General features: G+C 45.8%; 2 long non-coding RNA genes across 6 annotated transcripts; one reads left to right on the plus strand and one right to left on the minus strand.

The window, feature by feature from the left end:
* Positions 1–21,783: 21,783 nt before the first annotated feature.
* Positions 21,784–46,234, minus strand: LOC115278093. Of its 5 annotated transcripts, none has more exons than XR_003902690.1 (7): positions 46,112–46,234; positions 36,819–37,003; positions 36,322–36,699; positions 31,756–31,963; positions 31,116–31,256; positions 28,215–28,373; positions 21,784–21,964 (listed from the first exon to the last, which is right to left on the minus strand). It is a non-coding gene; the product is annotated as an uncharacterized LOC115278093 (long non-coding RNA). The 5 variants fall into 5 exon arrangements; XR_003902689.1 differs by lacking the exon at positions 31,116–31,256 and adding an exon at positions 43,135–43,299; XR_003902691.1 differs by lacking the exon at positions 31,116–31,256 and having other exon boundaries at positions 36,322–36,464.
* A 127-nt stretch (positions 46,235–46,361) lies between these two features.
* Positions 46,362–52,405, plus strand: LOC115277303. Its single transcript, XR_003902358.1, has 4 exons — positions 46,362–46,435; positions 47,422–47,511; positions 50,652–50,736; positions 52,207–52,405. It is a non-coding gene; the product is annotated as an uncharacterized LOC115277303 (long non-coding RNA).
* Positions 52,406–72,089: the final 19,684 nt, after the last annotated feature.

Below are 72,089 nucleotides of genomic sequence, written 5' to 3' on the forward strand. Positions count from 1 at the left end.
TAGTTTAGGGCAGCCTGTCAGAATCAATATGCATCAATATGTTTATCAGTTATGTCCAACATGTAACTACAAAGAAATGGTTTTATTCTATTCAAAAGTCTCCTCTCCTAGAATCCGTAAGGAATTGGACCCAGTGCTCTTCACGGGGCCCAGGGCTTCCTGGAAGCTATGCCTCCTGGGCTCTAGAATCTTCCCAGGGCCTCCACCCCACCCCTCCTTGCCCTGTGCCTGGAGGCTCTCGGGGAGGTGGGTGGGGCCAGGAGGGCAGCCTCTGCCCTGGCTCCCGTTCTACCTTGACTTCCCCTTTTCTCCTGCCCCTGAAGGAGGAGCTTTTCCCTGCACTTCCTGTTGCGAGTCAGGGGGAGCTGCTGGAAACCAGTGTTGGGCAGGTCTATGGTGGAGACGGGTCCTGCTGTAGACCTGAGGTCAAATCTCAGCGTGCCCCCAGGGCTGTCTGGCCAGGCCAGCGACCCCTGGGGAGGAGAGCCCCCGGAGGGCAGCACTGGCCTCGGGAGCAGCGCCCACCGCCTCTGCTTGGAGACCTTGGCTGGTTGACACTTGATGCTTGAACCGAGGGAGGAGGAAAGGGCCTCTGATTTCTTAGTGCATCCCCATCCCGACTTTCTATAGTCAGGGGGTGCTGACAGCCCAGCCGTCCCTCTCTCCCAAAGTCTGCAGGGCCTGGGCACAGAAGGGCTGATGTGGCCTCCTCTCCTGGAAGCCCTCCATGCTTCTCACTCCCAGGACTTGGTCCGGCTTTGGGCAAAGAGTTTCCTGAAATCCCTGCAAGGACGGGCAGGTGGCAAGAGTGTTCTGTTTGGGGATGCGTTTTCGCTGAAGTCCGGGAGCCTCACTGGGGCGGTCCGCGGCCAGCCATGCGTCCAGGTGACCCCAGGGGTGCCGGGCAGAGACCAAAGGCAGCAGCAGGGATGCGGCCGGGGAAGGGGCGGGCTGGGCTCAGAGGCCTCCTGGCCCCTCGGAGGCTCTGTTCACACTTCCATGTGTGTCTGGGTTGAGTGGGAGGTCAGGAGGTGAAACAGAGTTCACCCACAAGTTGACTGATAGTGCGGGGTGTGCGGGGGGGGGGGGGGGGGGGGGGGGGGGGGGGGGGGGGGGGGGGGGGGGGGGGGGGGGGGGGGGGGGGGGGGGGGGGCCGGCCTGCGGGAGGGAAGGTCCTCACAGCGGTGGCTCCGTCACCAGGGTGATGGATGGGCCGGGGCCTGAGCAGCTGTGGGGCCCCCGCAACAGATGTGGGCGCCCCCCTCCAGCCCCTGCCCTGCACGCCCCGGGCCGGCACCAAGTGGGGCCCATAGCTGGGAAGCGGCATTAGGGCTCCTTTCCTTATTTATGAACCGGCCAAGGCCGGAGGGAAAAGTCCCCGGCGGTGGCGTGGCCTGCGAGGAAAGGAGGGCTCGCTTCTGTGGGAGCGAAAGGCCCCTCTCTGCCCCCGCTGAGGTGTTGCTAAGTGAGCTCTAATGACTAAGCTAGAAATTTCATAGGGAGAGGCAAACGGCAAGCTGACTCAGAAAGTCCTTTTATGTCCAACTTGTGTCTGATCCCTGGAGTTAAAACAAAAAAAATAGAAACAAAAAAAAATCTCTAAGAAAGTTCAAGTTGCACAGGGCCCGGGTCTATAAGGCCAGGGTTGCTTATGCTGTCCGGGATCACATGTCACAAAGACAGCACCCTGCTCTTCAAGCGAGAGGGCCTTCCCGTCCCCCCCAACCTGCGCCCTCCCCACCCCCACGATGAGGCTGAAAGCAAAGGAGTGGGAAGTAACACAGTCCTGAAATTCTCCTGCTTGTGTCTGAGGTGGGGGATCCCGGGGGCCCTTCTCCCCCCGGGGAAGAAAGCTCCCGGTGGAGAGCGGTGGGGTCTCTGCAGCTCTGAGCCCCGCCTGGCTCAGGGGGAGCCCTCCTGGCTTCCGGGCCTCGGTGCCATCACACTTCAGGCCGCAGCGCTGTCAGCGCTGCAGGGTCACCTGCGACTGGCCTCCCTGGAAACGGAGACGAAGCCAAGCTGGATGGCTTCGTGTCTGCAGAGAGCGGGGAAGCCGCGAGCTGGCAGACCTTTGCTCGCAATGTCCCCGTCGGTGAGCCTGACGCCTCGCGGAGGGTACAGAACGCGCTGGCTTCCCCGCCCTCCAGCAGGATGGCTACCAGGAGCCCTTTTTCCTGTCCCCATCCCACAGCTAGGGCGACCGCTGAGAAGGCCATCTTCTAGAATAAGCCAAGAGCAGCCTGGAGAGGCTTCAGAGGGGAGTCCTAGACTGGGAAGAGGTGTGAGGCCCCCGGCTGTAGACCAGTCAGCTCTCACTTGTCCAAGAAGCGAGCCAGGCACCTGCTCCCCGGGCTCTGTCCATGATCATGTCTGACTTCATCTCCAATGTGCCTTAAAGAGGGCAGAACTCTCCCTGGGGTTTTCACCTGTAAAGTCCTTTAAATTCTGAAGTCTGGCTATCCGGAGTCTGCAAGTCCTTGGGAGTTTCACAAATAGTCTGAAAGCTTTTCAAGGAGCCCTGCTTATGAATGACCATTTCAGTGGGGACTCCCCCAAACAAAGGCAATGTAAACACCTCAACAGATGCCAGGTTTGCTTTTTAAGTCATAAAAATATACTCTGCTTGGCAAAAGGAGACAATTAAATGCTTATTGAAAGATTAGATACAAAAGCAAATGTCTGAGAAATACAGGATTCTCTATGCATCTTTTTCTGCTTTTCTGCTTCTACCATTTTCTCTGTTGGTGAAAACGTGCTTTTCAGCAAACTTCTTCTGAGCAAGTACTGTGTGCTAGAAAGTAGAGATGTAAAGGTTAATAAGTATCAGAAGTTGATGGAAAGCAAAACAGAAGTTCTTTGAAAGGACCAATAAAACAGACAAAGTAAAATGAGAGAGAGTGAAAAGGAATACAAATATATATTACCAACACCGATACGGGGAAAGGGGAGAGTAAACAGATAAACATAAAAATTTAAAATCATGAACAAAATAGTGTGCTCATGGAGTCATTCCAGTCATTTGAACATACAAAGAAAATGAAATGGATTATTGGTATAGAAACATGTTATCAAAATTATCTTCCAAAAGAGAGAGATGGTAAAACAACAAAAAAAAAGAAAATCCTATTACACTAATAATTTTAAAAGAAATTCAAAATATTCTCAAATATCTACCACAGAAGTTTTCAGGCACAGAATTATTTATCAACTTGCAGGGACTCAATAATTCCTTCTGTTGGTTAAACTATCTTATACCTGGAAAACCCATAGAGAACTTCCCAGACAAATTTATGAAGGTAACACAAAAAACAGAGCCAAGTAAACATAGGAAAAACTTAAAAATATAGTTTCAACTCATTTATTCATATCAGTTTAAGAAATTCCAAGTATTAACGTAGTGAATCCAACAATAACAAAAAAGATAAAATAGTACACAGAAGCAAGTTCATTCCATTCTATAACTCAAATATAAGAAATCTATTAACATGATTTATTGCATTAATTGCTAAAAAAAAATACCTAAGCATTTCGTCAGATGCAAAAAAAAAAAAAAAGACAGAAAGAAACAGAGAGACATTGAGGAGAATTTAATAGCTGTTCTTGTTTTTTAATAATATATAGTAAATTAGGAGAGAAAGTTCTCAAGCAGGCTGGAAATATATCTGCCAAAACTCACAGCAAATATTTTATAGTAAGTGGTAAAACATCAGAAGTATTCCAGTGCAGGGGCATCCAGGGGGCTCGGTCAGTTAAGCACCCAACCTCAGTTCAGGTCATGATCTCACAGTTTGTAAGTTCGAGCCCTACATCAGGTTCTGTGCTAACAGCTCAGAGCCCAGAGCTTGTTTCAGATTCTGTGTCTCCCTCTCTCTCTGCCCCTCCCTCACTTGTGCTCTGTCTCTGTCTCAAAACTAAACAAACAACAAAAAAATTCTAAAAAAAGAAGTATTTCAGTGAAATCAAAATAGGATAAGAACAACTAACTTTATTATTTTCCCCAATATCACTTTGGAATTCCAAATCAAAGCAATAAGATAATAATATATTCAGGAGAAAATTATTGGAAAGGAATACATGAAATTATCATCAGTTGAAGATGATTTTTACTACATAAAAAAAGAAGTTAGACTTTTCATTAAAGGGACTAAATACCAGTCCAAACAAAAATCTGTAGGTGCCCTCTTTCTGCAAGGACAACAAATGAGCAATGGAAGAAGTAAAAATTCAAGGGGCCAATCCAATTGAGGAAAGGATAGAGCTTTTAACAAAAGGTATTGGAACAACTGGTATGGGTACCTACATGGAACAAAATTATTTAGCTAGACCCTTCCCTCACACCATACACAAGCATTAATTCAAAATTGATAAGCACCTAGATGTATGACTTAAAGCTATAAAATTCTTCAAAGAAATATAAAAAATACAACATATTTGTGACATTGAGTTAGGCTAAGAATTCTTAGAGAAAACATCAGAAGTATACTTTTGAAAAAAGAAAAATTTGACAAGCTGAATTTAATCAAAATGTAAAACCTTTTCACTTCAAAATACACCATTAGTAAAGTAAAAAGGTAAGCCACAGACCAGGATGAACTATTTGCAGATTATGACTATATGTCCTAAAAAGGATTTGTACCCAGAGTATATAAAGAATTCCTATGATTCAATGCTAAGAAGGTAAATAGTTCAAAAACAGGCAAAAGATTCAAATAAAAATGTTCCCAATGAGACACACAAAATGGCCAATAAGCACATGAAAAGATGTTCAATACTATTAATTACTGAGTAAACATAACGAAGATCCACAATAAGGTACCATCTCACACACACAGTAGGATTGCTATAATCAAAATGTTTGACAGTACTAAGTTTCGGTAAAGATGTGGAAAATCGGCCCCTATATACATTGCTGGTGGGAAGGTAAAATGGCAGAGCTGTTCTAGAAAACAGTGTAGTAGTCTCTGAACGAATCATACCTAAATGTATCTTATGACCCCATAATTCTATTCCTAGGAAAATGAAAACATATGCTCCCACAAAGACTTGTATACAAATGTTCATAGAAGCATCATTTATAACCCAAAGTGGAAATACTCCAAGTACCTATCAACTGATGAAGGGATATGTGAAACCTTGAGGACTGATACAACACACTCTATTTGGCAATAAAAAGAAACGATGTGCCGATACACACCACAACATGGATGAGCTTCAAAAATATTATGCCAAGCGAAAGAACCCAGGCACAAAAATCCACACGCTGTTTGACTGCATTTATATGAAAAGTCTAGAAAAGACACATCTGTAGAGATTGAACATAAATTAATGGTTGTCTGGGGTTGAGGTGGGAATGGAGGTTAACTGTAAAAGGACATGAAAAAATTTATCGGGGTGAAGAAAAATTCTAAAACCAGATCACAGTGATGATGGTTGCACAATTTAGTAAATATACAAAACTTATTAAATTGTATACTTAGATGGATTTTAAGGTATATAAAGATAACTCGGTAGAGCTGTTATATAATATAGCAATGGGACTTCTATTTTCAGCTCGCCTTTTGGTAATCTCACAATGCTGTGGAGAGAAAAACTGGACTTTAAAACTTCAAAGACAGTAAAAACTTAATAAGTTAAGAGACTTTAGAGAAGGAAGGTTCAGAGTAAAATATCTACTATCTGGAGAACTTCCCCTCAAGGCATTTGCTGAATCCCTTTTTTTAAAATATTAACTTTCCATTTTGAAATAACTTAGATTTGCAGAAAAGTTGCAAAATGGTGGGAGAGCTCTGGTGTTCCCTTCCGCAGCCTCCCCCAGATTCCCCAGTAGCACCCAGTTTCAGCCCTCCCCCAGTGCTCAGAATCACGTCTACTGATGTTGCCAACATCTCAAGGGGCAAGATCGCCCTTGGTTGAAAGGACTACTCCAACATTAGCAACTTATATAAGCATTATACAGCTATCAAAGCCAGGACATTAACAGTGGTGTGATGCTATTAACTAAAATACAAATCTCATACACATTTCCCCCAGTGTCCATTTTCTGTTCCAGGATCCAGTCCAAGAATCCATACCGCATGTATGTTGTATCTCCCTAAACAACTCTACTCAGGGACGGTTCTTGTCTTTCATGACGTTGACTCATTTGATAAGACCTGTTCAGTTCATTTCTGGAATGTGTCTTGATTTGGCTTGTCTGATGTTTGCATAGGATTAGCTTGAGGTTAACATTTGGGGCAAGAATACCATGGAAGTGACATAGTGTTCTCTTCAATGCATCCTACCAGGGGGCTAGGTTGCCAAAATCTCTTATTACTTGGGGTGTTAATCTCAATTACTTGGGTAAGGGATCGTACCATATTTCTCCATTGTGTAATCATAATTTCTTCTTATCACTCGTAAATACCTTGGGGAAGAACCTTTGAGTGCATGCATATATTCTGTTTCTCTTACAAGCATTGTCCATTGAGTTTGGGGACCGTCAGTGGGTCTTCCTGCATTAATTATTACTATGGGTTTTGCCTACGGGTGATTTTGTGTCTCCCTCATTTCTTTTACATTTATTAATTTGAATTACTCTGTAGGGAAGATTTGTCACTTCTCTCCCATTTATTCATTTATTCATCTTTATATCAGTGTAGACTCATGAATATTAATTTTATTCTATGGGTTAGTCTAATATACTTTTTTTATTTTGTTGTTCAATTTGCTCCCACTCTAGCCATTGGGGACGTCTTCATGTTCATTCCTGTGTCCTTTTGACATACCCTACCATTTTCCCAGCTACTCTTCATTTTCCAGACGCACAAAATGTGATGGGCTCACGTGGTACGTTCCATGCTACACGTCTGGAATCAACCACTTTCCCAGAAAGCAGTGGTGCCTTTTATTGGAGATGGTATTTAGAAAGCAAGATCCAGGCTGGATGAGTTCATTTCTAGGAGTTGCAATTTCTCCCTAGCACCCTCAGCAGACAGACGTGGGAAATACATGTATGTGTACTAACAAATGCACATGTCCACATCTGTATTTACTTTTATATCTGTCTAGCTGGATATATACTTAAAACCACAGCTCATACTGATATCTCCAACTCCAGTTCAAAAACCACAGCACACACTTGATTAAGAACATACTATGTAATTATAATGCATTTGCTGGAGTCTGTGATATTTGCAAGTTTTTACAATTTTGTAATTTTTGTGATTTCCTTTCTTATCCTAAGTGTTGACTTCAGTGCCTAATTAAGCTTTCATAATTTTGTGTTCTTTTTTCCTAAAGTTGGCCTTGAAATTGTTACTAAACTGAAATATGAAGCTGAGGAATTGTGTCTTATTACAAGCATTTTCAAAAAGAAACATTTCTATAAGTAGATATTCTTTTTAAGTTTATTTATTTATTTTGAGAGAGAGAGAGTACAAGTAGGGGAGGAGCAGAGAAAGAAGGCAAGAGAGAATCCCAAGCAGGCTCCGCACACTCAGTGTAGAGCCAGAGCAGGGCTTGATCACAATAACCATGAGATCATGACCTGAGTGGAAATCAAGATTTTGACACTCAAAATCTTTTTTTTTTCTTTAAGCATCTTATTTATTTCCACACACACACAAAAAAAAGGGGGCCCACATATCTGAATCAGGTATCAGGTGTTTGTACATTGACAGGTTTTATTCTTTTCTCAAAGCTTAAATAAATACATCTTTACGCACACAGAAGTTGGTAAAACGTAAGCCCTTACTGCTTTGTGAAAAGTAAAACCCACACACAAAACGTTCTGGCCAAACGCCCAAAGTAAGAAAACACCACATGTCTACAAAGCAGCCATTTTGGGATATGTGTGTGTCCTCCGGTTGACACAACTTATTCAGAGCCACCCAGGTGCTCTTCTGGGTAAACATTTTAAAATAGGATCCTAAAGTGTGCCGTTCTCTTACACGCATTCTTATTCTTTCTTCCGCTTTATTCAGTTGTTGGAATGATAGATTAGGAAAAGCTAAAAGTAATTTTGCAGGTGTGGTTTCCCTGTAGGCCATAAAGCACCACTTAAAGATGTCACCATACTTTAAAACATTTTTTATAAAATTAAATATTATTATACAAACGATGCCCAAACAGGATTATAATACCAAGTAGTACCCAAGTGTCTGAAATCCTGATTTGTAGATTTTAGAGATTATCCAGTTATTCCCTGTGATGAAAGATGAGGAAGTGAATGTTCTCCTCCATTTCCAATTTGAAGCCAGCTTTCCCAGAGTGACCTTTCTATGTAAAGTATATGGTACGGGTCTTTTATAAATGAGGAGTGTTTTTTATTCACATGCTTGATCACCATTTTACTGGCCTGAAATTTAAGTTCAAATTTTCTTCCTTCAGAAGATATTGTCATTGACACTTAGTATCTGGACACACTAATAAAGTAATCTGATTTCAATTTAATTTTTTTCAAGAAATTTGTTCCAAGTCATCATCTTCTTACCATTTGCCATTGGAAGTTTTATCAAAGGAAGACGACTTGAACAAATTTTTTGCCTTGACAACTGAACAGCATAAACAGAAAAGACATGGTAAGCTGTTTTATTACTAAAAGACCTTCCTGCATTTACTTGTGGAAAGATAGGTTGGAATACTTTGTATCATCTATGACTCTGTCTAGCCCACTATGGTTGAAGTCTTCTTAGATGCAGTAATGAAGAAAATCATTAAAAATGTCATCTCACTTTTTTTTTTTGACCAAAATGTATCAACATACATTTACTCACCAATGATGACCAAGACATTTATTCAAGTTAAATTAATCATTCAGTTTTTGTTTTGGGGTTTTTTGTTTGTTTGTTTTTTATATAAACCATACCCTGTGTTTCCTTTTATACATTTCTTTAAAATGGAAAGAGAAGGTGAAAACTTGCCAAGCAATCTCAGAGCAGAATTTTAGACCTTTAATTTTTTTTCAAAACTAAGTAGCTTTCTTGCCCACACCTCAGTCATTGGCAATTTCTTATGACCTTGACTTTACTGAGTCATTGAAAAAATTTCAACCTACTTTTCATAGAAACTGTAACTTTATTTGGGTCACATAATATTTTGTTAAATAATCTAATTATAATAACAGAAAAAAAGGCGTAAATTGCTTTCAGTACACTTGGCCATTCAGAACCTCTTCACCACAAAGTGTAACAACCCGGCCATGGATTTGGGGAATGGAAACTTTTTTTTAATGTTCCAAAATCACTTCCCAGGCTTTGTACAGACTCACCAGACCTTCAAATCTCTAAGTGTACTAGTTCACAAATAGTTAACAATGGATTGATTTTGTGTTACTTCCTTAGTCCCAACCAGATATTATAGTACTAATGAAAATATCGAACTCTGTGTAACATATCAGTAATTAACCTGCTACACTTTTTGAGCACTGCTCATAAATATATATAATATCAATTTGTGATCACTGTTTACAAATTCAAGCTTTCTGAAGGTTTTAAATATGATGATAGGAACATTAAAGACACAGTTACATCTCATAAAATAAGCCTTTATTTTCTGTTCTGCGCATATTCTATTTTGGCTATTCATGATTGATTTTAATAAGAAAGGGCTACCGGAGATTCTCCATAATGCAGTCCTTGTACCTTCATATCAGCAGAACATGTTCATTCATTTATTTTATAACTTCATTAATTTGTTAACTCATAACCCACACATGTACTGTATATCTTCTACGTGTGCAGCACTGTTCTTGGGTTATTGCTAAAATAATTCAGATGTCATAGGGCTCCTCTGGTCATCGATCATCCTCTCGGTCTCTCCCTCTGCCCTCGTGTACCTGGACATTGTCCTTTTGGGAAGAAGCTTGTTTGAGAAAGACAGTCGGGTCACCTGGGAATCATGCGGAAGAAGGTGTTTGCTGGCTGCTTCTTAGAGTAAGTCCAGGGAGATGGAAGGAATGGCTGAGGGCTATAGGGCTCTGAGCTCAGAACCTTCCAGACTGAGAGGCGGAAGTGCCGAGGCCTCAACCTAATGAGCTTGGCTGGTGTCAGCAACAGGAAGAAGACCCCGGGGGGCTGGGCTTCGTGAGCAAAGACAGACGGGACAAGAGGAAGGTGAGGAACGGGCCATGGGGTCCATGGAGGACTCCCTGGACCTAGACTCCATGCAGGAAACAGCAAACACAGCTGACAAACACCTGCTCTGAGGGACAAACTCACGTATGGTGTAAGATTTCAACATTAGCGCTAAATTGTAGACTTTTAAAAACCTAAGCTAATCTCTCATACATTTACTGTATATAAAATCTTGAGTTTTGTTATATTTTTAATTTTTAATTTTTTTATGTTTACTTATGTATTGAGAGAGAAAGAAAGAGAGAATTCCAGTCTCCATGGTTAGCAGGGAGCCCTACTCAGGGCTCGATCCCATGACCATGAGATCATGACCTGAGCCAGAATCAAGAGTCCGACACTTAATTGCCTGAGCCACTCAGGCATCCTTGTTTGTTTGTTTTTTTTCTTTTTTTAGATAGTGAAGTTTTCATCAGTAAAGAAAAACTCCTAGATATTTCTAGAACTTTGTCCCTTCTCCCACCTCATCTCTTTCTCTGACGGCATTTGGGAAGATTTGTTACTTTTCATAATATATGGTTTGGGTTTGAAATATTTTTCTTTAATTTCCATATTCCAAAAATTCACAATACTATTTATGTGGTCATATCACTATGAATATGACTCCGTGTCACATAAATAGTCATGTAACTTTTTATGTTGTCTCCTGCTTATGTAGCGGAGTTTTCAGAAACCCTATATTATAGCCTTGTTTTGGACCCTGCTCCCTTTCTGGGGCTGGTACCGTAATATATGGATTGAAGCCTGCTACTCTGACGCTTTTTGTCAGCCTGAAACCTTGCCTTCCAGTGTGTATCAAACCACGGGACACAATAAATCAACTCATGTGTCTGCACAGCTATATATTCTTTCTGTGGCTTTAAATATTTTTATAATCACGGGTGTGCTATAGGACTCAGGGGACCCTTTAAAGCCAGCATTTGAAACAGCTGAATGGAGATTCAGAAAACCTGTGTGTTAGGCAGCTAAATTGCAGAAAAACTTCTCTGAACGTTTGATGTGTGTAGGGGTGTGATTTTCCTGGGAACTACATTTAGTTCTCCAATTATTTCTTTCTACCAAAAGCTCTAACCCTGTGTTCCAGTGGGTGGCCTTCCTTCTCCCCACATCTCTGAATAGGATGTAGATGTACAATGCTCATGAGACCCCACACCAGCCCATGGCCTCAGGAAGTAGACACATCACACTTCATTTGGTCCCCTTGGTTCCTGTAGAAGGGACGTGCCCATTCAATTGTCACCACTATTATTATTCTCTAGTTAGAGCAAGTTAACTTGGGGAAAGTGTGGACTAATCAGAAATAGACCACAGATTCAATGCTAGTCTCTGGGTCTCAGGGTGGCTAACGGATGCATCAGGACTGGCTCTGAAAATGTAGGAGATCTATCATGCAAGGAAGCTGGTAGAAAAATCTTGGTGGTTGAGAATTCTCAATTTACATATAAGATTTATGGGGGCGCCTGGGTGGCTCAGTCGGTTAAGTGTCTGACTTCAGCTCAGGTCATGAGCTCACAGTTCATGGGTTTGAGTCCCGCATCAGGCTCTGTGCTGACAGCTCCAAGCCTGCAGCCTGCTTGAGATTTTGTGTCTCCTTCTCTCTCTGCCCGTCCTCTGCTCACTCTCTCTCTCACTCTCTCTTTCTCTCTTTCAAAAATGAATAAATGTTAAGAAGTTGTTTAAAGTCATTTGTTATTGAACAATATTGATCCAGGACGCCTGAGATATTTTAAGTGCGTAGCCTTGGAAACCCCCCTCACGGCTCCCACACCGACTCACGCCGCCCCTCTCGCTTGGACACAGGGCAGCACGTCTCTGGTCCTGCTCCAGAGACTTCGACAGAGCGCCCAAGCAGTCCCCCATGGCACATCTAAGAACATGACTTTTGTGCTGTTTCATACTCTGGGGAAGGAGATGGTTATGATGACTCGGTCTTTCCCTGTGGCAAATGACTGGTAAAGTGCTCGTAACAGGTGAGTAGGAAAGTTGCATACAACATATCTAATCGCTCTGGTACCTGAACTCAGGGTGTCTACTGGTAGACCTTTATGATTTGTGAAGCTTTGCCTACGTGGCTTTCAAGAAGATCATTTTTCCATTTTTGGCATAACATAATCCACTCTCGACAGCTTCCCCCGTGGGTTTGTTCTTGATCATTTTTTTTTCATAGGGTGCAGCTCATTTGTGCAGGGGCCACCGTGGCTGTGAAGAGCTGGTGGCTGAATTGCAGAATAGATAACCATCGCAAGACGCCCGGAGATGCTCCCTACAGCTGTGGTTTTATAAACTGGATCCTTAATTATGGAGGCTTCCTCAACTTCCCAGAACGTTTGCAACAGCGTGCACGTTAGCCACAACGCCCCTATTTTCAGAATGCTGTTTCTGAAGGTCCGCGCGAAGTGGCATCAGTGTAACACGCTTCACAGTCGCCCAGCCAGACGCGCCGTGCACCAGCGCGGTGCTGGTTTAGGCTGCAGGGAGCCAGGCACGCCCCATTAGCTCCCAGTGGAGGGGAGAAAACATTCCTTCCTTTTCATCTCCATCAGCGTGACCAGGACCTCCCTCCTATCCCATCCTTTCTAGACTTAGCCCTGGAGGCCAGATAGATGCGTGATTTTAACTCGCTCACCTACCACCACAGTGTTGGGATTGCAGCTGACTCCGGTTATCGGGGACAGCCAGCCCCATAGCCTCCTTCCCAGGCCAGCATCCTGGGATGAAGGGCTCTGGGGGCTGATGGAGAAGGCATGCCATGCTGAGTATTTTGTAGCTTTGTGTGTGTACGGATTGTGTTCTTTCCTTTTCTATCTGTGATTGAAGTCACAAATTTAGTTAATGTACAGAACAGCCTTTGTGAATAAATCCAGCGCCCCCCTCCACACCCCGTAATTACTTTTAAATGCTGGAACTTTCCTCAGACACTGCCATCTATTTCTCAGACACGGGACGTCTTCCCGCCCCCCCCACACACACGCCAAGTCCCCCACCAACCTTTTGTCCTGGTGGCAAATCGAACACCCCAGAGCTTTCCCCAGACAGACCTGGCATAACATAGGCCAACTTTCCATGTGGCCAGCCTCTTTGGTTGCAATTTTGGCAGATTAAAAACAAAAGACATGACTAGTAACGCTCATAAAATACTGTCCGCACTGGATTTCTCCCTCAGGTTCACAGCGCAGACACAACTGCCCAGCCATTTATCACTCAGAAATGTTTTACCGATCTTCTGGAAATATGTCATCATTTAGGAGTCCTATATATCTTTCTAAAATCACTTAAGATTTATGGTGGTGACTTGAATTTCCTTAGAACTATCTGCTCCACACTTTGGAACACCAAAGAAAGAGGAAAGATCGCTCTGTTTAGGGATTTGGAGCAATGGTTATGAAGAGGCCAGAAGCCAGAAAACGTCCTGAGATCAGACATGAAACAATGGAGGAGGAGGGTTCCTGGACTGGAGAGGAGCCTCTGGGGTTCGGAGGGACCTGGCCTGCCAGTCTCCTTCCCGGTCAAACCAGCCCCACGAGTGCGCAGTGAGCCGCGCATGGTCTGTCCTTACCTAATCAGGTACATCGCTCATAGGCTCTTCCTACCTTGAGATTCCTAAAGGTTTGGGGGAATGGTGATTTCCAACTAAATCTCTTGCCAAGGCTGCTTTTTGAATTAATTAAATGGTCACAGATCTGTGGAAGGACTTGCCTCTTGGATGAATGAATCTTCAGGATAAATGGAAGGGATGTGTAGAAGAAAGGTTTAACCACCAGACAAATCAGCAATAACCTATTGGAAAGAGTGTGTAACCTCCTTTTAAAAAGCCCTGGAGTCAGGCCTCTGTCAAAGGTACTGGTGTCCCATCCCCATCAGCACCCGCCCCCACAGAGAGGTTTCCAAGAAGTCTGGTAGAGCTCTCCACAGAATCAATGGGCCACTTTTCATGCAGGGACGCCACTCACCCCCGGCATCCAAGGTAAGGCATTTCCCTCTGATATTAAGAGGGAGAAAGGACTACTGTCACCATTTCTGTTCCTGCACTCCTGTGGCCGGTGACCCACAAGCTTTAACAAGCTTGCACTGGGTGAAGATGTTGCCCGTAGGATAGACCAAAGCTAACTGGCCTTGGGTGTGCATGGAAAAAATTAGCCTCATCCAACAACCAACGAAGCTAACCTGTACCTACGTTGATCAAGGTCATCACTGGAGGGGAGGTTCCCAAAAAGCAAACCCCCCGCATCATCAGCAGAGAACAGAACTGACAAAAAGGGCTTTCATTCTGGTCCGGTGGCTGTGTTCTCATTTGCGCCCAGCCTTACGATGGAGGAAAATGAATAAAATACAGAGCCTCTTGAGAGCCCGTGGATGCCCATATAAGGTCAATTTTCTTGTGGAGAAAGCCCCAGGGGATCATACATTACCCCCTAGGATAACCACTTCTCCTATTTAGCATGTGAGCGAGGCTGCTCCAAGGGATAATGGGACACTTGGGGACGCAATGCCATCAATAAGCTGATGGTGTTCAACCCTGAATTTCATCTCCCCCTCCTTGCCTACTTACTTATTTTACCCAGTTCCCTGATGAGATAAATACTAACCTAGTTCAATGGGGATGAAATGAAGGTGACGCTGAAGGTGAAGTAAATGTTTAGTGCATTTTTCCTAATAACTCAGCACAAAAACCTGCTTAAATGGAAAAATACGTTTAAGTGTCTGGGCCTCTGGAGTGTTAGGGAGCATTTTTTAACTTGATTTGCTCAGTACCTCTTATTGCATCTTGTATCTGTGTATATTCGCTTCATTTTGAAGGGTGAGGGAGACACGTGAATGTGTGCAGATAGATATTCGCAGGGTGAAATTGTGAACCAGCATCCAGCCTCCCAAAAAGACTCATGGGAAAACTGCAAACTACAGTTATCCCCACAGCTGGTGAGTCCTCAGGGGAATCCTGTACTGGTCAGCTCAAACGACTCCAGTGACGGCCTCCAGCAACTGGTGTTTGCCTCTGTGACCCTCAGAGAGACCCTGTTTGGGAACCCTAGACAATGAGGGGATCTCTTATTAACCACTCAAATGTCATCTCCTGTTTCTAATGGCTCCACCTGCCCAAGAGAGACCTTTATTTAGAAATGTAACAGTGGGTTCATGGAGATTAGCTAATCATTGTTGACTCTAGAGTTTGTAGAGGAGATCCTTGGGGTAGGAGAGATCTTGCAAATTCTTTCTGGGTGCCTTCAGTCAGGATGGAGCTAGTCCCAGTAAAATCCTCCTGCCTTTTCCCCAAATTGTCCCCTGACTGACATCATGAACGCTGCTGCCAAGTGGGAATCATGACCTCAGCTGGTCTGCCGAGGGCTCGTTCTTTGACTGTCTTCTTCCTTCCACTTAGACTCAGTCTCTTGGCATCTCCTACAGTCTGTCTCCTGCTTTAAAAGAACAACCACGTGCCGCTGATGCCCAAATTCTTATTTTCAGCCTGAACACCTGCCATGAACTCTAGACTTTAGACCCTAACCCTCACTTGACATCTTCACTTGCATATTTAATAGCTGTCTCAAAAGTAACATGTCTCATACTGAGCTCCTCACACCCTCTCTAACATCTTCCCTCTCACTGTTAATGGCAACTCTATTCATCTGCTTACTCAGATCAAACACCTGATCACCACCCTGGGGACCTTCTTCACTTCCAATCCACATGGAGTAAATCAGCAAATCTTGTTTGGTCTTCCTTCTAAATATTCCCAGAAACTAGTCACTTCTTGCCACTTCCTTTGTTCCCACCCTGCTCCAAGCCACCAATATCTTGGCCTGGGTCATTGCAGTCACTTTCTACCATGTACGTCTCTTATTTTCTTTCCACAGTTTCCATAGTGAGCCAATTTTATACATATAGAAAATCATTTTTTCCCTCAGCTTAGAAAGCTTCCATGGCTTTCCATTTCATTCAGAGTAAAAACCAAACGTCTTTGTGATGCACAAGTACTACATGACCTCATCTCTACACTTGCTACCTCTCTGCTTTCATCTCCTGCACATTTTTTCTGAACCATTTGGGAATAATTTGGAAACATTGGTACCCTTTCCCCCTAAATGCTTGAATGTGTATTCCCTAAGAACAAAGACTTTCTCTTATATGACTACAGCACAATGACCAAATTCACAAATTTTAACTTGAAACAATTCTATTATCCAAACCACAGTTTAGATACAGTTTGATACAAATTGTGTCAATTATCCCAATGTTGTTCTTTAAATATCTTACCCTTGGCCCAGAAACCAGTCCAGGATCTCATAATACATTTTGTAACCATGTCTAGTTAGTGGTTGTTTGTTGTTTTGATCTTGCTGGACCTTTGTTTTTCTTTATCTTAATGTTTAGAAGAATATAGGCCACTTGTTTCATAGATGTCCCTGAATTTGGTTTTGTTGGTGTTTCCTTGTAATTGGATTCAGGCTATGCCCTTTTTGCAGAAATTCCATTGAAGGGCTGTGTCCTCATCACATTATATGATATTACTCTGTTCCGATATTAGTGATGTTGGCTTTGATCACTTGCATAATACAGAATTAACTAGGTTTCTGACCTGTAATTATTTCTCCATTTGTAATTAGTAAGAAATTTGTGGGGATATTTTGAGACTATATAAACACTTGTTCCTCATCTAACTTTCACTCACTAGTTGTAGCATCTATTATTGATTTCTAATTTCATAACTGTTTTATCCACTCAGCAATCTTTTTTATTTCAGGAATTACATGTTTCATTTTAGAATTTCCATTTCTTTTTTAAATTTTTTATGTCTTAATTTTATTTTTTATTTATAGTATATTTATCAAGTTGGTTTCCATATAACACCTAGTGCTCTTCCCCTCTAGTGCCCTCCTCCATGCCCATTTCTTTTTACTGCTTTTGTTTCTCTGCTGAGATTCCTGATCTGTTCACTTATTAAAATCATATTTTCCTTTATATCCTTAAACATATTTACAAATGTTTTCAGGTCCTGGATTGCTAAATCTATCTAGATCTTATTGGTATTAACATCTCTAAGCCAAATTTTATGGTTTCTGTGGATGTCTAGTAATTTTATTTATTACACTAGACATTGTGGATGCCCCTTATAGAGACTTGGGATTTGTTACATTCCTCAAAAGTACACTGATTTTTGTTCTAGTAGTCAATTAACTGGACTGAACTCAAACTCCAAACTCTGTCTTCCTCAATGTGGGCTGTAGTGGACACTCATCAGGCCTTCCCATCTTGCAACTGTTGCTTTTCTCTGGAAATTTTGTGGGTCCCCCATGCATGTTCAGTTCATTCATCAATCAGGACTAAAGAGCTAATACACAGATTGGGGTTCACTTCCCCTGTGGCTTCTTGATTTCTGGAATTCTCCCTTCACTCTCCAGCAGCCACCAGACCCAAACTGTGCCTGACGACTTCTTAAGCCAAGTAAGGTATGAATTTCTCCCGGAGTTCTATCCATGTTTCCCTGGGCAGATTTGAGAGTACCTTCAGTCAATACCTCCTCCAGAATCTGCCTGCTTTTTATTGTTTTTTAATGTCTTGAAAGAGTTTTTATATTTTGTTACCTGTGGAAAAGTTATTCTGGTATAAGCTATACTATTATAGTCAGAAATAGAATTTCTCAAGGCACCTGAGTGGTTCAGTCCGTTGAGTGTTCAACTCTTGATTTTGGCTCAGCTAATGATCCCCAGGGTCATGAGATCAAGCCCCATGGTAGGCTCTGCACTGAGCATGGAGCCTGCTCAAGATTCTGTCTCTCTTCTGCCCCTCTCCCTTGCTCATGCTCTCTTTCTCTCTCTCAAAAATAAAATAAAAAAATAATAAAGAAATTGATTTTATCTAATAATAATTCTATTTATTTCTTTAAATGTTTATATATTTCTTGACAGAGAGAGAGAAGGAGAGAGAGAGGGAGAGAGAGAGAGCAAGCATGAGCCAGGGAGGAGCAGAGGAAGAGGGAGAGAGAGAACCCAAGCAGGCTCCATGCTGACAGCACAGAGGCCAGCACAGGGCTCAATCTCACAAACTGTGAGAAATCAAGAGTCAGATGTTTAACCAACTGAGCCATCCAGGCAACCCTCATCATTTTAAATTCTAGAAACTTTCATGGTCTCTTAGAGCTTTGGGCTTCCTGTCAGTTCTCTTCATGACACTGTACACCTTCCATCTACATTTATTTTTCTTTCTATGATATAGAATCCAGGTTTTACTCTTCTACTTATTCTTATGACTTATGTGAGTGGAACACTTGGGCATAAATTCTTCAAGAGTATTTCTACTGGTTTGGATTGAAGTTACCTTCTTTAGCAAATGAGAAATCTAATAGGTATGCAAATCACATAATTGGAGCTATGCAAACTTGGGTGGTGGAGAAAATGAACATCTCAGAAGGAAATCTCTCTCCTTTCATCATATAACATATGCATATTCATGTATATGTATGGATAATTTAGGAAACCAGAGTTCAGATAGCTGCACTGTTATATGCCTAAGGAGACTGTTAAATCTGTGCTGTGCCATAACTTTAAATATACCCAAGATACTTTTCCAAGTGTCTCCACTCTATTCTGTCAAAGCCACACAAATTAAAAAAAAAAAAAAAAAGCAGTCAAAGTATACAGTGTCCTATTTAACTCTCTCCTCAAAGTGCTGTTCACTTCCCCAAACCTTCCTGGAGACAAACAAGCACGTGTGTTGAAAGCATGCCTTGCCTGTGTGTGCTGCGTGTTCTCATTTCTGTCGGGAGTGGCGTGCACCGTGGGTCTGTTTCCCTCCCTGTCACATCGTGTTCCTGGGGCTGAGAGAACGCAATCTCCTACACAAAGAGCGCTCCACTCCTACTCGTCTTCAGCTAGTACGTGAGTAATTCACTGAGTTCTGGTGGGAAGTGAGTAGACTAGTTAGCAGAGAAGTCTCAGGTCCTTCCCAAATCTGAAGAGAAGGTACAAGAAAACCTCAGGGTTGAGCACAGACCAGAAAGAAGTGGGAAGTCATCGCTAGAAGGAAATTAGACATGCTTCTCCCCAGAAACTGAAGTTCCATGAACACTCTGTTGCCACCCGACAATTTATAGTCATCCCTACTTGTAACTCTAACCTAACAATGTGTCATCTTTACTTTCCATGTTATTTATTTACAAGCGCATTTTCAGTATCAACCCCTTCATTCATTAATCCTAATGTGGCCTTTTCCAATGTCTACTTACCATTTTAAATACTTACTATAATTTACAGGGCTTTCTTGAACACATCCAAGGTATATTATATGGGGCTAGCTTAATGGAAAGTCTTGTATACCAAAGCAAGAAAAAAACACATTTAATTTATGATGGCTTTGAATTTTGATCATAATTTACTCATGGAGACCTATTCATACAAAGCAATACCATACAATTTTTCAGAAGCAATCAAAAAGTAAAACAATAAATGCTGATCTTTTTAGGATTTTTTTTGAAGGCTCAAACATATTCTATTCTGAAATTATGCAAATTGTACTTAACTACTGAATACTTAGGATTTTTATAATTGCTCTTGAACTAATTCTGTTAGCTTACGTATTAGAAGCATTATTCAGTGACCACAAATTCTCAAGTTTATGCGTTTCTCTTTTCTCCTTAAAGAAAGTGCCAAAGGTTTACCCCAGGTCAAGTTTGAAAATGCCAAAAGAAATGGACATGGAATTTTTTTAATGGTTAAAAAATTATACCCAAAGAAGAATCATATTTTGCAGACATTTCATGTGACCCCTTATTTCTAATTCATAGACTGGAGTTTCACCTAAATGAGAAAAAAACTCTGACAAGGATTTCACAGTACAATGGATGCATCAAATGCCCCTTTTGGAAGCCAAAAAAAAAAAAAAAAAACCCTAGAAAAGCTTCTGTTCTTTCTCCCAAGAGAATGAAACAAACCATTTTTCAAGGCTCACCTCAGTGAAGGAGGTTCTCACGGTAAGTGAAGGACACATCATGAAGAAAAGGTCCTTGATGCAATGATATTTGAGTTGAAAAGAAAAGGAGGCATCTAAGAGTGCCAACAGCTTCAGCGCATGGACACTGTGGCAAACGTCTCCAGGAGAGAGCTCCGCATGGGCTCAGGAAGCCCAGAGAAAGAGTTTCTACAGAGACCAAAAGGCTCTCAGAGGAGGTTGTGTTTGAGCTGGGATTCGGGTAGAAGAGTTGATTGCTCCAGGCTTCTGTACTCATAAGCAAAGAACACCATGGGAGAAACACCGAAAGGACAGCCCTACTCCCACCCCCGGGACCAGAGGGAGATCACATGGTGAGTGAAGTTTGACATGGCTACAAAGTAGATTTGGACCAGATATATTAGGAATGGCCCTTAGTTTAAGTTACTTAGGTTTACCCTTGTAACCAATGAACAGCCAGCCCCTGAAGGTGTGAGGGCCGTTCAAGCATAAGTGCAACATGATTTAGAAACAGCTATCAGGTAATGCTGGAGAAATCATTGGTCTGATGATTATGATGGAGAGACTGTGAAGTAACCGTTGTACTCATGGGTCCCTCAGGCAGTATTGAGGGTCCCAAGTAGGGCAGAGCAGTGGGATTGGAAGTGGGGTAAGAAAGGATGCAGAGAGCGTTGTGAAGTTAGGACAGGGTGGGGTGCAGAGGAGGAAGATGAGTGAGGAGCAGTGACCAGCTGACCAGAAGGCTGGGGGTGCCAATTAATAGGAATGGGGAATCCACGGAAAGGCATGCAAATGACATGTTCAGAGCAACAGCGTTGGGGATCAGTGGCTCTGTGGCTCACCAGTAGGTGCTTTGCATGTGGTCGGCAGAGAAACGATTGTGTGTGAGAGATGGGAGTGAATGAACGTGCAGAAGGAAGTAGGTAGTGAATGACAGCTCCAGGAACCATCTAGGTCAGGGATGTCCAGGAATAAGAGAAGGAAATGCAAAGCCAAAATAACCAAAGTGATCACAGCCCCATAAACATGGTCATGTTCTAGAGGGAACCTCCAGGTAGAGGAATTTTGGAGTGCTGGACACTGACGTGGGTGAGGATCTGGAAGACCACACCACTGCTGAAGGGAGCCAGGTTTCAGTCCTCCCCAGCAGTGTGTGTGTGTGTGTGTGTGTGTGTGTGTGTGTGTGTGTATGTGTGTGTGCGCGTGTGCGCGCACCCACTCATGCAGAACCTGCACAGGCGTTTGAGGGCCTACAGCTGGGATGGGACAAATAAACTCAGAAAATAGAGTCTGGCAGGGAGTCTAGAGAAAGACCAGACAACCAAAGTGTAGTGAGCGCCTAGTTGAAAGGGGTCTGAAAGCCAGTGAGTGGCAGATAGAAAGTACCCACAGCAGACTCTGTCCAGTGAAGTAGGATCAGGTCAGCTGTCCCCTCATCCTCCTGCCCTCCTGAGCTCCATCCCTAAAAGGCTACCTCTGGTTTCTGACACACACCCACTTAGAGTTTAGGAATAATCCCCATCACCCAAGGATCTACCTTTCCAGGGACCATGTCATCGTCCTTCAGAAGAATCAAACCTGTGTTCTGCCCTTCTCTGCAGTGCCTGGGACACAGTTGGCCCATTGCTGGGAGGATGCACCCCACAGTCTACTCCCACACAAAACTGGCCAAAGCTGGCATAACCCCGTTGTGCCTGAAGAGTCTCTTCACTATGACAGATTAGAGAAAAACTTTCTTTCACACGCTTATGCTTTATTTTTAAGGGATAAAAAAATGATAAGAGGAAGTTGAAAGCAAACACCTTTGCAGTATCACAAATCCCTAACTATGGCAACAATATTCTCCAACCAAGCAAGTTGACAGAAGAACATGGACTGTCTTCAAAGCAATGATTCCTCTCCATGGAGAAGACCTGTGGGAAAAGTAGGGTTAATCTAACTGAGGCTCTAATGAGAGGCCCTTGATTATTAATCCTCCACTGCTACTCGGCTCATAAATTGTGGGATCTCTCATCCTCGTGCCTCATAATCGACGTGGGAGGAGCCCAACTGACATAGGAAGATTGTAGCACGACATAATAAAAATCACCAAGTGGCATTTTTAAACACCTACATACGGTTATGGTGCTGCCCTAAGCACAGCCAATGCTGGGGGAGTGATGGTTCCAATGCGCGCTTCGCTGTGTCACTCGTCCAGCCCTGCCTGGCTGCAGACGCCTTGGTGAAGAATGTGGAGCTATAGGAGCAGGAGCGTAAGGCCCACAGACACCCAAACCTGCAACACCAGGAGGGAGGGAGGAGGAGAACGGATGCGCAGAAGCTGGAAAACCCTGAAGACCACTCTCGGAAGTGTATCTTGTGTGGTCTTGCCTGAGGGGCCCACATTACCTTCCGGCTGGAGGGCAGGCCTGGCTTAACACACCACATGGTTTAAGTTTTTCAGAAAAGAGTTTTCAGAAGATGTGAGACACTGTCAGGCAAATATTTCAGTGCAATGTCTAGTTGTTTGAAATTAGCAGGCCTGGCTTGACACACCACATGGTTTAAGTTTTTCAGAAAAGAGTTTTCAGAAGATGTGAGACACTGTCAAGCAAATATTTCAGTGCAATGTCTAGTTGTTTGAAATTAGCTACCTAAAATCTGCCAAACTGGGTCATTTTGCTTCGGTCTTGCCCTCCAGTTGATCCACAAATCTGTCTGGAATTGAAGTCCTGCTTTCCGAGGTTAATCCACAATGAACCAGTCTCAAGGATTCATCACAAAACACCAAGCTTTTCTCCATGAACAGTGCTTATTACCTTATAATGCAAGTTCATGTCTGGTCATCTCACTTGGGCCTCCCAGCTATCCTGTCCAACTTGTAGGAATGAAAATTTGGACCCAGAGAGGCTAGGTGAGCTGCCCAAGGTCATGAGGCAACTGACCGTGGAGCCAAGACTGAATACCACCTTCACTCTGTCTTTGGATCATCATAGATTCTTTTCTAGGACTGCAGAGTGTACAAAGAGGTAGAAAAGCCAACAGCACACAGATCTTCATATAAACTCCAAACTTTTTGGAAAACTATATCATTTTTTTTCTCTTGTCCATGACTTTTAACTTCCTGTTGTTTTATCCACAAAACAAAAGGGAATTACCATGTTTTCTATTAGTCAGCTGATCGGCATATGATCTTCATCAAAACTTGATTTAGGCTTTTCTCCCTCTAAGCCTACTTGACAGAGAGCAAATACATCTTCCTCAGCACTGAACCCAATTGTCACAGATGGGACCATGTGCTTCATGGAATTGGGTCTAGTCCCTCCTACCAACATGACCACCACCATCTTTGAGCAGTTGAAGGCTGGAGGACTTATTGGAAATCAGGGTTAATTTTTAGTTAGATTTTTCTTTTCTCCAGATCACCACCTCTGGAAAGGAAAGGTTGAGAATTCTAGATGTTAACCTGCACATGTGTGCACCTATAAACTGTCAGAACTTGGGATCCACAAGCATGCTTGCTCTTTCTCGGGATGTCACCCGTCACCTGACTTTGCTCTTTGTCTGTGGCATTGATGTGATTGCCTACTGTGGTTCACTCTTATCTCTGAGGAATGAGACTTGTCTCCAGTTAGATGTGGAAACTCACTGAGGGAAAGACCACGCTGCTCATTTCTGTGCCTTAGCACAACAAGCCTGAGCTACTGAGCTATTGATTTTTATTTAACACACACGTGTTCGCAGTTTGTTTGATAACAATCATTTTATTAGGCACCTGCTGTGTGTGTGGCATAGTAAGTTAGCACTATCCTGGGCACTTTTGCTCAACACCCAACACTGTTCTATGTTCATCGTAAGTTTCTACAGGTCAGGACTGTGTATGAATCTGTCTTTGGCCGGCATCTTGAGAAATATGGAGGTGATGTCACCAGCATTTGGTGTACACATTAAGTGCCATTTTCCATGAAATTCACATGAAAATTTACATAAGGTTGTATAAGAACTGCAAGAGGCCACTGTGTGTGTCTAATAGTTACTGACTGTTCCCTCCAGAGTCTTGGCACATAGACTTTCTCCTAAGATGGGCCTCAAGCAACCTTGCTTGTTCAGCCTTGGGTCTCATGGCTCGTTGCTGTTTGTCTTCCATCAGAGCCTCTCTTACTTTAACAAATTATATGAACAACCCAGGAAGCCCAGATTTGAAATTCAGTGAACAAAATGTTGGACTCCTTTGAAAGGTTTCATTAGGCTAAAGAGAATTTACTCAAAAATCTGATGGGAATGGAAGTTCATGCATTGCCTAGGGTCAAAGAAGAGTTCTAGATTATTTGCTTTCACTGAAGAACATGTGGTAGTATTTGTTTTTATTCAGGAAGAAGTTCACAAAAGCATCATCAGACTCAAGCTTATGTTATGGAGACAAGTTACACATTCTCATGTGGCATCACTGGGTCCGAGAACAATGCCATAAATGGCAGGACTCCATGTGTTTGAAGCACTGTGGTCTGAACATTTGTGCTTCCCTAACATTCCTATGTTGATTCTGAACAATAGATGTGAAGGTATCAGGAGATGAGACCTTTAGGAGACCAGTAGATCATAAGGGATCCCCTCATGGATGGGATTCTGGTTTATAAAAGAAGGCTCTGTGCTTCGGATTCTGTGTCTTCCTGTCTCTCTGTGAGGACACCATGGAAAGTCCAAGTCACTCTTCCGGAAGAAGTCTGCAATCAGAACCCGACCACATTGGCATCCTGATTTCAGACTTACAGTCTCTTGAACTGTGAGAAATATATGCCTGTTGTTTATAAGCCACACAGGCTGGGCTGTTTTGTTACTGCAACCCAAATGGACTAAGGCAGGAAGGTTCCATTTGCCCTCATAAAATGGTACGCAAGGCTGGCAACAAAGAGAAGAACCCTGGAGGGACAGGATGTCGGATGCTATGACACCAGCTCTTGTATGCTCAGGGTGAGGTCAGGGAGATCTCTCGCTGGTCACGGCTATGGCCACCATGCAGACCAGAGTGTGCACATACATCCCCAGCCCCGACAGACCAGCTGAGAGTATCTGGGACATCTGAACATGACTCTGCAGGAGGGCTGGATACCCAATACACACAGAGGAAGTGTCCATGTGGGTGAACTGGTCACCACAGTTAGTGTATGGGCCTTGGCATTGACTCCTGGCAGAGATATCTGCCTGTCTAGCCCTAAACCTACAGACCCTTCCTTGGCCCCTGCCTCTTAGAGTGCCCCACCCCCCACGCATCCCACTCTGCAAAGCCCAGTGGAGATGCCATCCAGGGGCAGCTGTTACATCTGTATGCTCAACCTGCTGAGAAAAACTCAAGCTGCACTCCTGGGAGAGAGTTTCTTCTTCTTCACTACAGAGCATGGTAAAAGTTACCACAGATGTCTACAGTTATTAATCCACATTCATTGATGAGCAGCCCGTTCTGGCTACAGACTCCACCATATGGGCATTCTGTTGGCAAAGATGATGAGGGTGACCAATAGTTTCTGAAAGGGAAGCTTATAACCAGTAATATATCAATAAGTTTGAAGTCCTAAGACAACATTTCTGCAAAATACCCCTTCTTTCCCATCAACTGCAAAAGAAGCATATTCCTGCTCTGTGCTCCTGCAGCACGAGGGCTTGGACAGAGTTCTGACCAGGGAAAGATCTGATGGTCATAGAAAGCCTTATCTCCTTCCTCTGATTGCTCTCCATTGCTTTTCCTTCTCACATCATACAGGGAAAGGCCCAAAATTACTCCACTCCTAAATAAAGTATAGCTCGCTTGTCCTCATACAAGGTCTCAAAGGTTTGTGCATTTCCTAGATAATAGTTGAGGGTCGTGATGGGGGAGGTGCCAGCAGCGGTGCCACAGCCCACACTGCTCTGCGAGGTGCTGCAAGGGCCGTGAGGCTCCCCAGCTAAAAGAGGCAGTGCCCCTCACTCACCTTCCCACACTCCTCAATTCCTCCATTGTTTTTCAAGTCCAAGGTTAACCTGAGGATGAAGAGACTCTTCTATATTAAGAACCTATTGAATTAACTGAATAATCAGAACTGGGCAAAGTTTCAGAGGCAAAGGAGTTTGTCTTCTGGGCCTTTCTTCTGTTTTCATCAGCTGCTTCCTACCCATGTGCTAAGCATTTTCATGTAGCCTCATCTGTCTTTTCATAAGAAAGCCAGTTGATAAACTAATTCACACTCAGGTGGGCTGTTAAACCACAAAATGCTGGCAGGTAAAACAGCACTTAATAATAAATCACACGACGGTAAACTCAGCAGCCAGCAGGAAGATGTTGGGGTGTGCATAATCCGCGTCATCTCATGGATCACACCACATAGACACCAGTGATCACTGCCTCTCGAAAGCCAGTCCTGAGCATGGAACTGTAACAACTTCTTTCCTATAATACGGCAGTAGAACAGGATCTTTTTTTTCTTTTGATCAATGCTTGCTGGTTCAAGGACCATGTTTCTGCTCCGAAGTTCACACTCAACTTCTTGTGAGGTACTATGCTTCTGGAAGGTTTAGTATCTTGTGTTTACAGATAGTTATTGGGTGCACACTGAGTCCCAATATCTCTGAATGGACTTCATTAAGACTCAACGACACATATCTCCACAATAATGAAATCACCAATCCCATCTTCTTTAAAGATTTTTTAAAATTTATGTTTATTTATTTTTGAGAGAGAGTGAGTGGAAGAGTGGGAAAGGGACAGAGAGGGAGACATGGAATCTGAAGGAGGTTCCAGGCTCTGAGCTGTCACCACAAAGCCCGATGTGGGGCTCGCCCTCACAAACTGTGAGATCATGACCTGAGCTGAAGTCGGACGCTTACCGACTGAGCCCCCAGGCGCCCCCAAATCCCACCTTCTTATAACTAGAGTGAAGACATTAGCAGTGTTAAGAAACCCCATCTTGTCCTTTTGCCTCAGGGCTTGACTGTCTCAGGGCCAGAGGCCTATTAACAGCAGTTAGACTATTAAAATAAAGATGGAAGTCAACTCAAGGAGCTCCATCTTTGAAACCGGATGGCTGATCCGCACTGTACAGTCACCCCATCATCGGTTGAGCTTTGGGCCTAAGAACGGGTGCTCTCTGCTCACGAGAAGCAGCACCCTGGATTGCTTGCTGGCGCCTGGCCGTGGTGTCCCATGCAGATGGACACGGAGGGGTGGGGGCTCTCTGAAACGACAGAGGCACTGGCTTTGTCTAGTTAATAGCAGGTAAGAGTGAACTCTCTTTTCCATAGTTCAGTGCCCCTAATAACATCAAAGAAGTAATGTCCCTCCCTATGCACATAATCTGCTACCAGAGAGAGCCATCAGCCGCGGGAAGAAGAAAACCCAGTATTAACTATTTTCTCATTCGTCAGTTCCTTTTAAGAAAATCATTTTCTTTCATTTTCCCACTTCATGAAAATGTATTTGAAATTCTTTAGCCAGAGAAGAGTTGGGGGAAGTTGCTTCGGAGGCCCCATATTTAACTCACTGTTTGTTTCTTTCTCTTTCTGCTAAATGAAACCTCATTCCCAGGCTCCTATCACTCCAACAACCATGTCCCCGACTACTTTGACTTCATGGACAGAATGTTTTGTTTATGGTCTTTCAGCCAATTATCAGTCAATATGCTTTCTTAGGCGACCGTGAAATTCAGGATCAAATGCACAAGACTTCTTATACGTGAGTTGTAAGTTCCGCTAAACTAATGACCATATGGTACGATCTGGAAGAGTTCTCTTGGCACATTGTCAAATATATTTTTGAAAACTAAAAAATTCAGTCGGTGATCTGTATGCTAAAATCATATTGGTGCCCTAAAGCCAGCCTGATCATAGTTCTCTTTGATAACTCACTTAGGCTTTGACTAAGCCTGAGAAATAATCCAGTACAGTGCCCTCAACCTAAGAAGGAGCTCTGTTTCATAGAGTTTTCTGTGAAGCTGCCTTTCATTTACACTGACACTTAAAACCCTGCGTGTTAGGGTCTCAGAGTTATTTTAGATGCATTATTTTTTCCTCAGCTAATTTTATGACTCAGTAAAAACAGACCTTATTTTCACTTTTCTTCCTGAAGCATGACCTTAAATATATAAACTCATCATTTATTTTAACAAAGAGTTGCTTGTCCTATGAACCTTTAAACCCAGACGTTGTAAACAGTACCTGGAATTATCTCCTTTTTCACGTTTTGAAAATGAACACCACATTTGCATGTGTTCACCTTCTTGGTTCTTTACTACACGACTGTTCCTGCTGAGGAATCAGAGGAGAACGCAAGGGGTGTTTGGAGATCGGGAAAGGATAAACGTAGCATCTGCCCACCTGTTAAAAGAGGGTAAAGGCTAATCTCAGCAATTTCGAAAAATGATTCTAGAACATTCCTCAAGCAATTTGCAGCTGCCTAGTAGAGTAGGGATACTGAGCTATCAAATCATTTTGGAAAAAGGAAATTGGACTGCAAGAAGTTAAGATCCTTTCCTGACGGAGCATCGGGCCGCACGGATGAGTGAAATGGACGCAGAGACTGCAGTGAGTGTCTTCCTTCCACCTGGGGTCTCCTGGAGACGGCCAGTGTGTCCTCGACTGGGGCCCACAGAGCTCTAATCGCCTCCCAGAGCCAGTGACATGGGACCTTCTAATAGGTAAACCATTTCATAATGAGTCCCTCCTGGTCCTTTAGTAAATCAGTCTCTTGGGAAGAAGGCCAAGAAACCTCAGCCCTTCTCTGAGCTTATTTCTAGAGTGATCACTGTCGTGCTTAATTAAGGTCTCTGTGTATCAGATAGGTGCACAGTTAGCTAGAAATGTTTTCAGAGGCAGAGAGTCAAACTTGGGGGAGCGAGGGGCAGTACTAATTTTATTTTTTCTTCCACCGATAAAAATTCCTTCCTCCTCCTACTGCAGGGTTTTTGTGTTTTGCAATGCACCTCGCCTCACTCAAAAAATAAAAATAAAAATGAAAAACCCACAATAACAGTCAGTCACGTGGCCAGCCACATCCCAACTAGCCGCAGCAAGGACAGACCAAAGCCCTTCCATGCTTCCGCTCTAGAGACGTTCATAGTCTTGGCATCAAAACTGAAACAAACAAACAAATGAAAAAATAAAAGTCTTATTACCAACACCCTAGAAATAAGATTTCAACTCCATTGGAAATTGAATTTCTTCCATATTCAATCAATATTTAATAAAGAGAGAAAAGGATCTCATTACCAAGACCGTCTTGTTTCTCCATAAGTCATCAATGTGAGTTCCAGAATTTCAGGGAGCCGAGTTCTTAATTGGAACATTATATATTCTCTTTGCAGCCAGAGAGCATGTGCCCCTTCCCAAGAACACACCTCGGCCAAACCTTCTCCTGGTTCTCGCAAAGATTTTAGAGCAGGCCAGGCCTGGGGGCACCGTGGGGAATCAGAGAGAGCCAAGCTCACCCCAGGGGCACTGGGTTTACGGAGGGCTCAGTGAGTCTCGGGCGTAGCCTCAGGTTTTATTTTCCGGTTGAGTATTGCTAACTAGTCTATACCAGTTGCAGGCTTACTGCGGGGAGCTCCTTCTATATCATCTGTGTTCTCTCTTCCTTAGCAGGGCTTAATGAGTTGAAGGGATTGGAAAGTCTCTCCCAGCCAAGCCGATATCCTATGAGTTATAAATGACATTTCATCCTCATATGCAGATTTCCTGCACTGGAGTGAATTATTTACAAGACAGAGCTTGTGGGTTCCAACAATCAGCTGCTTGAGATTTACACCCACACTCCAGTGTCTGCTCTCCTGCTGCGAGAATGTGAAGTTTCCCACTGCCCTGTAAGATCTGAGGATTTAACAGGAGCAGGCGCTCCCTTCTCTGAGAGCGGAAACAGAACAGTAAATGAAGCCATTCCAAGCCCGGTGTCTTCCCATCTCCAAAGAGGATGCTGTGTTCACGGAAATGCAAACGAGGGGCACCAAGGAGAACTTAAATTCTGGGAGACCTTTCCGCCCCATTAGGAGTGATTTCCTAACCTGGAGTTTCACTTAATTAGTATAATCAACTCCTGCAGAATGTGTGAGAATCTGCATTTTCTCCTGCAGTGAGCTTTCCTTTCTGGGGAATAGAAGGGCTCATGAGTCTTCAACCTCCAGTAAGGATGCTGGACTTACAAGGGTCCAGAACCAGGCAAATCCAAGCGTAGAAAAAAAGATAGCTCAGAAACCAGTACAAGTATATTTACATCGACAGTTTAGGATAAAGGGGGCATTTCAAATTAGTGCAGGAAGAATGACTTTTAAAAAAACTACTTAGAATGGGGGGCTCCTGGGTGGCTTACCTGGTTGAGGATCAGACTTTGGCTCAGGTCATGATCTCACAGTTTGTGATTTCAAGCCCCATGTCGGGCTCCGCCGTGCTGACAGTTCAGAGCCCGGAGCCTGCTTCGGATTCTGTGTCTCCCTCTCTCTCTGCCCCTCCCCCACTGATGCTCTGCCTCTCTGTCTGTCTCTCTGTCTCTCTGTCTCTCTCTCTCTCTGTCTCTCAAAAATAAACATTAAAATTATTTTTTAAAAAAATACTTAGAATGAGAACAATTGACTACCCATGGGGGCAGGGGGGAATGATTCCTACTTTATACCACAAACAAAAATATATTCTTGCTAAACCAAAGACCTAATATAAAAAATAAGAACCAAACGAGCATTGACAGAAATACGGGAGAATATCTGTATGATCCTGCCATGAGAGCAAAGAAAATGAAACAATGAACAAAATGACCTATTTGGCTACAAAATACTGTAAACTTTCTCCCAATGAAACCCAGACTAAACAAAATTAAAAGGCAAGTGACAGACTGTGAGGGGAAACATTTACATCTAAGTATTAAAATCTCTTATTCAAATAAACTCAACGGATCAAAAGAAAATGACAAACAGTTCTCTCAAAGGGACAAGGAATACGCATAGGCGAGAAGTGGCACAAATGGTAAATGTCTGTGAAAAGAAGCTCCACCCCACTTCGGATTACAGAAAGTGGAAGTAAATCACAATAAGACGCTCTTTTCCCAAATCAGACTTTGCCATCATCTGCTGCTACCGAGGATGTGATGAAACAGGCATCGTCATAACTTGTGGCAGGAACAACCGACTGGTACAAACGTTGGGGCATCACCTTGGCGTTATCAATAAAGTGTGACATTTGTGTGCCTTTTGGCCAGAGAGGCTCACTTTTATGGTTCTGTCAAAAAATAAAAATATAAAGATACATGCACAGGAGGCTGACTGAGTCTTGTTTGTAGTAAGAAACATTGCCCACAGCCGAAATATCTACCAGTAAGAGAGTGGCTTAATAACTTATGATAGATCCATAAAACAGAGCGCCATATTCCCATTAAACCTGGACACGACCAAGCTTCCATCAGTAGGAGAACCGGTTACATAAAGGTACTGTCACCACTGCACTGACCATTACTTGTGGAGGTTTGGTTAGGATTTTAAAACTTCCGGCCGCCACATTGGCCCACATCACACGTCAGTGGTCCCCTGTCTTCCCAGTCTCACTGCCTCCAACAACGGAGACCAGATGCAGCGAGGAGCCCTCGCCCATCTCGGCACCAGGGGGTTTCCACACAAGGCTGGTGGGCCGGAGGGTCTCCATCCCACCCCCTGGAAGGTGACCGACAAGTTCTCATCACCTGTTTCTATTCCCCAAAACACCTCCCAGCCTCAGGGGTTACCTGAGCTCTCTTCTCTTGACCCCACTCCCAGAGTCCCTTCTTCCCCCTTCCTCTTCTTCCTTGGAGAAGTAGCACCAGGACAGAAGCAGGCACATCAGAGCACTTCATCCACAAAGGCCGCCAGGGTGGGTGTTCTGTTTCATTCCTTCTTGTAGCCTCCGGCCTCAGCATGGCATTCTGCACAGGGCAAGCACCTAGCCAAGGAAGGCTTGTTCAATAAACAGAAAGATAACTCTTAATATGAAAAGAAATACTTTTTTGAGACCAAGGCACTATGTGTATCTTTCCTTAGTGTTAAAATATTTTTATTCTTTGGTAATAAATTTTATTGCTATAATTTTATTTCTATAATTGAACCCATCAGGAAATAAATGCAAATAGTCATGCTAGAAAATCTCATTGAGTGTGTGTGTGTGTGTGTGTGTGTGTGTGTGTGTGTGTGTGTGTGAGAGAGAGAGAGAGAGAGAGAGAGAGAGTCTCTTAGATGTTATCATCCTGGGGCACCTGGGTGACTCAGTCGGTTAAGTCTCCGACTTCAGCTCAGGTCAGATCTCACGTTCGTGGGTTCGAGCCCCGCATCGGGCTCAGTGCTGACAGCTAGCTCAGAGCCTGGAGCCTGTTTCTGGTTCTGTGTCTCCTCCTTTCTCTGCCTCTCCCCCTCTCATGCTCTCTCTCTGTATCAAAAATAAATAAATCATTAAAAAAATTAAAAAAAAAGAAGTTATCATCCTAAGCAGGTTTAAGCCAGGAATTTGGTTCTTTGAAAAATAAAAATGTTTTGTTTGTTTCCTAAAGGAAATAGTATTAAGAACACAGCACTTATTTGGATGTCTATGTGTTGAGTTTATTTCATTAAGTCATTAAATGTATTTGGTGTGTCTACTCGTCACTCATCCCTGTTCTAGGAAGGGAGGATAATGTATTACAGTAGGCAGGTCTGAGGATAGGACCAAGGGAAAAGAGAAATTCAAAATCAAGAAAGACCTTATATAAAGATCCTGAAACCAGAGGGAGCCTGGCATATTCTAGAAACTGTGGAATGTGCTCTGTTCAGTCTGGAATGTCGACTGCAAGGCAGGGGTGGAGTGATAGAGGAAGGAGACAGAGATGCTGAGAAATGAGTTTGGAAGGGTAAACACATCACACCACACCATAAATGGCTGTATGTGTCTGGTCCCATCCTGAGAGCACTAAGAGATATTGAAGGGTTTTAAATACTTGAATTTCAGTAGATTCCCACTCTGGGTCCTGGCTCTAGAAAGAAATTTCAGGAGCAACTTGTAGGGTCATTGGAGGAGCAGGATCAGAGGCAAACCGATAGGCATGTGTCTTCTCTACTACACATGACCATCAACGCAGGTAGGGTAGTTCCACAGCAGACCACAAGCAGAGACAAAAGCAGAGCCAAAGGTATTCAGAATTTGCAGTGTTAGGACCTGGGGGATGGACTGGGTGTGGTGCAGAGAGAGAAGTGGGGACCAACACTGTCTGCACTGGCTGGGATTTCAGAGGTGAGTTGGGAATAGAGAGAGCATTTCAGAGGGAAGGTGATTGGATCCCAACCCACACTTCCTGACCTAAGGTTTCCAAGGAGCACTCCCTGGGGGGAGTGGCCGAGTAGCGCCAACTGCGAAGGTCTGGAGCCATGACGTCATAAGTCACTGACCCCAGTGTGCCCTGTAGTCTGGACAAGAGGAAGCCCAGGATGGGAAGAACAGACAGGCGTCATCTGAACCAAAAGGTTTATGGACATGGTGAGAGGTGTGGACTGAATATGTGCTTTCCCAAATTCATATGTGGCAACTCTAGCCCCCAATGTGATGGTATCTAAAGATGGGGCCTTTGGGAGGTGACTGGATTTGGATGGGGTCTGGAAGGTGGCCTGTGAGGCAGCCAGAGCTCCTATTATAACAGGCAAAGACCAGAGCTCTCTCTCCCTCTCTCCTCTCTCCCCCTTTCCTCTCTCTTCAACCCCTTCTATCTCTCCCCCTGCCCCCTTCCTCCCAGAAGGTAGTCATCTGCAGGCCAAAAATCGGGTCTCACCAGGGACTGAATCTGCCAGCACCTCAATTTTGAGCTTCCAGCCTCCAAAACCGTAAAAATAACTGTCTGTGTGTAAGCACCCAAGTCTGTGTGGTTTTGTTAGAGCAGGCCCCAGCCAGCTAAGACAGTCAGACTGTACCGGATTTGAAAAATAGTTGGGATTTGAATAAAAGTACAGGCAAGATGACATTCTAGATAGAAAGAACAGCACTGAGCCTGGAGAAAAAAAGGGACACATCAAAACTGATTTCTGACCAGCGAGCAGTTATTATTAGAAATCTGTCAAATGTGTTGGGTGAAGCATTTCCAAGTTGAAGTTCCTATAAGTCTATGATTAGTGTTCCTGAGACCCTTAGACCCCACATGCCACAGAGTGCCACTCTCGCTAGGGGACAGCTTTGTGGCCCCAGGGTAGGGGGGTAGGGTGATTTGTTGCCTTTTGGTGTTAGAGCAAAATGAGCAACTGCATGTCCAGGGGCCACTAATGCTCCCAAACCCTGGCACCTTCTCAGATGATGGTCACCACACTAAAACTGCCACCCAATTCCCAGCAGAGTCCAACAGTCTTTGCACAAACCAGAAGGATCTTGCCAGAAAAAGCAGCAGGCAGCAAAATATTCTTAGTACGTGCTGTGGGGATTCCCTTTCCTTCAACCCCCAGTTAAAGGCTGGCAAATAGAGATCTTGCTCGACTTAGGTTTTACATAGCAATTTGCTATTTTACTTACGGGCTTACTTTTAATTTGCCAGTGTTTTCACTTCCTTCCTTCCTTTTATAGCAAAGTTGCCTACACTGAACTATTGCAGAGACTCACAATGAGGATGCTGAGAATCCTTCTAAACACTGTTTTCAGATGCGCTTGCTGTCTCTTGGGGGATTTGGGCTTCACCTGTTGGAAGCCAGAGAGACAGAACGGTGGTGAACCTGGAGCCCCAGGAGGCCTTGGGACTGGGGCCCCTTGAAAACCCATTCAGATGCTCTGGTGTCCACCTTCTGTGCCAAAAATGAGTCACTCAGCCCCGAACAGTGGGACGCATGTAATGATTCGATTTCTTATAGTTTCTGTCACCTTCATCTATACATTTGTGGTGATTTATTAATACCGGTTCCACCTCTGTCTGCAGGAGACCTTGTATTGTTGAGTTTCTTCTACAGAGTGGAGAGAAATGAAGGGAGCAGATGGGATTATGACTTATTTTCCAATGTTGAATTTATAAAAAGATCTTTTGTCAGACATTGTAGAGCAGTTTGTGGGATGAAATTAATCCTATGAATAAAATCGCTAACCTCACCTAAAACGGGTGCTTTATTTAAAGAAGGATCGATGAGGCGCTAAAGATTATTTCAGTGTTGATAAGAGCTTTTCATAATCTCAGGCTGCAAACACGGGAAAAACGGAGAATTCTGGATGTGGCTCCAACACGCGGGAGCCAGCTCACAACGTCCCCCAAGTCAGTGAGACTAAGCCGGTCATCAGGACTCAGTCCCTCTATGTCAAGTGTGGAGCAGGAGAAATGTTTTGTCTCCAGTGCATGTTAATCTGCAGTTTGAATTCATCTCACAGGGTCAACTCCCCAGGCTCATCATCTGCGACTCAATCAGCAAGATGTTTAGCTGTGTAACAAAAGTCAATCTTGAGGCCAAACCACACACCTGGGGGCTTTGTTTCTTACCCAACAGTTGCATGAGTTCTGATTTTAAGGAGAACATGGGTGGGTCTATTGTTTTCATACTGAATCTTTGTAAAGGTCCATAAATATAGTTAATTTCACATACACCTGACTTTGACCTGCATCCTCCATACAGAACAAGGATGGGCTGCAAGAACCAGGCCATGAGACATCACTATTTTTGTGGCCTGTGGTTTTAGGGTCTGGCCCCCCTAGAGAATGATTCCAAGACTCCTAGGTCTCCAGCACTTGAAATTCCTGATAGCATCAAATGGTGCTCTCATGAGCCAAATCCTCAACCTCTAAGTAAATACATGAATAAACAAACAAACAAATGGAAACATCTGAAACATTTAAATTCAGGAACATATTCATCCATTGGATAAAAATAAACATTAAATTTTCTTCTACCATGGGCCGCCTGGGTGGCTCAGTCGGATGAGCATCAGACTGTTGATTTCGGCTCAGGTCACCATCGGTCCTGAGATTGAGCCCCACATTCCGCTCTGCACTGAGCGTGGAGCATGCTTGGGGTTCTCTCTCCCTCTCTGTCTCTGCCCACCCCCTGCTCACTCACCCTCAGTGTCTCTCGATAAATAAATAAACATTTTAAAATAAATAAATAAATAGTCTAGTGTTTTGATTAAATCATAAAATGTGGGGTTTTTTTTCTCCCTTTTGTCTGTGTAACTCTCTAAGTTTGAAGTCTCCTCGGACTGCAGTAGAATTACAATAAAAATAACACTATATTTCTCTCCCGTTGAACATCATACAATACAGTTTCATTTTTTACAATACACAGAACTGCAGGGGGGAATCAGACTGTATAGAGATTAGCAAATCGTCACTCACTTTTTAAAAAGAGCCCCAAGGAGAGAAAGAAGAGTCTGTAACTTTTGCGGTAAGAGTGTCTGCTTTGCTCTTCAACTTCACTTTGCTGTTTTTCTGCTCGGGAACATTCCAGAGGAGAGCTACCGATGCCACCCAGCCCTGCCCTGTGAGTGAAACATATCCAACGGTGCGAAGAACTTCATTAGGACATCAAGCCCGTAGTCATATTTTCAATCGCTGCTGTAACTCTTTTCCTTGCAAGTGCTTTCACTTATTTCGGGACCACCTGAGGCTCCGAGCAGTACACAGCAACACAGTTTGAGACGTTTTCTGTGATGTTCTGTACTTCATATAGTTGCTAACAACCTGTCAAAGTCATCCTGACACCAAACTGAGAAGCTGATGGTTTGGGAAACATATTAGAGGAGATGAGAAAAAAAGATAGTCCTCATTACTGTAATAAAACCAGCAGAGACACACGGAGAATCAATTACTGATTTGTGACCTAATGAACTCACCCTCAGTCAAGTAGAGAACTGCACCGAGCCTCTTACATTATCAAATGATTTAGGATGGAGCGCTGTCTGAAGACGGGCGACAAGTCGAGGCAGGGCCTTTGCTTAAGTCGCAGCTCACTTAATTACCTTGTTCCCAAGAGCAGGGATCAAATTGAGCCACTTAAGGTGCTAACGCTCTGCGCCAGCTGGAAATGAAAAGGAAATAATTAACACCCACACGAGTTACGTCTAAGGTTGTGACACCTCCTGACAGAGGCAAGGACACTCAAAGTTCATTCGGCACCAAGTCCATTGCCAGCCCTCCAGCCACCGCAGCCGTTTGTCCATCTTTGTTGTAGCTGGATGAGCAGGGTTTACAACTCCTGGGGCTGAGGACCCTACGGCAGGTGCACCTGATCCTGCGTGAGCAGCCTGCAGGGCTCAGGGACAAGGCAGAGGGACCGGGAATGTGCATATCCCACAGCCCACAAGTGTGAGTTTCAGAGACAAAGATCATAAAGACAATTCTAACTGAGCATACACATGGGCATGCACACACACACACAGTTCTCGTAGCTGATGAAGAAATTTGTTTTCTCTTTTGTTCTCTGGAGTCATGTTCAGATGCAACCGTGAGACCATTACATGCAACCGCAAGGTGGGCCACCAGCTAAGGGGAAGGCACGAGGTACCATTGTTTTCAATTCAGTTCTTGGGAGCCACTTTTCAGCTCATTTGTCCCTGCAGCATTCTTCTCCTTACAGAGGGGGCAAGGACACCAAACCAAAGCGTGGCAGGCTCCTTTGTTGGTGAGAAGGAGATAAGATACTGGGGGGCTGGCCCCCATCATCAGGGAGAAGTCCAGAAGTAGCAGCACCAATGAGGAGCAGACAATTTCAGGTCTAAAGTCTCCCCCCTCCCGTGCACATTCTGCTCACACCCAGGGGTGTGCTGAGGCTGAACCTATTTGTCACCTGCACTGGTCCTCAGGAACTTGGCTCTGTCCACACAAAGCTCTGTGCAGCCAGCTCATGTGCTGCTCACATCAGAACAACCAGGACTCATCTCTCTGCATCACCCATGAAGCAGCCCCATGGGCTGCCTGTGTGGCATCCTCCGACTTCAACAACTCTTCCTGAAGAGGTTATAAATGGTGACTCATCTCTAGAAGGCTTGCTTTCAGATGAGTCACAGCTGGAAAACTGTGGACAACAAGTGTGGGTTGTGTGGTCTCTGTAGAAAGTCCGTGCATCTGGGGGAACGAGAAAGTCCCCACTACAAGCACACACCAGGAATTCGGTACGGGGTGCTCAGCCCTCCACCAACCCCAGATCAAGTCACTGAAGGCCGTGCTTCTCCAACTTGAATGTACAAAGGAATCACCTACTTAAGTGGAGATTCTGATTCATAGGTCTGGGTGGGACCAGTGGCTGTACATGCCAGATAGGCTGAGCTCCTGGCCACCAGCCTGTGAGCCACCCTTGGAACAGCAAGACTAAATTTGCTGTTCCTTCTCCCTGGGTCCTTATCAGTAGGGTGGACGTACTGACTGAATCCTAGCAGGACAATCATGTTAAGTCCTATGAGCAATGTACCAGTCCAGAGGAGGTGAATGAAGTCAAAGTCCTCTGGAAAACATTCAGGGCACCAGGCCCCTTGGCCGGCCCCAGACTCAAGGCCCACTTCATGGAGGACCAGCAAGTGGTGAGAAGCAGAGCAGATCTCCCCTGGTGATGAAGGGAGAGATCCGGACTGGCCCAGCCCAGCCCAGTACAGCCAAAGCAAACCCCTACAGGCCCCCGTACCCTTCCCTGCTGTTCAACCTCTTCCATGTTGGTCAAGTCTGATGCAGAAGGAAGATACACCCCTGGAGGGTCATGTTCAAATCAAGAAATCGGACGTCCCTCATCACAACAGCTTGGCAACCACTTGTCCAAACACTTCTGCATAAAAAAGCTGATGGTGGTGTCCTGAACTGCCAAGGAGAATTATACGAGCCCCCAAAGATGAAATCAAGAGGGAAGGCAGTTTGGCACAGGTGGCCACCCTCCCCAGCCAGCATCTTTGTGGAATGAGAGCCAGGCGCCTGGCCGCATAGCCGGGCCACCAGGGACACCCAGCTGAGCCATCATCTGAGGCGGCCGTGAGGCTGCAGCCCTGCCCTCCTGAAAGCTGGGTGATTCATTGGATTTAATATTGTCCCGAGTCTCACTCCAGGGAATGCTGCAGGAATGTTAAAAAAAAAAAAGTCTCAGCCATTAAAAACAGTCTGTTGGCTCCCTCCTATAAAAGAGGTTCTTTATTAACTACCGCAGTGACAGCCAAAAGGTTCAATTGCTGTGCGGTCATGGGGCACTCGGTGGTAAGGGCCACGTTTCAGGTTCTCTTGCCTTTCCTCGCCCTTCTGCTGGGGCTTTACTCGGATGAGGAGTGATATTCTCAACGTGAAGGGTCCAGAATGGAAGGTGTCTCCCCTCACTCACCGGGGCCTGGAACACACCTCCCCCGGGCAGCTCTCGAGTCCTCCGCTCAAAGGCCGGTCTGTAGGATGGAAGCCCATCCCCTCTGTCTCCTCTGGAGGCTACAGACCAGCCCATGAAGATGTTTCCTGGTACTTAAAATCTCCAATTTCCTCCCTCCTCTGGTGGAATGGCCACCGCACAATGCCTGTGCCATCCTCCACCTTGACATATGAGAAGCTTCTTTCCACGTCATGTTGGGTTGTTGCCACCATCTCTGGGTCCCCAGGAGAGGTCTGGGCTAAGCTACCGTTATCTGGAGCAGCATTCTATATGAATGTATAGTTGGCTCCTTCCTGATCACATCCAAATTCTAATGAGTATCTAAAGCTTTTACTTCCTTTAACTGTAACCAGGATAGTAAATCTTTGCAGAGAAGCAGAGAGTCCTTGGACCTAACTGTCCTTGAGGCAGGCTGGCTTCCAGAATGCTCAGGCCCACCAGTTATTGGAGACAAGGGGCTTCAGACGGAAGCTACAGGCATTGTCTTGGGACCCTCACAGTCTCTCAGAGTCTGACACAATACTCCATTCCTGCGGCGGCTAGCTCAGCCCTGCCCCATGGCCATGAGCAAGTGTCATGTTTCTAGAATACAAAATGATGACTTAGGAAGCCCCCTGACCACCCTTCACACATAGAGGGTTCAATATCAGTGGGCCAGCAACTCTTGAATGGATCCCACAGATGCTCTATCAAGTTCCTGTGGTCACCTGGCACATGTCCTCCTCAGCCTTCCACTGCCCACCAGACTTGGCCCCTGGGCCCACCCGGCCTGCCACCCTCATGGAGGTCTTTCTCACCCTCCTCTCTGGGGATCATCCTTGGCTTTGATGGCTTTAAGTTTCCAGTAACTGACCTTACAGAGACCTCCCTGGAGTAAGGCACTTCTTCAAGCTGTGTCTTCTTCACCCAAACGAAGGTCACTTAGAAAAATCACATTTACTATTTGCCTTCTATTTGCCAAGGTGGGACATGTAAACGGTGGAATAGTTGTACAATAGTCAAGGGCACAAGGAACCCGAAATTCCCTTGTGATCCTATACTCAAAGATAAACACAGACACACCATTTGGTGGGCTCACTGTCCAACCTTCCCAAATCCTAGGGCACAGAGAGCATGACATGATAGGAGAGCTTTGAAAGTTGAAGAACATGAGTGTTAGAGAACAGTCTGGAAGATTTTACCTTTCCTGCTATCATTCTGAATCTTCTGCACTCATCTCTTGGGCTAGATTCTCCTCATTCACCCACTCCTCGAATCTTGGCATTTTACCATGAAACAAAAGGGTGCTTTTCTGGTCTTTTGTTCTGGGTCTATATTTTTTTTATGTTTATTTATTTTGAGAAAGAGAGCGGGGAAGGGAGAGAGAGAATCCTAAGCAGGCTCTGCAATGTCATCAAAAAGCCAGATGCAGGGCTCGAACCCACAAACCGTGAGATCATGACCTGAGTCAAAATCAAGAGTCAGACGCTTAACCGACTGAGCCACCCAGGCATCCCCTTAGGTCTAAATTCTTTTGCTAGACAGTACATTCACTGCTTTGGCTTTAATTAACCATGTCTTGATGCTAATAACTTCACGATTTGTATCTCTGGTTCTGACGTCTCTCCCAATTGCCAGAACCTTGTGCCATTGCCTTCTGGAAGTCTGCACTGAGTTTGGAGCTTGCATAACCCAACCACTCTTCCTACTGCTTTCCAGGCACCTGGCCCTTCACCTGTGCTGAAGCCATCATCCTGTTTCCCCGGCAGAAACTGCCCTGGATGCCACACTGTCCCTTCTTCATGTCCACAAGCTCACAAGACCTCTCAGCCCTGCCTCAGAAGTCAGCTTCATTCCCATTACCATTGCCTTGGATCAAAGTCTTTATCAAGTTCTTCTTTTCTTCATTCTTCCAGCTACAAATGTAATTCATTTCAACAGAGAAAAACAAATGCTCAACACAAAGAAGATGCAAGAATAAGAACAAATATTCCTTGTAATCGTCACATGCAGAATTAGCTACTATTCATATGTGAGTGAATAGTAGAAATTACTGTCCAAGAGCCTATTGATTTGTTAGCTACAGCCACGATGTTTCCCAGGTCATTTTGTATTTCCCTACATCAGGGTTTACTTGCTATGCAGCATTCGGTGGTATAATCACCACATTATTCAGTTAGGCAAATCCTTTGCACTGTATATCTACCAGTGACGATCAAAATAGAAAAACAAAACCACTCTAAATTTATTTAAAACAGAGTCTTTAAAGCCAGGAATTGGTTACAAAGGTGAGTTAAGAGCTGGGAAGTGAAGTGAATCAGAGGTAACAATGGCAGGAAGCCACCATCCCCCCATTCATGTGATTGGGCTTAGGTGCACTGGTTTGTTTATTTTTGTGTAATTTTTCTACCATTTATCTCTTGTGGTCCCTCTGTTCTTCCTTTCCTGTCTTGTGTTCGGTTAATCGAATATTTTTAGTATTGTATCTTGATTTTGCTATAGGCATTTCAGCCATACTTCTTGCAGAATTTTTGGGAGGAGTTCTAAAGATCACACATGCACCTTTAACATACCACAGTCTAACCAGAGGAACTATTGTTCAGAAATGCACAAGAACCCTATGTTCCTAGCAACGGGACTGCATTTAGTGTTCTAGCTTATCGTTTGTGCTACTGTTGCCGCAAATATCCATCTATATGTGCTCTCAGTCCCACGACAGGATGTTATAACTTGCTTTAAACATTATCTATATCACTGAATTAAGAAATAACACAGAGCATGTATGCACGCATATGTGTTTGTACATGTATATGCATGTATGTATGTATATATGTACATATATACTGCATGTCTATTTTTACCCACATCTGCCATTATTTCTGGCACTCTTCCTTCTTTCCTGAAGATCCAGTTTTTGTCAGACATCATGTCCTTCAGCCCAAAGGACAACCTTCTTTGTCGAGCAGATCTCCTGGTAATGGATTCTCTATTTTCCATGATCTGAAATGAGTTTTTTTTTTCCTCTTCATTTTGAGGGACAGATTAGCTCGCTATAGAATGCTGGCTAACAGAGTTTCCTTCTAGGGCTCTAAATAAGTGATTTTTGTCACCTTCTGGCCTTGCCTTTCCTGGACAGTCAGCCTTCTGGATCATCGTTCTCCAGTGCACCACGTCCCGTTTTTTCTAGCTGCTCCAACTCTTCCTATCTACCTTTAGGTTTGAGAAGTTTGGATATGACTTGATAGGACCAAGTGCAGTTTTCTTTATTGTCTTGCCTGAAGTTTGTTGAGTTTCTTGGATTTGTAAATTGATGTGTTTACACAAAACCTGAGATGCAAACATTCCTGAACTCTTCAGAAAACCGTGACAAATATTTTAGGCTCCCTTCTCTACGTGTGGCTTTGGTTCCAACCATCCTGTCTCGTGCACCTGCATTCCATCCTGCAAGCACGATGCACGAGTTCATGTCTCTCTGCTTCTGCTGGGATATCCACTGGAAATGACCTTTCTCCCAGCCCTTTATCAACTTGCTCATATCTCTCGCTGAAGCCCAGTTCAAACGTGAACTTATCTGTGTCCCTCTCCCGCCAAAGCCCCGGCAGTGTGTGCGGAGGCTCCTTCTGCTTTCTCAGCACTCTGCATGCTCTCTTACTACAGGAAACACATTATTGTAATTCCATTTTTGCACATCTTCTCCCATTTGGGTTTGTCAATGATATGAATTCCCTCTTCTTCTCTTTGCAGCCCTTGTATCTAGCACAATGCCAAGAGCATCATATGTGTTCGAGAAATGTTTACCGACTAATTGGCTGAATACATGAATGAAATGCACTTACTTATGACCATGAAGTAGCGTCTCTGAAGCTCTTTGTAAGGAGAAACACGATGACATTTATCCTCAAAGTTTAACACCTGGGTGAGTAACAGTATTTAGATTTTGATTGAAGACATACAGGTTCCTAGAAATCTTCAGGGAAAAGCTCTCAGGTACCTCATGGCTCCTGAATGGAGGCCAAGAATGGGTTTTAAATCTGTGATAAGTGTATAAAAGTGGGAGCAATCCTTTTTTATTATATATTACCTCCCCAGTCATTATGAAATCATTTCGTATTCATTGTGATAACACCAATCATTAATGTACTCATTTGGCATTCATATGACTCTCTTATGCACTTTGATAGGAATTCTGTTGTAATTAACCATTAGTTAATGTTAATAGTAATGGATGTTTAAAATAATGTGCTACCAAATAAGGTCATTGACAGCAAAAGGATCAACTTCTCAGGCGCGAGAGGCATGGGAGCAGTCCTTTCCCACCAGGAAAATTTCCTAAGATGGTAGAATGAAGCTTGAGACACAGTGGGCACTAGATAGGTTTGTTCGCCACGCTGGGCTAAGCTTTGAGAAGATCTTATTTCAGTTTAAGAAGGAAACCGTGACAATCTGGCATGTGGCTCAGTAGGTTTCTTTCGGTGTATATGCAGATCAACTATGTCCTCAATTATCTATCTCTTATTTGCCTCATTTGCAGTCTGTATTTCTCTTTTGGGGAGTAAATCTGATCTTCCTAAAGGATTGTTCTGGAAAAGGGATTCGAGGAGAACGTCAAAGTAAAATGCAGTTCATCTTCAGATCAAAGAAGCGATGGTCCTACTAAAAACAGTAGTTTGCTAGTGGTGAGTTGATGAGACGCATATTCAAACAGGATCATCGTGCAATGCAAAGTGACAATCACAGCCTGAACCCCCAACTTTATTGGGCTTCCATGCACTTTTGTGAGGGGCTAATGAAGGTGGAGCTTGTTGCTTCCAGAACCTGCAGGGCTTCCTTTCCAACGTGGCTCTTGTTTTTACTGACACTAGCAATCACAGGTGTAACAGATACGGGCTTTCAAATGCCCACTTCCTCCCTCTAGCTCTGGTGTCTGCCATGATGTCCCCTTTCGTGTGTAAACACACAGGAAGAAGAGGAAAAGACCACAGAGCTATAGAAACATGTGGCTCCAGCTCCAGAGGCCTTGGCATTGTAAATCAGGCAGCACCTTGCACCCTACGAGTCTATACTGCCTTGGACTCCACACAGAGGTGAGGCACAGACTCCCCGTGTCCTTGCAAAGGACAGGAGGGCTTTCATTCATAAAGTACCACTTCTGCGTGTGTGTGTGAAGATGCCTTGTAAGTTGACAAAACAATGAGATTAGCTCTCCCAATAACAAATCCACTTTGTACTCAATAGACAGATATAGAAGGCAAAGCAGATGTAACACATTGACTCTAAATGACACAATTGAGCCACCTATTGATTTCTGGGCCTGAGAAAAAGTTGTCTGGTGCAGGGCAGGTAGAGAAACATTTGAACACTAAAAGGGAAGGGGGAGAATATCCCCATGGGGCAAGAATGATGGACCTGCCCAAATGCTGCTCCATCACTGCCTTCCTGGGTGATGGCAGTAGGGACGGCCATGGGCGTGGAAGGTGCCAGAACTGCTCTGCACAGAAAATTCCTGCCAAAGGAGGGGCACAGTGGCAACGGGACTCTGGGTTTCAAGGCAGAAGCACAGACAAAGCTCTGTATTCCTAGAACAGAGAGCATGGCCTGGATCTGAAGTGGGGTGACAGCGCTAAGCTGGGAGAAGCATGAAGTGCCCATGCAATCCCAGGACAAGTGGTCTCCACGGCCCAACTTTTCAACGTTCTAGTCTACCCTGCAGCAACCTGGCATCTTTTCTCTTTATGGAAGGCCTCCCCTGGATAGGGTCCACTCAAGTCTAATCCACACCAGCACAGGAAAACTGGGCTGTCAGAGTTGGACAGGCCTCAGGATGGCCTTGTCCAACCATTGGATTTTACTGATGTGGAAACTGAGGCACCCAGGGAGGAAAGCTACCCGGTTGGCAGCATGTTGACTGTGCTTGCCCCCATGTGGCCTTGGAGGCATCATTCCTGCATATGTCCCCTCACCCCAGCTGGCTGTTTCACAGAGCATTTTCCAAATCCAATACAGAGGAAAGAATATGGCTGCTGTGTTCAGCCAGGGTGTTGAGGGAAAAGACAAAGGAGATGATGGACTTTGGAAGGTCTCAAGGCTGCAGCATGCCCGTGGGGAGGTGGTCCCGGCTGCCATTCCATTGCACCAGCCCAGCCCTCCCAGCCCCCCAACCCCCCATCACATAGCTACACATCACAAGGGTGGGCCATGCTGTGCTCTGGCCAGACACGTTCGTCATGAGTGCGCTTGGTTCACCTCCTACTCCATAACAGGGCGTCTGCTCTAGGCAACCCCCAGAGCTGCCCTCCTGTGAACCAAGCTGTCTCCACTGTGACCATGGGTGCCAAAACCACCGCAGCCACAAGCCTGCCTTCCACCCAGCGTTTGGCCCTTTAAAGCCCATGCAGCAAAAACACTCCACACTCTATCCACCTTAGTCATTGAAGGGGCTCTTCTTGCCTCTACCGTTCCACGTCTATAAAAACCATAAAGTAGAAATCTTTAATTACTCGGAAAGGTCAGGCTTCAAATTGTATATTTAATCTGGATTTAAAGAAGTGTGTTCTATGAAGAGTTATGCCGTGGTGTCCAAACACCTGCTGCTTCCATTTGTCAAGACACATGCGGGCCCTCCCAGGCACAGACACACAAATAAGCCAGCTCTGCTCAGCACTGGCTACCTTTCTGTTCAGAACTGAAGGCAGGGGGACAACAGGTCTTTCTTCCTCGGGAAGCAATAGCATCAAAGGAGGCTATTTCCTGATTACTAACTTAGAAAGTGGAGTCCTGTGAAATGGAAAGTTCTGAGGATACTGATGTACCCACCTTCTTCCATCTCCTGCCTTCCTGCTTCTCTTCTTCCTTCCATTTTCAAATAAAAGTTGTAGCACATTTTTGGGGGGTATATGAAGACACCAGCCAACGGCAATGGCTGCCACCTGGGGGGAATTGTGCAGGTTAAAGCAGCAGGCAGGGGTGGGAGACTGGACCCATATGAGTCATTTGTGTCACTTATGATGTCACTGTAATGGGAGGAGCCAGTGCTTGGACTGTTGGACAAGGAGGTGCAGATATGCAGGTGTTCTCTAACTTGGAGGAGCTGGCAGTAACTGTGCCCCAGCGGTGATCACACTAACCAGCTCGTGCCTGGTGGGCATTTTGTTTTGTTTACTGGTTATTTTTGTTTATTATTTTTGAGAGACAGACAGACAGACAGAGTGTGAACAGGGGAGGGTCAGAGAGAGAGGGAGACACAGAAACTGAAGCAGGCTCCAGGCTCTGAGCTGTCAGCACAGAGCGCAACACAGGCTCAACCTCAGGAACCATGAGATCGTGACCTGAGCTGAAGGTGGACACTTAACATACTGAGCCACGCAGGTGCCCCTTGGTTCTTGGTTTTTAAATAATATTCTCCCCTGAAGGTAAGAAGTTTTGCTGGAGAGATGGCTGATATTAGAGCAGGAAAAAACAAGATGAGCTTGGAATCAATTATTGTGCTGGAAGGAATGAAATTGCCCAAATAATGAGAAGGATATGTCACAGGGACATGGGAGTGAGCTTGAAAGAATTACTGCTGACCCAAACTGGAATCTCCAGGGAGTCAAAATTAATAATAATAGTAAATGGAATATATCCCATTGGATAAAATGGTTATTAAAGTCACCATGTGGATAAATACATGAATAAATGAGAAGAAAAAATCTCTTCCTCCTAGTAAAAAGCCACCTAATAAATGTGGTATAACAATGACGTAATTCGAAAATCACCATTTGGCACCCAACACAGTAAAAATTAACTCAGGTGAGAACCATCACTGAGTGCTAAAGCTAGGGCATGAAACGTGGATAAAGAAAGGCTTTCCATACCCTCAGAGAGTCTCTCCAGAAAATGCTGGGTGATCACAATGGAGGGCATAAGTGACTTTTCGGCGGTGGACTTTGGCATGGGTAGGCAGCAGCCCTGGCATGAGCTCACACCTCGTGCTGCTGGATAAGATGCCGTGAGAACACGCACATCACTTCTGTGACATTCCAGCCAAGCGAGCGTGGCCTGGGTCTCACTGTGAGGAAACGTCAGACAAATCCCAAGTGAGGGGTGGGTGGCCTACAAAAATAACTAGCTTGTACTCTTCCAAGGTATCAAGGTCCTGAAAGCCAAGGAAACTAGTGCATACTGCAGGACCCTAGAGAGAAGACAACTGATGCAAGCCATTGTTGGGGCAGCTGGTAAGGTTGGAAAGGGTCTCTGAACAATGGGCACACAGACATTCTCTATACCATTCCGGGGACTTTCATGTGAGTCTGAAAGGGTTTACAACAAATAACCAGTCCCTGTAACACAGACTGACCAGTCTATGAAAAGACTATTATAGTAAGAATTCTCCCTTTATTTGCTCCCACTCCTGGCAAGTTTGTTCCTGCAATATTGATTCCACAGAAATATTTTGTTGAAAAATGCAGTATCCTGGAGGGTGCTCAGAATTGGTGGACTATTTTCTAGACAGATGGATCTTCCCTTTACTAAGAAACGGGAGCTGAGGTAACGAGCGCTTGGCCTCAGCAGTAAGTACGTGACTTTGCTGTGCGGTGACTTCTCGTTCACCACTGGGCACAAAGGAAGACACTCTCCTTCTCAGGGAACATCAATGGCTCCCATTTGCTTCCAGAATAAATTCCAAATTGTCTACCCAGAATTGAGGCAGTAACATGACTTCTGGCCTTCGGTTACAGGTTACAGTCTTGCTGGAATCACTAGTTACACACTTTCCACTAGGCCCTGTGATACTCATATACACGTCTGCTTATATGGTGTCTTCGTGAAACTTCTCCAGTCTTGTGCCTCTTCCCCGACTGGTCACTAATACTCTCTTCTCTTCACTCCCAGCTCAGTCCTTGTACCTCTAGTACAACACTAGGCAGGTCTGTCGGCTCACATGACTATTTATTTATTGGTCCGTTCCTGAAACATGTCTTTAGTGCATGATTCTATGGGCCAAGGTCCTTGTATAGGGAAGCTGCTAGATAAGCAAATACTTTAAGTAGGAATTTATTGAATATCTACTATATCCTGAGAAACACTCATTACAGTTTTCAGAATACAGTAGATGGTAAAATCTGATTCTATTTTTCCATATTGAATAGATTCCATTAAAAAAAAATTTTGGTCAAACACTCAAGGAATTATTGACCTCTGAAACAGGAAGATTTTTCTAGTTTTTAAATTTTTTCTACACGTATTTATTTATTTATTTTGAGAGAGAGACAGTATAAGCAGGGCAGGGGCAGAGAAAGAGAGAAAATCCCAAGCAGGCTCCACGTTGTCAGCCACAGAGCCTGACAAACTGTGAGATCATGACCTGAGCCAAAGCCAAGAGTCAGATGCTTAACTGACAGAGCCACCCAGGTGCCCCAGAGAGATATTTTCAAGCACATACATTGGATGGGAAACACACAAACTACTACAGTGAACTCTTTATTTATTATTTAAAAGTTTGGGGGTTTTAGGCAGTTTTAAGTTCACTGCAAAATTGAGAGGAAGGAACAGATTTTTCCATATACTCCCTCCTTCTGCACATTCACAGCCTCCCTCACTACCAAGTCCCCACCAGAAGGGTTCATTTGTTACAGCTGATGAACCTACTGATACATTATCTCCCACAGTTCATAGTTTGCATTAGGGGTCTCTCTTGGTATAGTATGTGATAGGGGTTTGGACAAATGTATGTTGGCAGGTATCCACATTACAGTGTCATACAGAGTAATTTCACTGCCCTGAAGATCCTCTGTGCTCTGCTTATTCATCTCCCCTCCCCCAACCCCTGCCAACCACCGATCCTCCTACTGTCTCCGTAGTATTATTGCCTTTTGCACATCGTGGAGTTGAATAATAGTGTGTAGCCATAGGTGAACTTTTCACTCGAGTAGACCAACAGAATGTCAAATGATTAGTCACAGACATCACTTGTTTTACTTTTTAGTTTTACAAAATACTAAAGAAATTGCTTGTTTCCATATACAGTAAACCCTTCGTTTGCTAACATAATTCATTCTGGAAACATGCTTGTAATCCACAGCACTTATAGATCAAAGCAAATTTCCCCCATAAGAAACAATGGAAACTCAGATTTGTTCCATAACTGAGAAATATTCATATAAAAATGATCACAATACTGTAATATAATACAAAATAACAAAGAAAATACAAAATATAAAGAAAAATAAAACAATTAACCTGTACTAACCTTTGAACACCTTTGTGGCTGGTGTGAGGGATAAAGGAGAGGAGGGTTAGTTGTAGGACGACTTTCACCATCACTAACGGAATCACTGTGATCTGCTGGCTCAATGGAACCTTTTTCTGCATGGGGGCCATGGTATACCCTCGCATGAATGTTGACTACAGCACAATGTTAATAAGCTCTCATCACAGACCGTATTTAATATAACTGTAATAAGGCAGCAGAGGAAAGGGTCTCTTCCTGTGAGCACCCTGACCTAGAATGAAGCAAAGCATTCCTAAGCTCACTCTTGTCTGGGAAAGCAAAGGACTGTCCATAGGTGCTCAGAAGTGACAAAAATACACCAGTATCTGTTGTGAGCACCTTCCAATGTTCTGAAAAGTCACTGATTTCTGCCAAAAACCATGGCTTGAGACCAAGCCTCCAAGCATGGGAGATGATCACCCACAATCCTATAGAGACACACTCAGAGAAAGAGAGAGAGAGAACCATTGGCTCAGTTATGATCATGTGATGTTTGGCATCAAGACATCGCTCATGTATCAAGTTAAAATTTATTAGGAATGTTTCCTCATTGTGTGTAACATTCATAGAACAAGTTACAGTCCAAGGTTTTAATGTAATGTAGTTATTTCTGCGTATTTTCCAGACTTATTATTAGTAACAAGGAAAGAGAGAGGTAGGAAAGGTGAAGTAGGCATTCTAGTCAACCTAATCCCTATTCCCATGTGGCCTCGCTAATACATCCTCTGGTTTCAATTCAGTAAGTCAGTATTTAAACTACAGCATGATCTCACTTATATACAGAATCTGAAATAAACATGGAAAAATAAAAGAATCATGTTTGTAGGGGGTAGGGAAGGGGAAATAGGGAAGTGCTGGTCAACAGGTACCAGTTTCAGTTACAGGAGATGCATAAGTTATGGAAATCAGCTCTACAGCATAATGCCTATAGGTAACAGTACTGGGTTGTATATTTAAGATTTGCTAAGAGGGAAGATCTTATGTTAAATATTCTTACCCTCAAAAAATAAAAATAATAAGAGCAAGGGAAAATTTTTGGAGGTGATACATCTATGGCATTGATGGAGGTGATGGTTTCACTTGTGTGTTGTTATTTCCAAACAGGCAGAATGTTCAAGAATAACTTACCTGAAGTGTGTCTACAATACTTCAGTTGCTGATGGATGGATAAAGCCTTCCCAAAAAGCAGGTGTGTGGCTTTTTCCCCCTTTTTTATTTGAAAATAATTCAGTACCATGAGATATTTCAGCTAAAACAATGTTGGAAATACAGAACGCACTCACAGGGAGAGAAACAATGTTTTTCTGTGCAAGTAGATTACATTCCTATTCTCCACATTCCAAGCTGCATGAGAAGAGACAGCGTCTTACGAGTTGTAAGTGCTTCTCCTCAGGGCTCCCACCAGGACTCTCTGGATTTGCCCTTTCAGGCTCTCAACATCATTGACTGGGACACAAAACACATACACCTGGTGCCAAACCTCATCCTACAGTAAATGGTATTTAGAAAAAAAAAAAAAAAGAACTTTTGAAGGATTTGTTTGACACTGAGATGAAATTTACATCAATATTATCTATGAAAAAGGCATTTTCTGTATAAATGAGTAGCATAAATACTCGATATGTTAAAGGAAATTTCATTAAAATAAAAACATTATCAAGCATTCGGAAACACTGCCTTCACACACCATGTTGTGAGGTTGAATTGTAAGGGACAGCAAGAAGAAGAGTTACTGGCGGAGTCTCAGACTTGCGAGGGGACCTCACGAGGCCAAACAAGGTGTGCACTTGAAAATACCAAGCCTGCATTTTCTCTAAGACCTTGCTCATTGGGGGTGTTCCACAGGCTGGCAGCATCTGCATTATCTGGGGGGCCCCGGAGCCCTCTCCAGACCAACGAACCATGTCATTGATGAGCAGCTGGGTAGTTAACAGGCACACGGAAGTTTGGAAAACAATATTCTATCCTGCATGAGGTTGTACTCTACTCATTTTTTAAAATTTTTTAATGTTTATTTATTGAGAGAGAGATTGAGAGAGCATGAGTAAGGGAGGGGCAGAGAGAGAGGGAGACACAGAACCCAAAGCAGACTCCAGGCTCTGAACCATTAGCACAGAGCCTGAGGCAGGGCTTGAACTCACGAACCATGAGATCATGACCTGAGTTGAAGTCAGACACTCAACTGACAGTCACGCAGGAGCCCCTGTAATAACATAAGTGGGAGGGGCACCTGAGTGACTCAGTCGGGTAAGTGTCCAATTCTTCATTTTGCATTTGGTCATCATCTCATAGTTCGTGGGATCAAGCCCCGAACTGGGCTCTAAGCTGACAGTGTAGAGCCTGCTTGAGACTCTCTCTCTCCCTCCCTCTCTCTGGCCCTCCCCCACATGCGTGCACACACTGCCTCTGTCTAAATAAATAACCACTTAAAATAACAATGAGAATAAGACGAGTGCATGGCTCACAAAGGATTTACAATGTTCTCAGGACCATCAAACGCGAGGAAGAGAAGGAAATCTCACTGTTCCACTCACAATGCTTTTGGACTGATTAGAGATTCATTAGCTCTTTCCACAAATGCATTCTGAGGTCTTCTCAGATCTGGAAGAGCGTCTAGTTCCCAGCTTACCTCTGCTCCTCTCTTGCTGTTCCTTAACAGAGCCCAGCTAACGTGATGTGGACAGACGGTCTGGCTGGCTGCACTGACAGCTGGATCCAGTGGACGGCAGCTCACGCTGCCCCCCGACTCGGTGTCCTTTGGCCGCTGGTGTCCAGAGCTACCAACCCAAAATCACAGTGGTCACAGAGCAACCCTTATCCAAAAGTAAAGTCTTTGTGCTTGACACACTACAGCCCTACTCCCAAATCATCCTGCAAGTGAATCTTCAGCATGATGCTTCAAGTAGTGTCTTCCAGGTTTTTCTGCAGGGAAGGAGAATTTCTTTCCTTCCTACAAAAATCACAAAAACTTATAACACAAAGAGGCTCTCTCGCATCCCAGAGATCTAATTATGACTATTTTCTTATTCACGGTGCACTTCCTCTGAAATAGTGAGCTTTTCAATACAAAGAGCCCAAAATGGTGGCTGATGAATTAATTCACTAGAGGAGAAAGCTCAGAAAGACAAAAGTGTGAGTAAACAGGATGCCAGTCCCCGAGGCTTAGAGAGGCATGTCATCCATTGCTAAGAATCACGGGGACAAATTGCTTGGAAAACTACTAATGACATACCTGTTTCTTTATCACGGGTAAACCCGATGCTTCCACAATTGGACAGAAATGGAACACGGGCGGGGTGGCCAGACCCCCGTGTGTCACTGCAGTATTGGCCACGGGCTTGGTAGCACCGTCACCCAAACCATTTCCAGCCCAAATGCTCCCAAAGTCAGGAGAAAACCCCTGTGTCATCTGAATGTGCAAAAATGGCTCACAGTTAACTGTGACCTTGAGGCTTGTCCACATGGCCTGCTGCTTTAGGTGTTCCCGAAGTTTCCAAAGATAAGAATTTAGGAATATCGTGGACATAGGGAAGGACTTTCTATTTTTCACCAACGTCTGTACATAACGACCCTGAAGAAGACTCAAACTGTATCTCATCATTATAGATCTCCAACTCCCGCTCAGGCTAGGTTTTCGTCATATTTAGCTGCTTTTATTTTGCCTTTATTTTATTTTATTTTATTTTATTTTATTTTATTTTATTTTATTTTAGAAAGGGAGAGCGCGCATACCAACAGGGGAGAGGGGCAAAGGGAGAAGGAGAGAGAACCTCAAGCAGGCTCCACACTCAGTATGGAAACCAGTGTGCGGTTCGATCACATGACCCTGGGAACATGACGTGAGTGGAAATCAAGAGTCAGATCCTCAACTAAGTAAGCCAACCAGGCACCTTGATTTTATTTTTTTATTTTTTTAAATTGCCTCCCTTCTGACTTGGGACGGGGTGGCTTCCGCAAACCTGTGCTGATGAGGGCTCTGCTTGGCAGGCTGCTTCTGGCCCTTCCTTCAAGCATCAGCCTCAGTGGGGGTGTGGCTACAGTCAGATGGCCCCCAGAGGGCCCTTTGCGGAGATCTCTTCTCTCCAGGTCTAGCTGCACTTGCCACATGACACTCGAACTCCGGAAACTGTCTCCTACACCAGCTTCTGGTTTGTTTGTGTTCTTCCCCCAATTTAAAGCACCCACAAGTACCCAGGGGCTGCATCCCGGAGCTGGCCGGCAGCAGGGGCATTTCAAGCAGGTCAGGAAGCACCAAGGGCATGGAATTGTCGGCGGTGCCCTTGGCACCCCCTCACTCTCAGATTCATCTCCAATGCCAGCTGGAACCCTGGGCTGGCACGTGGCCATTCCTGAGCTGCAGGTGCATGCAAGGCTCCGCTAAAGCTGAGTAATCAGGACAGAGCCACTGGGGACAGGGGGCTGGGCTGGGAGGGTGGGCAGGGGGGAGGAGGGTGTGGTCGTCACCCCGGGGAGAGACTCAAACCCCCACCTGACACCCTGGCTGAGGTATCAGGTAGCCATGGCAGCTGTGCAGGGGCGCAGGGACAGAATGCAGTGCACCTGTGTGCAACACACTTCATTATCATCAATAGCTGCGTGGTCATTAAGGATAAAGCACTGATAAAATACACCTGCACAGGGGAGCATGCCCCTCCGGGTGATATGGGGAGTTTTACATCATTTCGGGTTATTAGACGTTGGTGGCCAGCCCCGGAGCCTCCCAGAGAAAGTTCCTGATGACCTCATGTGGTCTGAATCAGTTGTTTCTGAGCTCATTTTATCTCACGATATTGTTTTAAGCCCATTGTTTCCCTGTGGTTGCTTTGAGGGCTGTTCCCATTTGTTGGCTGGTTGGCTGGCTGGCTTTTCACGTACCTAATGTCCCATCCCTCTACCTGGCTGAGGAGACAGTCAAGGCCGTGGTCAGCTGGACAAGTTGCCAATAAGGTGTGCTGCTGAGAAATGGTTTTCAGGTTTTGACACCTCGCCGCTCCTTCTGTGCGCTTGGCTGCCTTGCCCACACAGCCTCAGACTCCGCCAGGCTGCCCAGCAGCGCCAGCCGGCCACCACAGTCCTGTGACATCCGTCAACCCCCGCTTCCATAGGGCAGCTCCAGGATTGGTAGCCAAAGTTGCTCCTTCTCCAGAATCTCTGTGAGTCCACCTGGTGCAAAGACAAGAGACAACGAATCCCCTTCACTCAGGAGTGCCGGTCGGACATGGCAGGGCCTTCTGTTCACTCCAGCTCCGGGGCACACCTCTGCCAGTGAGGTGCACCTCCCGCGCACGCGGGCCTGGACGCGCAGGGACTCTCCGCGGGGAAGGCACAGCGTCCCGGGAAGCCTCCCTCCCCCTTCCTTTCCTGGCCGGAGGCGTGCGGGTCCCAGGACAGGGGCAGGAGGCACAGAGTGGGCCAGGAGCGCGTCAGGTCCCGGGTCCCTGGCCTTCAGGGTGTCCCTGAGATCTTCCCCCCAGAAGCAAACAATGCAGTTCGTCCTTGAAAGAGGCAAGGAAAAGCCTGATGCCGAAGCCCAGGCCTCAGCGGTGTGAGAGGTGACTTCCTCCTGGCGAAAACGAGACCTCGCTGACAAATTGTTTAAGTGATTGATTTTAACTTTCCCCCTCTCTGCAGCAAGAGGGAAGGTCTGCAAAGTTTCCAGTCAAAATGGCTCATGAATGGGTAATCACAACAACGCTAACAGTCTTTTGATTTCCTGACAGATCTGTGGTACTCGTGAATTTTGCATGATTGATGGCTGTTGACTGACAATGGGTTTTATAGAATAATGACTAGAGTCCCAGACGGCAAACGGCTGAACGCACAAATGAAACACCCTACCCAAGAGGTGTACACAAGTCATGATTAAAGAGCCTAGCTTTCAAAACTGCTCCAAACAGACCCAACCGCAAGGAGGCTGTGACAATTCCGTGAGCCACCCAGCTGCACAGGACGGTGCTCCGCGCTGATGCCGTGGTGGTGGTCGTGTGCCAGCCCGCGACACGCCCAGCCCGCGGGTGGGAGCGCCATGCCTCCTCGAAGGCCATCTCTCCGCAGGAAGCTCGTAATCCTGGTGAGTGACCACAGTCATGTCCAGGAAACCCAACCTGCGTTCAAACCACATTAAATTGTGTGCTGGGGAAAGTATTCAGGCCCATTAATAACCTCAGTGAAAACCAAAACCCCGTGTGCTTCTAAGGCCCCATAGTTAGCACGAGAAGAAAAATAAGTGAAATCGTGCCTGACTCACACATCACTCAGAAAACCAGACACGGCCCCGCGTCTGCAGTTTCGGATGCAAGGTCACTTGTAAGTCACACCGGGTTCCATTGACACACAAGGTGAGTTCTGTCGTATTTGAGAATGTAGTTGAGCTTGGCCCCAGTAAGGGGGTGGAGGGAAGGGGCTGGCCCAGAACTGAGCTCCCTGCCCCCCATCAGGAGTCTGGAGCAGGTAGGAGCGTGAGTCCGTTCTGTTCGCCGGGGGTGGGACGCTAGGTGCATGGCCCCCTAGAGCAGGCTGACGAAGAGACAGCGCTTCGCAGAAGCCCACAGCAGGCCAAGTGGCAGGGTACCCTGAAACGTGAGCGGGGCACCCTACAGGGAACCCCGCAGAAGGCAGGGTCCCGGGACTCAAGCAGAGAGAACACCTTCAGGAATAACGGTGTGAGTGAGGAGGCACGCACGGAGCTTCGAGCGCCTTTGCCACCGTTACTAGTACCATCCTTGTGAGAGACTACTTGCCAAAGACTCAAACTTGGGCCCGTCTGGGTCAGGACCAGAGCCGGTAACCCCAAGACCGCGCTCCTCACTGCAGACTAGGGGAGCCCGGGACACATAGGCCCTCAGGACAGTGGCGCTAACAGCAGGCTGGGCCCTACACTGGCGCATGCCAACAAGAAAGGACGGCTGCCTGCGAGACCAGGACAACAGGACAAGCGAGCGTGGGGAGTCAGTCCCCAGTTACCCCGAGGACCCAGGGCCAGGCACAGATCTCCAGGAGGGAAGGCTGGACAGGGCCAGAGCAGGGCAGGGCCCAGCACCATCCACGCCTGCCCCCCCCCCCCCCCCCCCCCCCCCCCCCCCCCCCCCCCGCCCTCACCATGGGGGAAGCGCCTCTTTGCCAGGGCAGCGCCTTACATCAGTCGCTCGGACTGGACAGTTTCTGACAAGTCGGCACATCCTCATCTTAAAAGCAAGAGTTCTTTGCTGCAAAGCGAGTCTTGAGAACATATGCCATCTCTAATGGCAGGTACTCAAAATGAACTTTGAGGGGCGCCTGGGTGGCTCAGTGGCTTGAGCATCCATCCGACTCTTGATCTCAGGTCAGGCCATGATCTTCCGGTTTGTGGGTTCAAGCCCTGTGTTGGACTCTGTACTGACAGCGTGGACTCTGCTTAAGATTCTCTCTCCTTCTCTGCCTGCCCATTCCCTGTCCCTGCTCTCTCTGTCTCAAAATAAATTTTTAAAAAACGTAAAAAGCACGTACTGTTCCGAGTCTCAGTTCTCCGAAGGAAGTAGGTGGCTCTCTCTCCACCAGAGGGAAGGTGCGGCCAGAACAGATTCAGGAGCAAGGCGGACTTGGGCACAATTGCCCATAGTTGGCGCAGGGTGAGGGCCAGGGCGGGGAGAGGCCGAGCCCCTAGCGGCCGACCTCAGTCTGCTCATCTGTGAGATGGGGAGAAGCGCTCAGGCCAGGCTGGCGAGTATCGGCTCTCGGGCGGCCCTCAGCCCTTGGACCAGCGCGGTCTCTGCTGCTGAATGGAGCGTGTCCTCACCGCGGGTCAGCGCTGCGGAGGTTCCTCAGCTAACGCAGCTTCCGCGGGGTCTTCCCCGCCGCCTTCGCTTGTGGTGCAGCTTTCTGCTCCGACAGGTGCAGAGGTCACTAAGAGCCCAGGCACCGCCTCCACTGCCCGCTCTGAGAGCCAGACCCCCGGCTCGCTCACCCCCAGCTCGTGTGCGTCGGGGCGGAGAGGGAGGGCGGTGTCGGGGCGCCCGGGAGCTTCAGAGGATGCTTTCCCAGCCGGGGTGGCGGCCAGTGTCCCCGGAGCCACAACCTCTGTGCGGGGAGCAGAGCCGCCCTCAGACCACGTGGTGCATCCCGAGCTCCCTGCTCCCAGGATCTTCCTGACAGGACAGTCGGACCCCACCCCGGGAGCAAAATGGACAGCCCCAGCCAGCGGGGTCGGGGAACCCCGAAATGCAAACGCCCCTGTGGAGACGCTGGGGCTCCAGCGAGGTGGGCAGTGCCCAGAGGAGTGTGGCTGTGCGGCGGGGGCCACGGAGCCCTGGGCACCGAGCTGGCAGGAGGCGGGAGGGGCCGTGAGACCCAGAGCAGCGGCAGCGGCAGCGGCAGCAGGACGCAAGGGATAGGAGCCCTGGGGGTCCGGAGTGGCTGTGCCCTTCGGCCCGGGTCCGCCTGCAGCCCGGCTCAGGCCAGTGGCTTCCTTTAAGCACCTTCAAGCACCTTGGTGGGACAGAGCGACACTCCCCATCTCCCAGGCTTGCAGGACTCAGGAAGGCTCCGCAGCTGAATGATGTGGTCACCTCCCTGCAGAGCAGAGGGGCAGCCAGCACCCCCACACCCAGGGCCTGGCACGTTCCTGGTGCTAGGGTAGTGTTTCCCAAATTGCGTTCTGTGGAACACGAGGGCTGAGGGACATCAGGAGACGTTGTGCAAAAAGCAAGGGGTGGTGCATGGCCACACTCGGAACTCCTGAGTAAATCAAAGCGAAACAGAACTCTTTCCCACAGGTCTTCTCAGAGCCTTTAACCTGCCTCCCCAGCATGGCCACCAGCCCTGCCCATCTCTCCCCCTCCCCTGTATCATCTCAGCCACGCCCACCAGACCTCCTGTGCCCCGTAGCACCACTGTCAGGTCACATCACTGCCCTGCCCACAAACTCCAGAGGCCCCCAGACTCACGGAGGAGGAGTGTCCTTCCCCCACAGGATGTGCCCGTTTCCTGCTAAGCTCCCCTCCTGCTCCCTTTCATGACGGGGGCCCCGGGCTCAGCTCCAGGGCCCTGTCTGGGCTGCACCCCCTCAAGGCCCTGCTGGGCTGACGCCTTCTCCTCCTTCCTGTGTTAATCCAGGGCCCTCCTCCCACACTATTCCAGACTCCGCAGCCCACAGCCCCAGCACCCAGGAGCCCTCCCGGCGCCACTGACCTTGGTTTTCAGTGTCCATGCCCCTCCCCATGTTCTCCTGTATTTCCCACTTGGCTTCTTCACCATCCACCTACCCCGAATACCATCTTCTGAGACCAGGGGTCTCTGCCTAGAGCGGCCCCCGGGGTAGGTAGGACACTCAACAAACGTACGTTGAATGAATAAATGAACTTCTACTAAAAGTACTTAGCATATAGCGTTTCTCCCCAGGTCAATAGAAGATTCGTTTTTTCTTTCAACAACTAATAAGTGCCTGCCATGTGTGTGAGAGTGTTCACAGGGCACCATGTGTGATGTGTGAGAAGCATCACCGCAAAACCTTTTCTATCATGAGGAGGATGATCAGGACGCCTGGGTGGCTCAGTGGGTTAAGCGTCCAACTTCGGCTCAAGTCATGATCTCGCAGTTCGTGAGTTCGAGCCCTGCATCAGGCTCTGGGCTGACAGCTCAGAGACTGGGATCTGCTTCGGATTCTGTCTCTCTCTCTCTCTCTCTCTCTCTCTCTCTCTCTGCCCCTCCCCCACTCATACTCTATCTCACTCTCAAAAATAAAAGTAAATGTAAAACAAAAATTTACATGGAGGATGATCAGTGCATCCAGTTTCCTTTCTCCTTAGGGCAGGGAGTATTCAGCCTGATCAGACTCTAGGAGCCTCCTCAAGGCCGTGGGTGTGAGCAGCTCATCCAAAGTCTTTGAACATGAAACTATAGGACACAGGAAGGTCCTGAAGAGGAGGTCAGTGAACCGCCTGCACAAAAGGTGTCAGGAGCCAAGACAAAGTCAAAACCGAGGCCTAGAAGCACGTGGGTGCAGACAGGTCAAGAGAACACGGGGTTGGGGGACAAACGACACATACAGAGTGGGCACAGAGGACAGGTCCACAACAGAATGCGGCCACCAAGACAAAAGTGGGACATAAAATAGGAGACTTAGAACGAGGCACAGTGCACAAACCAATACCAAAGGGAGAAGAGTTTTGGGTAGGGGGATCAAATCCAGTCTTTAAAGGGCAAGAGATTTTTCCTGTTTCACTAGACTCACCAGCTGGTAGAGAAGTCATGAGCACACACAGTGGCTTCCTAATAGAGACGTTTGCGAATTAATGAGATAGCCAGTCTGAAACATTTCCATCTTGAGGGTGGGAGTCATGCCTTTGTTATGTGCTGAACTGTATTTAATCAATATTTATTCCGGCATTATTAGCTGTAAGCACAATAAGAGAAAAAAAAGTGTCATGTAAATATAAAGTCTTATTATAGCTAGCAAATTGGATGCATAAGCTGATTAATTTGAAATCTGTTTGGATATCCTTTGGGTTATATTGCCAAGTTCCTGGATGTTCAGTTTGAACTGGTGACTTTCAAAATTGATGCTGAGGCCAAGAGACAGTGCTAATTAGTGCGTGAGCTCTTCACGTCTGAAAATCTGGGAATGAGTCCTTCTTGGGTCAAAAGTGAAAATGAGCTTGGTTCTCTCACTCTGATCCCTGTTGACACTGTCGTCATCACAAAACTATCGTATGATTTGGCAGAGCCCAGCAGGCCATGTCAAGAGAGCCTCAAGCCAATGTGGCAGGGCATGGTGGCAGACCCAGGCCACCCCGTGGAGGTAGGGAAGTTTCCAGACAGCAGTCTCCACACCACAGAAGTGCACAGGCCAGTGGCTTTAGCCCTTTGATTTTGTGTGCAGTAAATTCATACGGGCTGATTTTAAAGGAGGGGGGGGATTAATGATGCATATCCAATCTAAAAGATAGTGTTATCTACTTTATTTCACTACTTGTGTTTCATTTCATTGATTGTGCCCTATAATCTTAAGTCACATAAGCATATAAAATGATGCAATATAGCAGAACATAAAGCCTTTACACAATCAAGTGCCTCACGGCGCAGCCCATCACCTCCACTCCGGCCTGCGTGCTCCTGCAAGCACCGGGCGTGATTGAAAGATCTGGCACCATTTCCTGTCTCCACAGTCACGCTCTGGTGTCCTGAGAGCAGAATTCAGTGCCTGGGAGGGGGGCGGGGGCTCAGGGCTGGACCCGGACGGGTCACAAGGAAGTGCGAGGGGCTCTGTCCTTCGTTCCTGCGTTCGCTCATCCATCAAACATGTTCAGCTTGCCCTGGGAAATCAGCAGGACTCCAGGATGCTAAGCCGTGGGCTGCAATCAATGCAAATAGACCAAGGGCTGCAGTGAATCTGAGTGACTAGTGAGGTGATCCCTGGCCCCACAGGAAGACAGAGAAGTGCTTGACCCGATGGAGATGGGCAGTGCCCTCCCCCTTCCAAGGTGGGAGGAGACAGAGAGACAGGCTGCCCGGCTGACCTCCAAGAGCCATCAGGATTGTCCGACAACCGACTCGAGACCCAGCAGCGTGTCACAGCCATCACGGAGCCCTTGGCTGCTGGCACTGTAAAACGTGGCACCATCCAGTGACCGGGGTATAGACCTGGATTAAAGTGAAAGCATGCCAGGGACATGGAGTCAGGAGCCGGGCCAGGCGCCCACAGACTCCAGGTGCACCGCTCCTTTTTGTCCGTTCCTTCCAGGGTTCCTTGTGGAGTTCTACACCCAGGTCCTCAGGAACAACGCTGCACGCCATCCACCATGCAGGGGACTGCCCGTGGGCCCTGCTTCAAGACCCCCGAGCCCTGGCAATCCCATCCCTGGTTCGTTACAACCACACGAGTTTGGGCTCCGAGACCGGGGCTCCGGGCATGGCCAGCGGTCCGTCTGGAGCCTCTCGGCGGCCCCTCCCACCGCACCCTCCAAGTGTCGATGTCCCTGAGAATTAATTGGCTTTCTGGGACACCTAATGACTTCATCAGTAACGTTTACCAGTTCCGAAGGTCACCAGAGAAAGGAAGGCAGTGGGATGCACCCCCGCACAGAAGGTGCCGCGGGGGCTTGAACGAAGGGTCACCACTCCGTTCTCCACGTCCGTCACTGGCCCGTCGGGATCAGTATTAATTGAGCTGCAACAGGAGGACGAGTGGCCGGCGTCCCGAGCGCAGGACCCCGTGCCGTCGGCGCGTGCGGACGCCCACCGCTGGCGCCCTCGGAGCAATAATTCTGTTTTATGTCTTTCACATTTAATAGCAAATTCGCCATTTAATCTTTAAGACAGAAGTTACTCACTCTCAATCTGCCTCTCCTGGTGCTGCCATCATCTCACGCCACTCACACTGGCCGGTGGCAGGAAGCCCATCACGCTCCCAAATCAGGCCCATTTTTTCATTAGCTCATATCCGTCCTGAGGTGGCCTCCTTTACAGACGGCTGATCAGCAATCAACACTAGTTTGTTTCAATCAGAACAGCACCCGTAACTTCTCATTTAAAAACTGCTCCTCCAGAAACACATTAGCGGGAGGCGGAGCGGGGGCCCCGGTGATTGTAACAATGGGTTGTGGGGTTTTTTTCCCCAGTAAGGAAAAATGCAGCTGAAATCCAAAGGGAAGAAAAAAGAAAAGAAAAGAAAAATCGCATATGCATTTGCATATCACTCCATGGACCTCAATGCAGATTTCAGTCTATCCTAATTGTTCATGGCATAGTGTCCCCTCTGAGTTAGGAAAGGAATTAATAAATCCTATTCCCAACCTTGGAACTGGAAGCAAGGGGGGGTGAGTCCCTTATCTTGACCCGCGGACCCAGGAACCATTTGCATAGTTCAGAACATGCACATAATTCTATGCAAAAATCTAAATTTTGAACATTAATTTCATTACCTTTCATCTCTTCGGGAGTGTTTGGTAAAAGAATAGCCAAGGATCTATTATCATTCCTTCCTAGAGGGACGAAGGGGAGAGTGTGGAATTCGGGAAAGGCCACAGGCGAGGTGCTGGGAAATGTGAACGAGCATAGTCAGGCGCCCCCTCACACCCCCGCCCCGGCTGTCACTCTGACCCTCAGCCGTCCTTTGTGAGCCAGCTGGGTCTTGCCAGTGACCCTGCTACACTGAGGTTAAGCATGGACACTTTTCAAAGGCTAGTTCATCCACGCTGGGAAATGCTGACTTCAATAGCAGGAGGCTTTAAAATGATTTTCTTATCTTGCTCATCCTTCCTGTATTTCACTTGGGTAAATGCAACATGGCCACGCACACACTCAGAAATCATATTTGTCATGAAGTGAAAGGGACAACTTACCATTCGATCCCTGGTGAGTCAATGCCATTGCTTAACAGGGAGGGCGATGAAAATTTATCAGTGTGTTCACAAGGTAAGGGCCACTGATATTTAATGGCGGGGTCTTGGTGTATTTATTATTTATGAGCTGGAATGGGGAGTGTTCCCTAATTCCTATCCCTAAAACATGAAGTCACAAGTTGTTTTGAATATATAGTCATCGCCAGATCCCAGGAGATAAACCGCTAAGCGACTACTGTTTCCTTCCAAGTAGGCTTATTGGCATGTTTTAACACTGTTGTCTTTCTCAAAATATCATTGGAATTCCTATTTTGGAACTGGCCGTGTAAGTAAGTCAAAGATGTGTAGAACCATACAGTTGAAAATGGTCGTTTAGATGAAGTGGTCCAAACCTGGGGATGACAGAGTGTGAGGTCACCGCAGAGCTAGGTCAGGGTGAGTGCTGGCCAGAGGCAGGCATGCCACTAACCCCAGTTCTCCAAGTCTGGGGCAAGGGGAGTTGGAGGGAGTTGGCGGGGAGCTGGCAGGGAGTGGCTCGGAGCCAGAGCAGGAAGAACAGGCTTTTTTTTTTAATTTTTTAATGTTTATTTTTTAGAGAGAGAAATGAAGACAGTGAGCAGGGGAGGGGCAGAGAGAGAGAGGGGGAGACACAGAATCTAAAGCAGGCTCCAGGCTCTGACCTGTCAGCACAGAGCCTGACACAGGACTCAAACACACGAGCTGGGAGACCACAACCTGAGCCAAAGTTGGATGCTTAACTGACTGAGCCCCCCAGACGCCCCTCAGGAAGTGCAGTCTTAAGGCAGTGGCAGGCTACTGATCCCTGTCCTCCTCGCTCTGTTCATTGGTGGCCACACTCGTCCAGAAAGGGACCACTTCCCCTGCAGAGGAAAGAGAGAAAGGGGTTTTCATGCACCCTTCATGCACAGGTGGAATTTTCATGAGACTCTAAATCGAGCGCCATTTTACTAGTTATGCTGATGTCCAAGTTCATCTGACAGCCACTGATTTTTAACCCTGCAATCAGTGTTTTGTTTTGTTTTTAATAACCAAGATTTGGAAGTTTTGAAGAAAACAAAAAAAGAGTAGTACCAATAAATGTACACATTTTTGCACCATGCATTGAATTAGGCTCTTTTAAACCATAACAGGAGTCCAACATTTTTCTTATGTTTTACTGATATTATTGATCTTTCAGAAGAAATGTTTTACAGATAACTCCTTGGTCCCCTAGGCCCAGCTTCACGCAATCGAGCACTTTGGATCTACCAGCGTGGAAGGCATGCATAAAATTGGAGAAAAAATTAGAACAATAATGAGAAGACGATAAATGTCGAATGTCTGCTGCCATAACTGCACTCTCACACGTTGGCTGAGACACAGAGCTGCCTAAGCCCAGTTCGGGCCCGTCCCGAGGTCCTGACCATTGGCTTCGAGGCCGTGGCACCCAGGAAATCAGCAGCCAGAACCTCAGGTCCTCCACATCAGGATTTGGAGGGCAGTTGCTATCCATGGCTGGCACTTTTTCCATTTGCATGAGCCCATCTTTTGTATAAAAAGGGCAAAAAGAGATGAGGAACAGAAGGATAAAATGTAATAATAGACCAGTCCTCCATCGCATTTTTATCTTTTTAACATTTATTTATTTTTTAGAGAGAGAGAGAGAGACGCAGAGGGTGAGCGGGGGACAGTCAGAGAGAAGGAGACACAGAATCAGAAGCAGGCTCCAGGCTCTGAGCAAACAGTCAGCACAGAGCCTGACACGGGGCTTGAACCCACGAACTGTGAGATTATGACCTGAGCTGAAGTCGGCCGTTTAACTGACTGAGCCACCCAGGTGCCCCCTTCATCTCATTTTTAATAATTTTCCATAGATGGTGCTTGACTTTTGTCAAAGGCAGAAGGATCCATTCTTCTCGGATGTCCAAAGGGACTCGACTTGTCACAGATTCTGAAGACAGTTCCCGCAAGAAGATAAAGATGATTTCAGTTCAGATTCAACATTCTATTGAAAACCTACTGAACAGAGAAATTCTTCCACTAAGGTGAGAAAGCCAGAGCTGCCCACGGTCCTCCAGTGGTAGGTGGCAGAGCCGGGATTGGAACTAATGTCCTCAGCTGGGGCTATTCCAGCAACGCAGAATTCTCGGAGTCTCCATACCTATCCAGGCGATTGCTTCAGAAAGAACAACCTTTACTAGGGATGTGGGTTCTGTTGTTGGTTAGCTAATCTATCACTTACGTCTAAGGCAGAGGAAAACCTAACGCAGAGTTGGGACGTGGCCTTCACCTTCCAGAAACTTTCCTGGTCTCCCATCCTGATAGTGCTCCCGTGTTGAGAGAAGACTCACCTGTGATCTTGAGCACACAGCTAGACGGAAGTTCACATTCCTACCCACACTAGATGCCTCTTTTATTTCTTCAATAATTGTTTGAAGTTCATTTTTTTTTGAGAGAAAGAGAGAGAGAGAGGGTAAGAGGGGGAGGGGCAGAGAGAGAGGGAGGCGGAGGATCTGAAGCAGGGCTGAGCCAACAGCAGAGCAACCCTGAAGCGGGGCTCAGACTCACGAACTGCAAGATCATGACCTGAGCCGAAGTCAGACACGTAAGCAACTGAGCCACCTGGGCACCCCCTATTTCTTCATAAAAAAAAGCAACTGATTCTGACACCAAGTCAACCCAAAATAAGCACTGCTTTCAGGAGGCGTGCAGAAAGCCCAAGAGGAGCAGAAAGGGGGATATAAAACAGATGGGAGGTCAGGATATATATCTCAGTGGAGCCCACGCACCAGTTTCCAAAGGTCAGTAGAAGCTGGCGAGATGCAGGAAGGGCTGGGGCATCCGTGGGGGTGGAGATGTGCGTTGGAAGGAGAGGAGGTGCATACGCACCCAGGCTGGGGGACCCTGGAGGACAAGTGATGTGGGTGGGCTGGAGCAAAGCATGGGTCAAGCAGGCAGAGCTGTGGCCAAGACAGAGCCAGGAAGGGCTGATGGGGAGCCCAGCAGCAGGGTCGGCACACGGAGCCATGGGTCTGGCTGCACCGGCAGGCCGGCTCCTGATGCTTGTCCTTTGCTTCTGCCTGGTCTTCCCACCTGAAGCTTTGCTTCCTCCAGGCCCCATCCCACACTCACACTCTACTCATCTCCGCCCCATCAGCTTTCAGGATTCACGCAAGATCCTGATGCAACCTCACCTGTTGTGTACCCTTTGGTTTTTTTTTTTTTGTTTTTTTTTCTCCATAATATTTTATTGTCAAATTGTTTTCCATACAACACCCAGTGCTCTTCCCCTTAAGTGCCCTCCTCCATCACCACCACCTCTTTTCCCCCCTTCCCCTTCCCCCTCAACCCTCAGTTCATTCTCAGCATTCAATAGTCTCTCAAGTTTTGCATCCCTCTCTCTCCCCAACTCTCTCTCCCTCCTCCGTTCCCCCTGGTTCTCCATTAGGTCTCTCTTGTTTTCCTGCTAGACCTATGAGTGCAAACCCCCCAGATACACCATTGTGTCCTCACCCAGATGTCATCCAACTGCATTGGTCCCATCTGGTAGACCATGACCAATGCAGAGCAGCAGATTTGCCTCCCCCTCCCCCTTTCCCCCATTTCCCCCTTTACCCCATTTTCTTCCTCCTCCTCCTCCTTCTCCCTCCTCCATCTCTTCTCCTTTTTCTTCTTGGTTTAGCATAGTGTATACCATGAGTAAGTGATAGCTAATAGATTTTTCATGAATGAGTGAACGAATGAAAATTATCCTAACACTATAAAGAGCACTTGAAGACTTTTAGGCAGGAAGTAACAAAATCAGATTTGCCTCCCACCCCCCAAATCTGGGGAAGAGGGTCATTTGTTCTTTCATTCATATATTCACCCACTGAACAAATATTTGTCGAGAATCGACTATGTGCAGAGCTGTGTTCAGCACAGCACAATAGGCAAAATCCTCCCTTCCCTGACTGAGTTCATTAAATAGTCAGGGAAAGAAACATTAGACAAAGAACCATACAAACACCCAAAAATGTACGTGGCTTCTGCCCATTCAGACACAACAGATGAGCGTGGCTTAAGTATTGCTTAACAGTTCATTGAGTATCACCTAGGTCCTAGGGATTATATGGGACATGGGCACTTAGCTTCAGCAAAGCCTATTCTGACAACGCGTCACTGCTGCAAACCACACAGGATGCAGGCCTTACAGCGTGCTACATGCCATGCCGTTTCCAAGACAGCAACATTTCATTATAGGAAAAAATCTGGACACTCTTCTGGTTATTCTCTACATTGACAATACTTCTGGACTGGAAATCATTAAGGAAGAATTTTGAACAAAGGTACATCCAAGGTGCAAATGAAACTGAACCTTCCCCCTCTTCTGGATTGTGCGAGGATCTGAAATTGGACATGGTCCCTCACCATCTCAGACTTGCCGTCACTATCTTTTCTCACTTTTCCTAAACAATGTACCTACACACCAATGTGAACAGAATCACATGGCCATCAAAATCCATTAGGGATCATTTGCTACCAGGAAATGTCAAAATCAACTGTTTGTCTGGCGTCTGTTACAAAGGTTTTGAGAGTGAGCAAAAGTGAAGGTGGCTGAGAAAGTGCATGGAGAAGAAGCAGGGACAAGTGTCTATGTGACAATTCCTTTTACCTCCTCATGCAACTTTTTACAGATATAAGTCTGCACAAAACAACCCAAAAGCCCTTTATGAGGAGTTCTGAAACTGTGTAAGTGTGATGCCCCCCAGGAGCAGGCTGGGGAGGGGGGAGGAAATCTGAGGACCTGCTCTGAGTCTGACCCTGACGCCTCCTTGCACTGTGACCTTGAGCAAATCGCCCACTCACCATGTGCCTTCCTTTCACCCAATCTGTAAATCTGAGCTTGGCAATGACCCTTAGTTACTTCACGGGTAAGCTATGAAAAGAAATGAGATAACACTTCTGCACTTACAGGAAAACCTGAAAAGCACGCACAAAAACAGGGCAAAAATGATTAAGAAGAAGCTGGGTTCCTTGAACAAAGGCTAAAAGACACTCCAGATAATTTAGACTAAAAAAGAGAACACCAAGGAGTCACTTAATTGTGGTCTTCAGTTTATCACGGTATTTTTGTGTTGATCTCGGTCTCTTTCCCTTTCTCTTGCTGGTGTACACCCTCCCCCCCTCCCAGCCTCAGCAAACGAGAAACACTGTCCTTAGCTATCACTCAACCCCTCCCAAGTCAACCAAACTATTAGCCTCATGACTTTGCAGGACCCCGCACTGAGGTTACCTACTGGAAAGTTGCCCTCTTCGACCACCTTAAACTCCCTTCAACCTCTTACATGTCTGCTGACATTGATCTGAAAATCCCCAACCTTGTATCCAATTTCCTGGCTCCTGGGCCACCTGGAATTGCTAGAATAAAATACAAAACCGTGCAAAGTTGTCAGACGACAAAATTCGTGTTAACCTAAAAGCAATCCTTGTATATTTGTCTTTACCCACTCCTGTAGTGTCTCCTTCAGCAATGGCCTAACTTGAACTTGACTGAAAGTACTCAGACTATTAAGGCCACTGATATATAGAAAGGAACCCAGAGAGGGGGATGCCGTGGAAAAACAATGTGAAATGCTAACATAGTCATCACATGACCAACTCATTCTAAAAAACAGGATGAGGATGAAAGATGCTGAACCCAGACCCTTGGATGAAACATTATCATTTAGATCCAACTCCCTGAACTCTGAAAAAAAAAAAAAAAGCCAGCCACCAGCAAAAAGATGGGAGAAAATGATGTAGCAACTTTACTCGACATTCTAGAATTCAGTTTAGCATCCAGTTGTTTAAGGAATGCAATCATGAAGAAATTGACCTACTTTTAATAAGCAAACAAAATATATTCTCCTTCCCTGTCACTCGGTACCTACCACATCAGCTGGAGCCCTAAACAGACAGATAGACAAAGAGGAAGATCAGGCCACCTGGCCTTCCTCATAACGAGAACCACTGGTCCCACTGGAGAGCCTTCTATCTCTTTATTATCACAGAGTTCCCAGCCAAGCAAAGCAAGCCATTCTTCTTAGTCATTGTCGTTCGTCAGTCATCAATAATTATTAGAAGCCCAGTGGAAGCTGACTGGCACCTGCATTGACATCAAACCTTGGCCCTCCCCTGCTTATTCATCAGTGGTGTCAAGGATGGGACAGGGCAGTTTTCGCAGGAAGGAATCGGTGAGTCGGGCCTTTGATTTGGAATCATAAATACAGGTTCCTCAAGCCACTACCTCCGCACTTAGTAAATCAGTGTTTCTCCACTTCCATGAGATCGAGACCAACATGCACTTGTTGAAATGCATACTGCTGGCCCCTACTTCTGAATCATTAACCAGTACCCAGGGCATTCCAAGCCACGGAGAAACACCACAGTGAGTGCTCGTTCTGCCGAAGCTTCCTGCTTCCTCAATGATGTGCTCAAGAACTCCCACGAGATCCCATGGGCACGAGGGAAACTAGGGGGAAGAACAGATACCATGATGCTCAGTGATTAAAGCCCCAAAAGTCTTTGTCTAAGAAATGTGCTCAGCAGTGTGTTTCATTGAGTCATAGAGAGTCCTGCATTCACCAGTTTCCTTCATCACTCAAAGCCCTCATGGACATCTCTAGAATGAGAGCTTGGTATCACCACTGCAATGCTTAGACACCTGACAAGTATATTTTTAGTAAGTCCACATTGCCAGATAACTCTGAGACCATCAGATAAAAGCTGATGCAGAGGGATGGCTACATTTCCTAGTCTATAAGATCTGCACAAATTCATTTTTGTATTTTCCAAGGAAGCACAACCATCAACTGAGAAGTACCATCCAAAAGAATGCCGTCACACAGCAAAGTCATGTTCATGCATGTAACTCACTTTGGTAGTGGGGGGGGTCATTTTTAAAGGACATATGGCGGCTACCCTTTCAAGATTATTTTTGACAGGAATGGGTTAATCTTGTCACCTTCTCTGTTCTTGCTACAGTGGCTGGGTTGTCAAGGAGGTTGGGAAACATGGTGCCGCTTTCCAGTTTTGTTTCATTGTCAGGAGAGTAGGCCAACTTCATACCATTTGCTGCTTTCATTACTGTCTCAAGATTGTCACAAGAATTGATAAATTTCAGACTGTTTTTCTTGTCCTCCTTACAATCTTAAGGTTGTCATGAGAATAAATTGATTTTGTGCCATTTTTTGTCCTCATTACAGTCTTTGTCATGAGAATGGCCTCATTTGAAGCCATTTTTGTTCCTTTAGCCATTTTCATCATGAGAGAAGAGATTCTTCCGTGGAAAAGAAGAGTCATCACCTTCCATGCTGATCTCCAGGCAGTGAGTTCTCCTGCACATCTCAGGTGGGGGACAGGGGGACAGGAAGGGCACACAGCCCTTCTCATAAGGAATTTTCTGTGGTGATTTTTGTGACCTTGATGTGACGGAGGAAAACAGATGAGAAGCAAAATCCCATCTGCAGTTACTGTTACTTGCATTATGTCCTTCTGAGGGACAGAGGACCTTCCAGGTTGGCCCCGGAGAACTTACAGGGGGAGCAAACAGGTGGTCCAGGAGGAGAAGTGTATGACGGAGAGTGAGGTCTCTTACACAGAAGGGGTAGAGGCTCGAGACGAGGCCTTTTGACAGAACTCTTGTCGCCTGAAGCAACAAATTAAAAACCATTCATTCCAGCAGAAATGTTTTTGTTAGAAGTGAGAAGACACCATACATTTCCCCAACATTCAGCTCTGCAAAATACATGAATACCCCCAAAATATGTTTTATATCCTTTATTGGAAAAATGTTCAGATCCTAATAAACCCAAAGTAGATGAGGGCAAATGGGGCCATCTTCCTTCAGAACAGGGTGAGGGCTCAGCGTCTGAAGGCAGAGCAGGGCAGACCCCCAAAGTAGCAAGAGATTCAGTGTCTTGAGCTTTGAGTGACTTGTCACCACTAGAGATGGTTTTGGAGTGAGAATCCAGGGAGGCCCACTTGCTCAGCGGGAGAGATGTGCACATGAGAAGGCAAGAGTGAGCTTCGGCGGGAATCAACTGTTCCTTTCTTTGCCCAAACTCAAATCAAGCTAACAATGTTTATCTGCTTGCTCTTTTAAATAAAATACATCAATTGATTGACCAAAATGAATTATAGGCCACAAACTGAAGACTGGAAGAGGATTATGTAAAGGCTCTTTGGACCAGGGGGGATCATGTATTGAGCAAATATGGGTTTGGGGCTCTCTGGGAGGCTTAGAAATGGACGAGCTTCATGGCCTCTAACAGAGAAAGAAGGATCCATAACATGGACCTATGTGTAGAGTCAAGCCCAGGTGCAAAACTGTAGCTCAGATTAGGAAAATCCAAATGTCTGCTAACAGGTGAGTAGAGCAACAAAATGCAACATATGTACACAACAGACTACTCAGCTGTGACAAATAATGAGATATGACACCTGCTACAACATGGAGGAACCTCAAAAACATTCTGCTAAGTAAGAGAAGCCAGTCACAAAAGACCACACAGTGTGTGATCCAATTTATGTGAAACATTCAGGATAAGCGAATCTGTAAAGAAACAAAGTCCAGTCTGGTTTCCTGGGGCTACTGGGGAGGGAGGGGGGAAGGGAGTGGAGAGTGCTGGGCTTGGAGTTCCTTTGGGGGGGTGATGGAAACGTTCTAAAGTTAGATCATGGTGCTGGTTGCACAATTCTGTAAATTGACAAAAACTCAATGTGTTATATATTGAAAGCAGGTAAATTTCATAGAATGTAAATTGTACCTCAAAAAATTGGTACTGGAAAAGTAATTTAGAGACTTGGATGTATTTTCCCCAGTAGACCACAGACGTGGCCAAAGGAAGGGAGGACATCGGGGAGGCTGGGGGACAATCCACAGAAACTGATGAACCTGTTTGCTTTTTAAGTGAAGAAGAAGAACCCCAGAAATATTTGCCTTGTGAGGACATCAGGATAAAGATAGGGACTCAGTGAAAGTGAGGAGGGTGTCACTGGTTAATGGATGGGCAGCAGATGGACAGAAGAGGGAAGAGAAGGAAGCATGGTAGGCGTGAGAACCGCTAGCAAAGAGGAAATCCGGACACCACTGTCGTGAACGCAGTGAAACGTTCTAGTGAGAGAGGAGTATTTTATTCTACCCTGGTAAAGTGCACTTACCCCTTTCAGGTGACCTTGAAACTCACAGGCTGAGCATCCAAGA

Source organism: Suricata suricatta, chromosome 14 (genome assembly GCF_006229205.1).
Source record: "Suricata suricatta isolate VVHF042 chromosome 14, meerkat_22Aug2017_6uvM2_HiC, whole genome shotgun sequence".
Taxonomy (NCBI): domain Eukaryota; kingdom Metazoa; phylum Chordata; class Mammalia; order Carnivora; family Herpestidae; genus Suricata; species Suricata suricatta.